Here is a 72089-nt window from a genome sequence, read left to right as displayed (position 1 = left end):
TTACACTTTGATTAGCAATAAACGCGGCTTCGTGTGTGACTGACGAGTCATTCAAAATACGTATCTGTACACTAAATATATCGTAAACTTAATCCTGACAGTTTGGTGTGCTCATGTTCAGAAGTCTTGGTGGGTGTATTACCAGGCTCGACATCTTGAAGTTACTTTTTGTATTTGAAGCCCCATCACCAGTAAACAAATCCATTGACTGGGAGCTGCTGAAGGAAGAACTGCTGTGACTTGCTCTGTGTACGTCAAGAGCTGTTGAATGTCGTCATGTACTTATAGTGCCAAATGTTTATTCAGATATTGCTCGAAACTTTCCACGCAAAGTGCCTACCCACATAAGTGACCGTATAAACCATATGTGGCCAACGCAACCTGAGCTTAGTATACAATGACGTCAGTTTAGTTTTTGCTAGAGAAAATTTTAACCCATTTTTCGATGCAAGCCTCTTGCTAATACTACTAGATTTTAAATAATGTTTGATATTAAACGTTTTCCAGAAGGCAGGGCATATATATATATAGATTTCTATACGCATCAACCATGACGGGATGCTTTTTTCGTTCCATATCTGTTTTGTTAAAGTTGAGAAATTAGACCGCAAACCACATCATCAACGATTGCACCAACTTCAACCCATGTAGCGGAGTGGAGGATCAGCATGCCTTGGAAGATGAAACCCAAAGCTGGCTGCTCTCTAGTAGCGTTCCAGTGTAGTCCGGAAACATCGTGAACTTGGAGTGGTAAAAGGATAGACCCTTGGCTCCAGAAGCTCAAACGAAGATGAAAACAGTTGGGAAATTGATGTTGAAATGATGTTAAATAATTAAAAGTAGCCTATAACAGTCTATCATCACAAGCCAAAGCAATCACGATTACTGAGAGCATTTGGGGATAGCGCACTAAAATAGACATCTATTTATTCGCTGTACAGTATCCATGCTGGGTTTGATAATTCCAATTTTCACTTCAAGAGGCTTTCAATCATGATGACGTAAGATGTCCTTGAAACAATCGTGATCGTCTAAAACGTTTGTGAGACAACTATGACTACGCGAGACCTTCGTGAAACAATATTGGCTACATGAAACTTCCATTGGGCAACCGTATAACTACGACAGCCATTTAATCAATAATAATGTTTATCATTCGCATATAAGGAAAAGCACAGATTAAAAGCACTAAAATATAATTAATTTGGAAAATAAAATAGATAACTTTTTTAAATAAACTTTTATGTGACCACACCCAAAGCGATATCAACAAGACATTTCTAATAAAGTAGCTATATCTTAATTACTGCAAATGTAATGTGTCCATTTTTGAAACACCTGCAAAAGTTTGCTGTAAAATACGTTGGTAATCCTAGCACGTAAGCTGGGACTGAAAGTGGTAAGAATTGTTTACACTTAATCTATGGAGTTATTCTGCTTACTTTTCCACACATTGATACAGCATCTTTTGCTGTAAAATCAACGTACAAATGGCAAATAGTTTTTATCCGACAGCAATCCAAATACGAAAAATGAAGACAATAACCGGTTTACAGAGCAAAAAATAAACCCAGTCTTCTAATTCTCGTTGATCGCTGGTGAACCAAATAAACAAAAATCGCTTCTTCGAGTGGTAATGATGGATTAGTGAAACCACATAGACTGACATAACTTAATACCAGAATCAACTTTTCTCAAGGAAATTGCTCAAAGCAATCACAATGATGTGTCAGTGAAACAAACAAAACAGGGTGGTTGGTTGTCAGTTTATTGTCTCTAACTTACATTTTAACAGTTACTTGCAGCATCTTTAAGCTGAGCTACAAAGTATTGAAAAGGATTGAAGAGCAACAGCACCGACAAAAAAGTTTTAATATCAACGCAACTTTTTTGGCATGCAAAAACTAACTTAGGTAATTTGTACTTTTGAAGCTGTTAATAAGTAGGTCTATTAACTTAAACATAAAAGTAACTGCGACTATTACGGTCAAAGAAACCTGACTTGTAAGTTTTACCACTAGCATCTTCCAAATATTCTTATACAAATAGAATGTAGCAGCAAAAGGTGAAATGCAACTGACACAGTTTCTCTAAGTCATGTTGAAACTACCATTATAATATTGTAACATGCAAAGTATAAAAAGCGTATAGGCTGATCGAAAAAGCATTTATCTTCAATGCGTTTTACTGTTACAAGTAGCACGGCCCGATGTGAACTATGAGCTGTGAGAAAGAAGTCATGATGTCAAACTTGCAGTATTCAAAAAGTCACAGATTGAAGGGAGCTACTATAGCCGAAAGTTTGCCTCTGCATTATCCAGTCCTCATTACTTAAGAGATAATTTGATTACAAAAATAAAAATAACCATGTTATCATATATTTTCATATATTCAATCTAGCCATACACATTTCGTGCTTCTTAGAATGATACTCACAGATGTTTCTCCGCTGAAACATCGGCTTTAAACATGATGAAAACCGCTGCCTCAGGTTAATTTACTTAGGACTTATGCTCTGTACTGCTTATTCGTTTTTTTAATTTTACTTGATTGGATATTTGGCCTATATGCAAATATATTATAACCTTGTCATTACAAAATTTGCTCAATTGGTTTAGGCATACTTGCATGTCAAATAAGTCTAACGTATTTGTAGGCTTTACAGTGTTTCAGCTAAGTAAACCTATCTACCGATAAGCAATTTGAAAGCTTGTGGCTACATCAATTGCACATAAACCAGTGATGCTTTTGAACATATTTTGATTTTGCTATTGCATCTATTTCTCTTCACTATTGCATGTATTGCTCTCATCAAAGTGTAAGACTGCTCGTTGGTGTTGGCACAGTTATGTTGCGTTGGGTTTGGGAGAGAGTGCTGCTAGTGAGTGCGCTGAGGTGCGTACCACATAATCAAGGATTGCCCTTCGTGCAAACCATTCCATAATTTTGAGGGCCTAGTTTCCATCAACGACAACACCAGGCAGTGGCTAACCGAGGGCTGCTCTAATGTGTAGGGACAATACGAGAGAAGAAAAGATACAGTATTTCTTTTAGAAAATATGGCTCATATCCATACAATTTTCTACCTTATTCGAAACTTTTGAAACTTCTTGGAAGCATGCAAATCGAGCAACAATACTTATCTCCAACACCAATCGTAATTATCTCAACAGTTTTTAAGAGTTTTAGCTCAAAACCTTTCAGCCTGGAAAAGAAACTGCCAATTAATCATTGAGACGAAATTGGTAATTACAATCTATGAAAGAAAAAGGAAACGTCACTTATGGGCGTGAAAAGCTCTTTGAGGTGCAGACGTTTAGAACCTATACGAGTGTTACCACAACGAAAAACGAGTAGCTTTAGTATTTAAGTGATTTTTGTATATAGTTTTGTTGTCAGACTTTCGGATGCAGCGTTTTTCGTTGTTGTTGTTCAACAGTGGCATACAAGAAAAATGTTGCAAAATTAAATGTAAACAGGTCACTAGACAAGTCTAAACAAGTTACTTTTAACACCCAAGTCAGCATAAAGCTGTGATTATTGAGTAAGGAGAATGAAATGGACATACCATTAACTACAGAAGATACGAGTCAAAGTAAGCTTAATCTTAAGTGGCATTAATCGGTTCAGCAGCAGCAAATAACCGTGTCGCTAAGAATCTTATCTATCATCTCAATAAGCTGTTAAAATCTCTAATAACAATTCTTTGCGCTATGTAATCTAAAACTGGTGCTAGTAAAAATTTGTGCTTTGTCAATTTCTGCACTAATTTGGATTGGATCCGGAGATGTAGACAGGAAACTATGCTAGACATTTGAAACATTTGTACAATATTGATGTAAAAGTGTTTTGCTACTCATTTTGCAGTCATGAGAAAAGTATATTAGTTCATCACATGGCAAACCTTTGACAGGCAACGGAATCCAAGTAGTAAAACTGATCTTGTCCACATTTATTCGACGTTGAAACAATGCACAAAGGAACGCTTTTGCTACAATAGATGATGTGCCTATCCTCTTTTTCGCCAACAACACAAAAAATAAACTGAACTGATAAACAACGAACGACAATTGTGATTAAATCTGATCGTAATCAGCAATTGTTTTGACAGTTTTAATGATTGGTGATTTAATTGTATGATTGCACAGTTGTAGATAGGTTCTAAGTTACACAGTAGTTCCATTGTAGGTCAACTTAAAACTGGGATTTGCGTGGTGAGAAAATAAAGAAGATATGCTTTTGTGGAGGCGTATTCAATGCAAGCATTGCCAAAGTATACCGCAAAAGATGATAAAAACCTTTTAAGTTAATTGAGTGAAATTATCTTTTCGTAAATGCTTACTTTCCGGTAAAAGCTAAAAGCCTACAGTTGGAAAACAAAAACAATTAATTTGGCCAGGTAATAAAGCCAAAAAAACACTGCATATTATATCAGTACTATCTGCAACCTATTTCTTTTCTTGGTGACGCCAGAATCGACATATTTCTCCACCAATAGTCTGTCTAAGCAATTTAATTGTCAAGTTTGAATTACCACTTTAAATAAACTAGGTTACAATAGAATAAATATATTCCATAATTCACTTCTTTATGCTAGCCACTTGCCCACAAATGGCGAGGATCCCTCAAGTGTCGTTGACAGGGGCCAGGGCGTACCTTTCGAGCCGGGCTTGAGATTGGACTCTGGATTTATCCAGGTTCTATACAGTAGTTCAGCATTAGTGGCCCATGACCTTTTGAAATTATAACTAAACAGTATTTCTACTAAAGTAGAAGCAAATTAGCTGCCTTCAGCGGGTTGTTATCTTTGGAGCAATTTTTTCCAATGGAAGAGAGGTTGCAATCTCAGCATCGTCTTAATCTATTCCTGTATAAAACAAACGTAAGTGTGCAAAAGATTATGATTAAATCATTACGTGTGCTTGTAGATGCAAATTAAATATTCACTGAAAGAATGTTTGAAGCGTTATGACGTTCTGTAGCATATTGTTACCTCGAAGTAATGTTGCAATCCATCATTTATATCGAAACTCTATTTAAAAGGTATCCAGATGACCTTGCACCGTTGAATTTTAAATGTATTCTCATTTGAAACGTGATGTTATCTGTATCTGTACAATGCACAAGCCTATACCACCTGCGTGTTTTTGGCGATTATACAAACATCAGGATGCCCATAAATGACTCAAAAATGACATTTGAAAACAGTTTTTGTTATCAAACTATCTTAGCAAAAATTTGTTGTTAAATTTATTTTAATCTGTAGAACATACCTTACCTTGTCGCTTAAATGCATAAGATGTAAAATAAAGTAGTTTCCAAAAAAACGCTTCGGTACAACATTACTTGGTCGGCCACGAACAACAGAGGAAGGGAATACTTAAAAATTTAGAAAATGTTTGGAAAGCCTGGTCAATCTGATTAAAAAGTACAGTACTGTAGAAAACCAAAAGATTTCGAAAACTAAACTGTTTTCATCTTCAGTACCGTAGTATAAACTGATAGTTTTTATTCATTGTTTTCATCATCAGTGGTATGAATTGATAGTTTTTAATTTGTAGCATTAAACATGAAAACAGTTTTGTTTTCGAAACATTTGCTGAACATGACTTTGGTTTCTATATTTTAAGCTTTTCAACTAAATACATAGGAATGTTAAAAAAAACAGCTTCACTAAGTATTCACTTCCACACTTCACGAAAATAGTTCTACGGAAAGTATAGTTAAGGAGTGTTACCTTACGAAAATGACCTCGATGAATTTGACATTAACATTAAATTTATACTTTCAACAGAGGATTTTTTGGTTTCGATGGAGGATAAATTAAAGATGTTTGCATTATGAGTTTCAGCTGCCAGAGTTTATCTTTTTGTTTGCCATAAAGGCAGTTGAAAATGTGATGTTAGTCAAGATGTGCTGATAAAAACATGCATTTTACACAGAGCTAAACAGTTATTGATGTGTATTCTTTAGCTTGCCATACCATTACAAATTTTACGAAGAGACTTGGACAATAATATTGAACTTTGTGTAATCTTAAAATTATCCATGATAAATTTGCAGTCTGAGCTTCAATTACACGCGGTTATAACAAAAACCAAACGATTTTGAAAAATGTACATAATTGCCTGACAAACCTGCAGCGGCCTAATTTTAAAATTATAATTGAAATAGTCAAGAAAACAATTCGAATCTTTTCACACCAAACCATAAACGTTTGGTTTTAGCATAATTTAGCTTAAATAATGCTAAAATGTTTCTTCGGTAATTTTCTAGTTACAAAAAGCTATTTTCTTGAGACGCACCAATAAATTGCCCCTAAACACTGGTTTCAGTCTATTAAAAATCAAATAATGATAACAGGTAGCAAACAATTCACTTAAAATACATTGATTGTTGTCTAATCACAAAAAGACTAAAACAAACTTCTGCAGCGTTCAAAACATCAATAAATGTAAACAAAATGGAGTTAAAAAACAAACAGAGCAGACCGAGATGATCTGACATCGCTTGAAGATCCGTCATGTCTAGGAGATTTGGGCTGTGCAGCACACAAAGTATGAAAGAAAGCAAAAATAAACAAATGAAGTTCTTTTTTCTCTTTTCAATTTGCAGAGCGCTTAAAACCTCACGCCAAAAGTCTTTAGCAATGCAGAACAACTTGTAAATAACGTTGCTCTGAACAGTTTTCAGCAAATTAATCGTCTGATGCTTATTTCAAAGCAAATTTATTCAGAAGAAACAAACTAGCAGCGAAAAATACTACATAGTTTCCTAACAGTTGGAACAATGTTGTTCCTCCCGATAGCCTATTTGATTCTCAGTCATCTGTTTAAGACACAAAAAATTGCTTCTCTCTCAAAGCCATACTGTTTGAAATACAAAAGTCAATCTTAAAAGCAAAAAAGTGAAAGCTGTAGACAGATGGATGCATTGACTGCTTGTCTTCTAGTGTCGGTGCCAGATGAGATCATGGTTGGTAATTGCTCTTCTGTTTCAAATAGACAAAACTATATTGTATAAACTCAGTTTTAAATCCATTAATTAGGAATTAATATTTTATCAAAATGCAGTTTAAGATATTGTTCGAGGCCTGTGGCATATAAGAAATAAGGTGATCACGTTATATATGTGTGTATAAACTATAAGTATTATTGTAAAACTGTTATTTTGGAAATGAACAAGCACTTTTATTTTGCAACACAACAGTATTAGTACGGATTTTCGATTAGTAATAACGTGTGTTTACTTATAGACAAATTTATTTTGTGTCACTTGCAGATTTCGGTGTTTTTTTTTGCATTATGGTGTCTACATAAAGTTGTAAAGTTTGAAAAAGGATACTTTTTAAAATTTGTCCATCATTTTGGAGCCATCGATTGCTTATGGTGGATAGCAAAATGTTTTGTTTTACAAGTGATCCAAACAGAAACAAAACCCTCGTTGGAACATTTTTAGTTCTTTTTTTCATTGCTGTGAAAGACAATGTGGATGCAAATAACGAAGAAGGGTTTATCCGACAACCTACAGTGTGTGTTGATATTCCAACAGACTTGAAGCTGTGCCATGGCGTAGGATATTCAAGGATGGTTCTGCCTAATTTATTAAACCATGAGTCACTGGATGAAGTCCGTCAACAGGCGTTTAGTTTCGTGCCGCTGCTGACCCAAGGTTGCCATCCACATTTACAAGAATTCCTCTGCTCATTGTTTGCACCCGTGTGTTTGCAATCAATATCCGTTCTTTCAGGACCTATTGCACCTTGCAAATCATTATGCAAGTCCGTAGAAAGGTCATGCACTCCAATTATGAAAAGACACAACTTCGACTGGCCGCAGATGCTCAACTGCAGCAGTTTCCCAGATAGAGAACCGTGTGTTAACATTGGCGGCACAACTTTGCCTGCCCCCTCTCTCATACCTACAAGAAGACCAGGTAAGAAAAGCTTATAGTCAGGAAAACTTCCGTTTGTTACATTGTTTCAACGTTACGCGACATCGAAGTGATATGAGTACGGCAGCTTGTGTTGGTTGTTTACTCTTGCAAAAGGCAGTGTCTCGTATTTGCTAGACAAAGTTAGTTTTTGTAGCGTTTTCGTTGTAAACAGAAATGCTTTTTAACTTTAATTCGGTTAATTTTATAGTTTTGCTTACAAACTTGCCTCACGGACAGGGGTTTAGTTTTAACTTAGGAGCAATAGATTGTCAAGTTCCGCTATATTCAAATGTTTTGTAATTAATTACATTTGGCATCAACTTACGCAGATGAAATTCATCATTTAAAAGTTCATCGTCAACTAAAAGCTTTTACCTGTAGCAATTAATTCTATTAAGAAAACCTTGTCTAAAAAATTCATCTTTAGCTGTTTATTCTAAGTAATTTGATTTTGATATTTTCTGTTCAGTTCCCAAGCCTACGTGAATTGCAATCCTTCCTAAAGACATTATATACATTTGAGGCGTGTTTACCGTGTGTTTGGAGTTTGCTAGGACAAACAAAGCATAAATCACCTCAGTTACAAATTCATTGATTCGTCTCAGTCATATCACACACTTTATGAAAGTTGTTGCCTAAAACTCTATTTGTAACCAACAACAGATCCAAGAAAGGAGGAGGGGCAATTGAGCGATCCACTCTCCCCCAAATATAAGGAAGTAATCTTTCCTATCGTTATTGCTTTTTGTTTGGTATTGCGACCATGCATAGCACATTACAATGTTGGCTATAATGTTTCGTCACTATTTTCTTATTTGTAAGTGCCATTCAATGGTATAATGGCGGTGTCCTGTGGTCTAAGATGATCTAGTTCAAGCCACACAACAATTATTGAAGCGTGACTGAACAAAGCACGTAGAACTATAATCTGCACCCTCTGTCCAACATCAATACCCAATCTGTATAGTACAGTAGCTTAGCAAACATTGCGCTAACTTGCGTCCGATGAGAAGGCGATACGAAAAAAAAAGAGTGAAGCAAGGATCCGACCACCATCACGAAAATGAACCTGTCCACAATAGACTTCAGTCACTTAAGAACTTTGTGAAAGTTGGCCCTTTAGAACCGCATTAACCCGACAACTTTATGATTTAAATAATGAACCTTCGAATTTGAGGAAAAACAACATCCTGCTATTCCACGTCCTTCTGAAAGCTTCCAAAAAACAAACTCCCACCCTGGGAGGAGGAGAGAATAGTGTTGCGCAACAAACCCAACTGCGGAGTTGGAAGAAACATAAGACTTGAGATTGAGACAATGAAACGTATCATCAACAATTGGCCCGTTGCTCTTTTGAAACGACACCGACCCAAAATATTACCAACAATGCTCTCATCTGGCTTGTACATGGGCGCAATAAGCTGTAAATGAATGAATATGTGCAGTTTAGTATTTTGCTGACCAAAAATACAAAATTTGTTTTTTTTCTACTACTCAACATTACTGAAATCACTCCTCTGAAGTAGCGTTTAGATCCATCCCTATTTACAACTTTACTGATTGATGAATTTTCTGTTAAAAGAGCTATTAAAGAATAATTCGTAAATTTGGACGCTTACACTGGATATGAACGTTAATCCAACGTAGTTTGATTTAAAATATACGACAAAAGATGTTTTTTCGGCAGCTGATTAACGATAAACCACACAAGATTGCCAAACTTTGTTGTGGCGTTTGGTTCTAGAAGCTTCGCTCGTTCACTGCGTTGTTTGCATAGAAATTAAATATTTCATCCAGTTACAAGAAGTAGGTTATCTGTTTATTTTGGTAGCAACATATTGTAAAAGTTATGGCAATGATATAAAATGAGGAATATTAACTAAAAGTATTGATTTGTAAAACCAGATTTGGAGTATGAATTTTTTTTCTTTGAATTTGGTGAGTAAGCTATGCTCACCTTGAACTATGTTAGGCTACTGAAATAGTTGTTAATTCATTTGAAACCCAGCAAAGAATGATGTTTGTCGTCATATGTTTGAGGTTGAAAAAGGATCAACCGATGATTCGCCTAACAATGTGCACTTCACTTTATAGGTTACTATTTATTTACTTGCTGAGATTATAAAACAAAAGATAATCAAAATCGTTATGGATAAACTTTTTTGAATGACAGCAATGCATTGAAATGCGATATACAGCTCTCCGTGTGCTGTTTTTTACAACTCTTTACTGCTGTAACGTTACTGTTATTGATTTCCACAACTCTTCATAACACACCATTGACTCTCCTTACTTGGGCTAGCGGTAGGCGTTACATTTTCAGTGTGATGAAAAAAAACATTTTCGAGAAACAGATGTGTTTCTTTCAACATTAGATTACACTGCTTAAATTTGCAATGATCTCACTACTCCAATCATGTAATTATTAATCTTATAGGGCTTATACAAATGGTTCTCAACCTATGGGTTACGACCCACGTTGGGTCGCCAGAAAAACTTTCTGGGTGGCTTGTTTTCTTTTGTTCAAACCAAAACAAAATTTAGTATACGAGCAACGCTTACGGCTAAGGCTATACCACTGTCGGTCTGATAGTATGCTTATTCAGTTTGAAAAAATAGCCCAGGTTTTTTAATTAGCCCACCCCTTTTTCATTTACAGAAAAGAAATACGTGTGTGACATTTTTTAAAGAACCAAAATTTGTTTTTGATAAGCACTTTACTTGATTATTCTTTAACATTTTTATAGCTTCTTTTTATTGGTGGTACAAAGCTTGAAAATTGCGTGTAGTTTCATTTGTTTTATACAAAACCAACTTCTCAATATTATCGAAGTAGATTATTTAGTGTAGTCTATCTATGAAGTTTGTTTTTGTATAAAACTAGTAAAATTTGATTTTTCACTCTTTCATTTAAACTTAAAACTGTCCACAAAATGTTTTGACTAAGTTAACATTTACAATTTTGGTAAAGAGGTCACTTTCGTCACCCATAAACATATACAACCAAACAACCACTCGGCATTTAACATAATCCATTAAAATTGAACATAAACTATAAGCTACAAACGTTTTCGGCCATACATACATCAGCCCTTATCAAGTAACAAAACAAAACAAAAATAACTGCTTATCATATCTACAATGAAAATGAATAACTGATCTAAACACTGAAGTTAACATTTACAAAAACTGTCAAACGGAAGATTTATTTGTAGATAAAACATTCGCTTTAATAAACATACTTTTTCCTTTTATCATGTCAGAGTAAGTTTAAGGCCAGTAGATGGGTAATGAGGTATTTTTGTGATTTCAAACAGACCAGACCAGAACCACTCACTTTTTCGTTATTTTCTAAGCATCAGTTTTATCTGCAGCTTTGTGTGGAATATGAGATCTCACAATTATCTTGCCTTAGTTGAGTTCGACATTTTAAGTAAATAGCGATTGCTCTGTGCGGAACAAAATCGTGGACATAACGGGGAAAAATAAAAGATAAAGAGAGATGATAAATTAATAACATTTTAAACGGGCACATGTGGTCCATATCTAAATGTCTACATCACTTTAAAAATACCATTAAACGCTAAAACAGTTTTGGACTTTTTTCTCCTTGCTAATGCTTTTAATCCTTATTCGCAGCGTCCTTGTCTAAAAATTCGTTACAGTTAAGAAGGCATGACAGTCAATTGAATAGTATGAAATAGGCGTAAGAGATCAATTGTGAAAAAAAGGTAGACATTACAAAAGATACAAAAACATAAAAAGATAAAACAAACGAAATATATTAAAATTACGGAAGCGCATTTTGCGATGAATACAACTCCTTTCTTGCAATGCACAACGCTTAGCATGTTTAAACAACAATCCTGCTTGGAAGAAAATATTGATCCCTAAAATAAACACCTCGGTCTTTTTGGAGTTAACATTTAATTTCAGTGCATAGTAGGCTATGTTTTTCTTTTTATCATCTTTTACAAATTTTATTCTTTTGTCATAGTAATGATAACTTAGACTTGAAACAGTAGTAGCCTACAGCACCAGTAAAACAAGCATCAAACCAAATACTCCACACTGCTGTTTAAATCTATGTAGGTTATGTAGCTCAAACAAGGATATGGTAGAACGTTGAAAATAATTTGGTGAATCTAAGCAACGATAAAATTAGGCAAAGCCCAGTTTATGTCCAACCTAAGTTTTTTAACGAAAGTGGCCCTTTTAATGCAGTTAATTAACATCTTACACTAACTTGACCTAGACTAGGCGATAGTTAGTTTTTATGATATTTTCTTATTCTTACGATTACGTGCATTACCTTGAATTACTGTGAAAAAGTAGAACGGTATTAATAGAATCCATGTATTTATCAGATTTTTTAAAATGTAAAAACCATTTCCTGCTTGTCAAAATAAGCCCACCTAATTTATATCTACATTCGCTAGTGGATCGTTTTAACGTTTAGTGACGTTTCAACTCCTAGCTACTAACCACCAATGTGATCAGAAGTAATTTTTGATTTATTGTAAAGCTCTTAACTAAAAATATTCTTCCTGTTTTAAATAAAGATATGGGTTTGTTTAGATAACTGCTATCAAAAGTATAGCTTATCCTGTGATCCTAGTGTACACTGCCGCAAACATAGACCAGGAAGATACCTGTGCAACAAATGTCTTCTAGCTTTGCTGCAAAACTAACAGTGATTGTTATCATGTACTGTACAGTAAATACGATTAGCTGCCAACATTTCAACGTGCAATGTAAGGATTTATTCCAATCAAACTATTCTATCTGCAACTCCCTGTTTCCTAATCGAAATAACAGATTTTGTATCTGAAACCAGTGTTGATAATTTTTAAGTGTTCAAGTCTTAGAAAAAATGTAATTTCAGCAAACAAATTTCGATTAGAATTCGATATCTCAATGATAAAATGGTCCTCAGAAAGTTATTCATTTTGGAAATTAAGCAACCCAGTGCAACGTCCCAGCAAGCAAATCAATCACTTTTTACGTTGATTCAACGTCTGAAAGTAAAAAAACTATTTATTTTCTTTCTGAAGTAAAGTCCAATTGAGCACCCCAGTGCCTTTATTCGATACCCAACACCCCAAAAAAGTAGCTCGAGTCATCAGTTTACTTCCCAGCCAGCACATCGGTTCCTTTTTACGTTGATTCAACGTTACAGATGATTCAACGTCATTAAGACAAATTAGAAAATGATAATTAAATACTGTATGTTATTTTTACAGGGATGTGCGCTCCATGCGAAACGGATTTGCAGATCGACACTTTACACGACAATTACTGTGCAAGTGAATTCGGTGAGCAGGCTAGATACCAGTTTTTCAAACCTTTGTGATAAAGTAGCCGCTGATGTCTTTCAACATCTGTTTCAGTTTTCTGATGTTACTCAAAATGAAATGTTACACAAAAATCTTTCACTTAGGATGCAACCAAACGATCAAACACACGAAGTAAAGAAAATCCGCTGTGTTCAAAAACTTGTGCTATTTATTGATAAACCTTATTAGGCTTCGAGTTTGTACATCTTAGCGTACAACAATAAATACTACTAATAGTTACTACAAAAAGTGTTCAATTCCAAGCAAAAGCTAAGCAGAGCGAATTACATCAAATATAGTTATTAATCTCCAAAACCTCTACAGTCCGCCTCACCCCAAAAGGGGCATCACCAGAAGATTTTTATTCAAATAAGGACCTTCTTAGTTTACAGCAGTATCTTTAATCGGACTTATTGAGCTTTTTTCCTTAATTTTGTTTTGTTTTTACAAAAATATATTTTACCAAACTATTCAACCATACTTCATTTCTAAGCAGTTCTTTGATATCTTTCGCAATGAATGTAATGTAACTTTGAACTGTTGAGAAGTTCTTATTTTAAATTATTTTCCCAGTGCTCTTACAGTAGATGATTTTACCAGAAAATTATTTTTTATGTTTTCATTAAATAGATTTTGTTTTTGCTTTTCCAAATGCAGAAGTAGCCGCCTATACGGTGGCGAAAGTTTTATCAATAAATTACACAAGTTCCCGAACCTGGCTGAGTTTAGTTATTTGTTCTATTTGCAATCTTCTTTTGGATTTTGACATTTTTGAAAAAGGATAACTAGAATTTAAAAACGATGCATTGTTGCATTTTATCTTTAAATGTTTTCGTTCGTCACGCAGGATTAGTAATGCTGTAACACCCTTCTATTAAAAAAATAAAAAAGGCGATTCTTCCGCAAAAATTTTATAATAAAAAATTGTTTATGCATTACTTCTCAAGCTCTTATTACATAATGATAATGGATTTTTGCGAACATGTACACTGAAAGATTGAAAGATTTCATCATTTTTTTAGACGTGATAACACAGCTTGTCTCCGGATAAGGGATAAATGGATAAGTAATTGATACCAATCTCATTTTCTGGCGATATCTGCAAAAGGTGTTGCTATCGAGACTTGAAAATCTCGCGGTTGCAAACAGTTTTCTGTTGAAGCATCAAGAATCACTTCAGCTAAAATCTTAAAACACGTATTTTTTATTGGCTAAGTGATAAAATAAACAATGAAACTGGTTAATTTCTTCATCCTTTATTGACACCCACTGCTATTTTATAAAAGATACCAAATTAGATTTTTATACAAAAAAAATCGTTTAAGTAGACAATCATTGAACCTGATCAATTGTTAAAGTGAAATTCAGAACTTCACAACTTTAGTAACTTTACATATAATATAAAATGTCTTTACGCTCGCCAACTCGTTTTAAACAGTTCTATTTTATTGCACTTCCCAAAAACATAAGCTACTTGGTTTTCTGATGAAGCGATTTGCTTGATTTTCCTGGCAACTCATGCTTGGTAGCTTACAGCTCAAAAAGCAGGTCTCCAGTGCATTTGTCTTTAATTACAATACTCAAGTTAGATCAAGCTAAAATACATGTGATCACAAAAAGTACTGTGGAGATATCTCTATACCTAGCTGACGAGCAGGGCTGATGGGACCAAAGTACTTAAAGCAGCAGTCGGCTGCAGATGTAAAATAAATTGAAGGTGATTGGAAATTCATAGGTGAAAGTTTTAGATTAAAAGATTTTCAAGAAAACTATACTTCCTGGTTCTGTTCTCCTCAAAGAAATAAGAAATGATGGCGCGTATAAGTACAGCGGAAAAGAAAAGATGCTATCCAATGCGATGCTTGAAACCGCTTAATATCATGAAAGACTTCAATCGTCAACAATCAAAATCACATTAATCTTCGATGAGGCAAACATAACCTGTGATTGAATGTTGACATAAACCGTTTTACTAAGTTTTTTAGAGGTTGGCAATGGATTGTTTCAAAATCTTTTTGTGACCTTGTTCGCTACAAATATGCACCTCACTGCAGAAATTACTGTCCGTGCACATTTTTAACTTTGAGGCTTTATCACTACACCCTTTACATAGTCTTCATTAAAGTAGCAATAACAATAAGAACACTTCTTCGTGCAGTTCAGTCCTGACACGTTAACTAAAAGCAAAAAATAAACAGGTGTAACTGAACAAATGCAAGCATATTTTTTTATTAAAACTAGGTTGTTTTTTTTGTCTCATATTGGATATATCGGAAACAATAGTCGCTACATAATTTCAAGTTAAATTGTAGCAATGCATGCATCTACTTTTCAATGAATGTACTCTTGTTTCATCGGGATTGATATCTCAAGAAATGATAGAGCTTTGATTGAGAGTTTGCTTTGTAATACCATTGACATACAAAACAAAGCAACTTCAATGGGTTTAGCATTTTAGCACACAACAAAATACAACATAATTGAAAATAAACTCAAACGTTTTCGGCACGTACCCGTGTCCTTATTAGGAATTATTTTATATCTGCAATATATATAAAAATGAGAATTAGGCAAATCTGACCATGCACTATGCTGTAACTGCAAACGACACTCCGGGCTGAAACAGCATAAACTCAACAAGTGATACAAAAATTATTACGAGTCAATAACACCGCAGGAAACAGTTCGTTTATAACTCCGTTTTTTTTCCGTTTATAACTCGCCGACTCCGAACACGCCAAGATCCCTCCGACTCCGACACCACAGCCCTGATTGCTCCATGCACACACAAGGATAGTTGAACCTTTACTTAAATTTGTCGTTTGTTGCATTGTAAACCTGAAACTTTGATTGGAAATTTTTGTCTTTTCTGCTTGGACGGTTATTCGAGCGTATACAGTATTATTGAACAACGAGGGAAAAACAAAGCTTGTTACTTAACTTGTCGATTTCACCGTGAAATCTAGTGGTTAAATAAATTTAAATTGCGTTTTAGGTTCACTAAAACTTGCCAACAAAGACAACTTAACTGAAACAATTTAACAAGGCAAAAACAATCATTCATACAACATACCATAGAAATACTTGGTTTAATCCGAGGCCGCCGATGCCTAGTTCACGCAAGCAATCGAAGGAGAAAACTTACAAGGATATTAGTTAAAAAAAATTAAACATATCAATAAACTGAAAAAGACACTAAAGTTTTTTCACTTTTATACTATTTTTTTTTTCAGTTTTGAGAAAGTGCCTTAGTGCCAGATTTTCTTAATGTTAGTGTTTCTGTATATTCGTATTTAATTTTATCAATAAGCTGATATAGTTACATATTTTTGCTTGTATGATCAACAAATATAGCTAGAGTAAGATAATCTATATTGCATCGTTTAAAAAATAATTTGATTTGCCTAGTTTATAGTGAATGTAACTGTAACAATATGTATTTTCATTTCTTTCTCTTTCAGTTTTGAAAATCAAGATCAGAAAAATCAAAATCAAGAAAAACAAAGGTCTTCGTGCTATTGCAGCCGAACGGAAAAGGCGTATTCTATACAAAACTGGTCCATTGTCCAAGAGAGAATTGAAAAGACTGAAACTGGTAGTGCGAGGCAATAAAAGATGTTCATGTCCTTCTCTTGATGGTAAAACCTTCAAAAGAAAAAGGAAAGGAAGGAAAAATAAAGCATTTTTTCTTGTCATGGGCCGTAAAGTTAAGAGGGAGCTGTTGGTAACGGTTTTGCACAGCTGGCCTAAAAGAAACAGAATTCTGCAGCAAGCACACAAGACCAACTTCAACGCCAATGATTGTCGAGGATTTGGACACACAAATATGTTATGAAGGAGTTGTAGTAGTAAGCTACTTCAACATAATGATGCTCTGCCGAAGCATCTGTTTGCAGTAATTTCCAACCAATTGCTAGACCCAGTTTGTTTCAAATGGGTTTACGCAATCAGCAAGCCAATTTAAACAGAAATAAAAACTAAAATTCAAAAGAAGATGCATTTGTAAAAATGCTAATTTAAAAATGATTTGAAGCTGATTGAAAGGTTTACATACAGAAACATTTTTTTAATATTGCAGCAGTGTTATGAGAATACGTCTTATTTGAAAAAGTGTCTTGAAATGCTGATAACAGACATAAATGAACTTTATAATGGCCGTGTTATTGTATAGACTACTACATCGTACCCTACGCCTTGAAACTAACATGCTAATTTTAGCGTTTGTAAAATTTTATCTTTGCGTGGATGATCTCAGTTAAATGCATTTTTCTTTTCAGTGATGGCTCCTTGACTGTAGCATTCCTTTTGACTTTTGATGTAGGCTATCTATTGTCTTGCTGGATCAACTGATTGCCATGACGTCTATTTTACGCGATAATAAAATGCTTTTATTGTGGAAGCGAAGAGTTTTTTGTTGTTAGCCCAAAAGCTCAACATTCACTTCATGTTAGTGCAACTTTTAAGGTTTGCTTGAGATTTGCAATCATGACAACAGCCTACCATTTCACAGTCAGTAGCTGAGGACTTGAGGATGCACTTGGTAACAAGTCTCTACCTCCACCTAGCAGACACGAAAGAAAAGCAGAGTTTTTTATTCAGTAAAAACTTTTAATTTGCTTCGCCTTTTAACATTTAATTTATCCAACATCTAATACATAAGTTAGGGATATTGGACTTAGGGGATCCGAAGCTTATCCGTTTTTTTCATTTATTCCGTCCAACTGAAGGGCATGCATAAATCGTGGTGTGCTCGTTTTTAGTTTGGTTTAAGCTGGTAGGTTATGGATATGGAACACAAAGTTGTGACTAGTGTCAGTCTGTCAGATAGGTTAGACCGAGCAGATTTTTAATTTTCAAAATTATGTTGATTGGGTGAAGTGTCAATCTGCTATTGCCTGGAGTGGTAATTTTCTAGGGCTTAGGGTACCAGTACGGTATGTTTGTATGTTGGAGGGTTGATTGATTGAATCTTTATCCTTGGACTGGGAAAGCTTCTTGCAGAGCTTAATCCTGGCAGTTTCGCATACTTGTAGAGGCTTTGAATCACTGACGCAGGCCCGGTCACAGAGATTGACAGAGTGAAGTTTCCGATTGTTGAAGTCTTGTTGCCGGGGAACTATTCCATCCATTAGATGCCGCTGAATGGAGAGCAATCCTTAACGTGCGTTGCTCAAGCGCACACCCCGAGAGTCGAACCAGCGCCGCTTGATCTTGAAATAGTTAATTTCATTATAAACTGACGGTCCAAGTTTATTCATAATAAAAACATACTTGAGTTTAGTACTAATCAGCTGGAAGCAGCGAATGACCAATGAGATTAGTAGGCTAACACTGGGGGAGCAAGTCTTTTAGGCGCAGACAGTTAGGCGCCGGTCAAATAGACGCGCACACTGTGGCGTCTGGATATAATTAGGTGCGGAGCACTGGGGCGCCCGTTTATTTAGGTGCTATTCCTAGTAAAGTCTGCAGATTGTATCAGCTTGGCAGGTAGGGCAATGCTTTTCACACAAAATGTTATATTGAACTAAAAAATATGTCATGGCTTCCGTAAGTGAAGCTGCTTATGCCGGCAATGCTTTTCCCACAAAATGTTATATTGAACAGAAAAATATAGGCAGTGGCTATTTGACCGGCTCCGGTCTTTGAATCTGAAACACTATTTGACCGGTCATGACGTCACTACATAAGCGCTTTTTTCTTTTTCTCTTTCAAAGCAACAGACGAGAAGCGCCGATATAAGTTCTAACTTCAACACGTTTTCTTCAACTCAGTCCGTGGCGCGTGCGATACGTCTCCGGCTGCCAATCTAGAGGGGATGAGTTCGATACCATCCGGAAGCATTCCTTCTTTTCATTTTTTTTTTTATCTAAATTTTGACCCAAAGCGCATTTTTGTGGTCAATTTTTAATTTGAGTGGCCTACAGCCCATTTTTTATGTCTTTTCAAATTTGAGTAATACTGTTAGAGTTTTTTTAATTTGCTGGAATTTGAGAATTTCTCTTGGTAATTTTCCGATCGTCATAAGTGAACGTGTGTTGCCGAACGACCCTACATTTTTCTCTGAAGTTAGTTATACAATACTTCTTTAAAAAATGGTTTTACCAATATCATTTCTTTTAAAAGAACTAAGAAGTATTGTATATAACTAACTTGAAAACTATACTTGAGAACTATTAACTAACTTGGACTGTAGGCTACTCAAATTAAAAATTGACCACATAAATGCGCTTCAGGTCAAAATTTAGATAAAAAAAAAATGAAAAAAAAAAATGCTTCCGGATGGTATCGAACTCATCCCCTCTAGATTGGCAGCCGGAGACGTATCGCACGCGCCACGAACTGAGTTGAAGAATACGTGTTGAATTTAGAACTTATATCGGCGCTTCTCGTCTTTTGCTTTGAAAGAGAAAAAGAAAAAAGTGCTTATGCAGTGACGTCATGACCGGTCAAATAGTGTTTCAGATTCAAAGACCGGAGCCGGTCAAATAGCCACTGCCAAAAATATATTGTATTTTAATGCGCGTGTTTGGCATTTATTTGTTGTTAGTCCAGGTTTGCGTCGGCGAAAGTTTTATCAATAAATTATTCAAGTTTCCGAACATTACTGAGTTCACTTTTAGTTAAGTCAAATAATAACTAGGCTACACTAAACATCAGTAAAAAATATACCGGTACAGTAGCCTATATTCAAGCGGGTGGTAGGCTTGAGTGAAGAGTAACTTAGTTTTCTGTCAAAACCCTGACTAGGTTGAATAACGAGCAAAGTCGCACCATTATGCTTGCAACTTGTAACCAGGGTTCACATGCCCTATAGATTAGAAGTGTATTCATGTAGTAGAGTAGAGCATTGTCTCATACGTACTCGCAACACGACCAATCCATCCGAGTAGAAGTAATTGCGAAAGATAACAGATTAAGTAAAGGTCCGTCTGGCTGCAACCTGTGTTCAGGATGAATAGCAAATGTCCTGTGGAGATGAGCTAAAATCAAGAGTAGTAGAGCGTTGTCTCGCACCTCATATCCACACGCGCATTAACAAAACAAGATATTTTTCTGTTCAATATAGCATTTTGTGTGAAAAGCATTGCTCTACGTGCCAAGCTGATACAATCTGCAGACTTTACTAGGAATAGCACCTAAATGAACGGGCACCACAGTGCTCCGCACCTAAATATACAGACGCCACAGTGTATGCGTCTACTTGACCGGCGCCTAACTGTCTGCGCCTAAAAGACGTGGACCCAACACTGGTAGGTAGGCTAACAATACACAATTACACATCATTTCTACTCGTGCCAATGTATGATATAATGCTACCAAGTCTTTTTCATATCTCATTGTGCATCAGGGTTGGCTGATTTAAATCAAATGATTTAAATCATTGATTTAAATCATGATTTAAATCAAACAATAAAAATCAAAAAAATCAATTAAAAAAATCAAATGATTTTTTATTTGCTAAAATAAAAATAAATACATCAACAAACGTTTTACTGCTTCTTTGTAATACAAAAGTTATATTTAAATACATAAGGCTATAGGCTATGCATGTTTTGAAAGGCAACTTAGTTTAGTTGGCAGTTCACACTTGGGACTTGTATACCAGCTCCAACATAGTATATTAGGCTAGAGCTTTTTAGGTAAAAAAAAATACAATCAACGATTCAGAAAAATGATCTGTGACTTAGTAAGGATGGTACTATCATAATATATCTGTGATGTTAAGGACAATAACGTTAGTAGGTGGGAATAATTGCACATGGCCAGGGTGACTGCTCTTGTTATTTATGAGAAAGGATGAGCCTTGGTCTGAAGTTGCAGCAATGTAATAGCTCAAAGTATAGCTGTGATTTAAGATACTGATAATTAAGTATAATACGGAGTTAGTGTTGGGCGATATATCGAATTTACGATACGATATCTTTTCAATATCGATATTTATTTCAATATCGTTCGATAATTCGTAACTGCAAACCCCTACAAAAACGTTGCCGAAACAAAACGGCAAAAGTTGAAATTGCCTCGGCAATTGCTGTGAATGTTTATTACGAAAAAAATTGCACCAAACGTGGAAAACGAGAAGCGAAAAATATGCTAGAGTAGTCTATCACGACCGCACTGTTTGATTTGTTGTGATGTAATAATACCAAAAGTAGCGATAAAGCGAGCAACGCGATACGCACGCTGTTACGGTGATTCACGTTGAATAACTCACGGAGAGGAAAAGTAAGTTAAATTTGCATTGATTCAACGTTCGAGTCAGCACAAATCGATTTAATTTTCCCGGCGGGTTATATTGCGTAACAATGCCCAAAAAGAAATTTATGTTTGTTTTACATTAATTCGACATCTAGCGACGTTGAATTATCATAAAATAACGTTAATTGCTCAACCAAGTACCGGTAACATATTAATCGCTCCCTGCGAGAAGATTGCCTCGATTTAGGTATGCACTAACATAATTTCGGCATAGTTGATACTGCGAGCAACACAAAGTTTGTTTGATGAAAAACTAGATGTCAGAATCGGAATCATCAGATGCTGTATCGGAGGATGAGATTGTCGTGTTATCACTGAAATCGCACACATCAAGAGGCTCATCGCTTGGCTGTAAATCTACACTGTCTTCGCCGTTCGCAATGAAGCGTCCACGTTTTGCCGCTTTCGTGCTTTGATACCCATCCACACGCCTCTTTCGCAGAGCTCCATCAGGATGTTGACTAAGGAGCAAATCTATGGCTGTGGCATAACGACTAGGAGGAATGACTAACCCTAACCTTACAAGCGCTCTTGTGGCCTCGGTGGCCTCATTTTTATTGCCTACGCTAATGCGCCATTCATGTATCTGCGTCGGCAATTGCCGACACTAATTTCGAAGACTGAGAAACTCTTTTCTTAATTAGTACAAAAATATCGAAAAGTATCGAAATATCGAGTATTTTTTCAAATATCGTATCGTTTTGTTTTTTTCAATATCGCCCAACACTATACGGAGTTTCAGTTGTACATTTCAACTCAGACAAAAAATTGTTTCAGCATTTTAATACAAAAGAGGGTAAGCTGCACTATTCTGCATTGAGGCTCAGGGTTTTCAAATGTGAGAGTTTGAGCTAAAAGACACGGCACAGATTAATTTTTATTAGACCTTTTTTAAAATGCCTGTCCAGGTTAAAAACCGTTTTAAAAGATTGGTACTTTTTAGATCATAGAAGTATTTTGCAAAATGTGTTCCTTTCTTTTTTCAAAAACATGTTACCATTCCACAGCTATTGATATTTTGTAGAGCCATAAACTTTAGCGCAAATTTTTCCTTTTTATTCAACACAGATGTTGTCATGCAATGTGACGTCACGATGGGAGTTTTGCGCTCAAACGTAAGGAAAGATCTTAGTGTAGTGAGATGACAGTCTGAGACTCACCTCAATCTCGATATGCACAATTGTGATTTAGTATAAAGCAACATATCACACCTACTTAAAAATATGTGCAATAGACAGACTAGCCTACAATATGATAATAAAAATGATTAAACACTTGTTGCAAAGCAAAGCCTTTCAATCAATCAAGGGGTTAAAAATGATTCTGCTATCTTACTAAAATGATCTCTTCCCCCAAGTAGACTCGACGCTTTTTTATCTAAAAAAATCAAAAAAATCTGATTTAAATCAAAAAAATCCGATTTAAATCAAAAAAATCCGATTTTTTTGATTTTTTTAAAAAAATCATGATTTTTTCCAACCCTGTTGTGCATATACCTGAAACTAAGTACTTGTGCTTGAATGTTATAGGTCATTCAAATTGTTTAGCAATATGGGGTTTACCTGTTGCGTTCCTAATTGTAATACTGGTTATCGTTTATCTCAAAGTAATAGACCAAAAGTGTAACTTTTTCGATTTCCTCGCAATCAAGATGCAATTCAAGCTTGGATTAAAGCTATTCCTAGAGAACAATATGCAGTCACTTCCTCCAGTAGAGTTTGTGCAAAACATTTTTATGATTCAGACTTTATATAACAAGTATATACTACCGATGTCCGGGAAAGAAGAGTTGCAAAAAGAGAATTGTTGCAACTGAAAAAAGCTTCGCCTAAAGCCGTCAGCTGTACCAAGAATATTTTCTGGTTATCTGACAAAGCAACAGCCACCTAAAAGATCCACTTCTACATCTACAGCGTCTGCAAGATTGAAAAAAGAAAATGATTTAACAACTAACCGAACAATTTACAATTCAAGACTCGTTTAATGATTTGAAAAAAGTGATGAATGCACTAGATGAAATCTTCTTTGTTGTTGCTGTCTTCGTTGACAATCATGTTTGCAACAGGTATTTATGTCTGCATGAATTGGTTGTGATGAGAGCTTGGTAATGATATTTTTGACATGCTTTAATTTGTCACTAGACCCAGGGTAGTTCCCAGTGCCGTTAAAGGATAATAGTTTGCGCATGTGCGCGCCTATTTGACCGGTGCCTAACTGTCTGCACCTAAAAGACGTCGACCCTTGTAAGTTAGGTGTACTTTTATGCAGTTTGAATGTATATACAAATTTATTGGACAAAAGGTGTAATTTTATTGGTGGTAATGCCTTGCTTCACATCGTTCAAATTAACTAACAATGTACATACTCTTTTATTTAGAAAAATGTTCATGGATATGTGCGGGAACAACAAATTGTCAAGTTGCAATGTGCATCCTACAAGGAAAGAAAAGCATTTGTAGCCTACCTATTATTTGACTTCACACACAATTTTAAAAATAGTTTCAATAATTTTCTGAATAGAAAGAGAATGCACTTTCCTCCTGTTGGTGAAGATCATAGACACGTCTTTGGTGAAAAATGCACTGCTCGTTTTGAGCATATAAAACGCTTGTATGCTCTTGAGGAACACAAGCCTCTGAAGGCTGCATTTGCACTGAGGAAAGCATCGTTAAATCCCAGCAGCATATCACGTACATCACCTGGCAACATGCTTTAAGTAAGTAAAGTTGTAAAATATGTTATTAATGACACAGAGACCCATCTGTGAATTGAGTATAGAATTCACTGCCTTGTAATGCATACACATAAATGGTGCTCAACTGGTGTAGTTTATGTCTTGTATGCAGAAAGGTTTTGTCCGGATGATATGAGCATTGAGCACAACAACATTTTAAAATAGCATTTGAAATTGGTCGGTTATGACATCACAAAGACATATATAAAAGGAAGTAATGATATGCTAGTAACTTAGGTTAGCACTATTACTGGAAACTGTGTACGAAATTAAAGTCATAGAATAAAAAATACTGAATAAGACTATTTTTGCCAGCCGCAAGCCAACGATGGCCTTTGCTATTTTCAGGTGTGTTCTGTGAATCAACTGCGCAGTGCGCATGCCTTGGAGTTGTATGCTGAAAGCAATGCTGGGTTCCTGGAAACATCAAGATTTGTGAAATTCATATAGAACATTTGGAAAATCATGTCCGTTAAATCACCATTTAAGGGTATGTCATGTCACTATACTGATATCGCAAATTTTACATACCGTATATATAAAGCAGACTTCGTACTACCAACAACAACAGCTTTTCTGCAAAGTATACAGAAGTCAGTGAAAGAAGTTAAAAACAGTGAACCAGCATATTTGGATCAATCTTATTGGTGCATACGACCCTAAAGCTGTTCTAAAGTTTATTATGCTTCCTGTCCACAACATTACTTGTGAAAATTTTCTGTTTTTTTTTCAATCAAATTAGATCATGAGCAAGTGGTTGAATCACTATCACAAGCAACTATTCCAACACAATAATAGCCAAATTCAAGACTTGTAGACTACACGAGGAAACATTTGCTACTGATAGCGATTCGACATGTTACTTTCCAGGCGTCGCACTCTCTTATAAATGGTTACATATTAAAGCAATGTTATTGATGACATTTTTTCTTTTTTGTTTGTGAAATGCTCACTTAACTCACTGCATTGTGTGTTTTGAAGGTGTAGCAAAAAAGGATGACATGTGCATGCCAAGGAAATTTCCTAAAGAAGGAGAGGATCAACCATACATTCAAACGATGACAGCAGTGCCCGAACTTGCTCAGTATTTGCATGACAGTTTGGGATTGATGTACATTCTTCAGTGCCAACAGAGTTGTGCTTTGCTGTAACGACAATGGCTGTTCAGTATTACGATGTCGTACTCAGCATATCTGATTGTCCAGTGATATTTATTGGTATTATTTTTGTTTGTGTACATAGCCTAGTAGCCAAGTTTATGAACAATAAGCCATTGGTCGTTTTTTTCTTTTGTGGATTCTACATGTAGCCTAATGAATTGGTTATAACTTACAATATTAATAATTTTGTCATCAACATAAGATTGACAATAATGTACAGATACAACTTTTGTGAAACGACGAATAAAACAGCCAGTGCAAAACAAACATTTTCTCGTGTAGTAACACCGCATTGTGCAATTCATTGTAGGCAACATGGTTAGCCCTTCAGTTGGACGGACGAATTTTGAGTTTCGCATCCCGTTAGTGTCTAGGTATCCCTGGGTTATATGCCCTTCATAAACTTCCAAAAGTTTGATGCTTCTAAATCAAAAAATGTTTCACTCCATTAGGCCTTCGTTAACGTCACAACTAAAATAACTTATTAGACCCATCCCGGGTAGAATAAAGGTAGGCTAAATAATGGAAAACGTGTTGTGTCAAGATTAGCATAAAAGCCAGGCATAGTTTTATCAGACACTCAATGAAATTGCTTTGACGTCTTCGTTACAAAAATAGTTGTATAGGTTACTACAGTTCGCGTATACTAACACTTTTTCGTTGGTCTCGGAAAAGTTTCTATCTTTTACGTACATTCGAGGTTACCTATATCTACTTCGGTTATATCGTCAATTCGCCTATATTGACATAATTTTTGATCACCCAGAGCATTTTGTTCGTTTATAATGACCAGTGGTAGTTCTTTTTTTCGCTTCAGGACGTAATCTCACTGTCACACTTATAAGAGTCGTTCCCAGCTGAGGAAGTGATTTTTGCACCATGCCATTATTATTCTTTTTGCAAAGGTCTTCTACTGTCATTTCAATAACACTAAGACCATTACAAAGCTCTTACAAACGAATTTATTTTCACTTGAGTTAGTTTAATCATAAACAGCTAAACATCGATTTTGATCAGCTAGCAGCTAGATTATCTTCAGTTAAGCTTATTCAAATAGAATTTTATGTGACTACGAGGGCTACTGTACTTTTTCAACACTTTAAAGTCGTATCGTAAAACTCATCCAACGTGATTCTGCATTTCGGAGGCAGCAGGAAACAATATGATATGCTGATATATAGGTATATAGCTAAATGCGATAAAGAAGTACAAAACAGAGGGTAAACAGTATGAATAGCGATAGCGTTTCTGCATCTTGACTGAATCATAAACTTTTTTAGATAAAAATCTTTTTCACATTCTTTCTGAAAACCTGGGTTTCCTGCTTTCAAAACCCAGATTTGGGTAAACCCGGGTTAGAAGCAATAGCTGTAAGATGGTTGATTTGTAAAAAGTAAAAACTAACTGTAATGCAAATTGCGTATAGGCGTTGGACTGGACGTTGTTACGACTGTAAGCAGTTTTGCCTACTGAATGTAGATTTAGTTATTCCCCAACAAAAATTCATCAGCTTTCAGTAATTCAGCATTCAATAAATAGATGTTTGCGTTGAACAAAGCAGACGCAAAAAGAAAGCAGAAACGATGTACCCGTTGCCAATATTTTAGAGTGCTTGAAAAGGAAGTTCTTATACAGGGTGTAAACGCCAAGTGTAGACAAACAAAAATTGTCATAAATAAGTCAATATCGAATAGATTTCATTAAATGAGGGCTAAATAATAAAACAAAGACGCACTGATTAATATCCATCGCCATTTATTCAAAATATCCACCTTTGGCATGAATTAAACGTCTGAGTCTATTTGGAACTTGGGCACATGTTGCACGCAAAGTTTTAGCATCTATTTCATCCCAGCATTTGAGCAAAGCTCGTTTAAGTGCATCAGTATTTTTGTGGGAGATTACACAGGCCTTCTGCTCCAATAGTGACCAGACACCAAAGTCCATACGGTAGGATTCAAATCTGGTGAAGATGGAGGCCAGAGTTCCTTTGACCAGAATCCCTTGAAATTGTCCTTGCAGAAGCTCTGGACCAACTTCACGGTATGAGAGGTTGCCCATCTTGCTGTAGTGTCACCCCGCTGTCTCCTAGACTCCTGTCAACCCAGGGGACCACTGAAGCCTTCTTTTTATGACAAATTTTGTTTTTATTTATGACAATTTTTGTTTGTCTACACTTGGCGTTTACACCCTGTATTTGAATAGATACGTGAGGCTTTTGCCTCATGTCAGCTACACGCATGGGAATCAGATGCACAATAGCCTATCTCTGTTACTTGTTGAAAATAAATTGTTATAATATAGGCTAGTCATACAAGTAAAGAAATAGCCTACCGTGCCCAAAAAACAATTTTTTTAATATTTTACTCTTATTGAAAATTAATTTCTTGACTTGATGACGTATGGTTCTCATGATCTTTTACGAAAGTTTCTCTTTTATCACCCTGATCGACGATTTCTGCTATGGTTGTGTTGATGATGGTCTCACGAACCACACTGGTGTCTCAATTCACCACCAAAGTGAAAAAACGAATAGATAGCTTGGTATTGCTTAAAGTTTCATGCAAACCTGGTTCTTTTTTCGATGTAAAAACGCGTAAAAGTGAAAAATTCATTTCAAACTCTCTGGATATTTCAATCAAAAAAATTTGTCCTTGGACACTGCTTAACGACTGCAGTCTTTGAATTTATATGAAATGAACGCGTTTCATTACTAATACCCATAGAGCCTAGCAAGCATAGTCCTCGATGAAATTATTTTTTTTATTTATTTTATTATCTATATGATCTACCATGCAAACAGTGTAGCCTGCCTACGCGTTTGATGTCAACGTCCCTAAATTTCGTCCATATCATCCTTTTGCATGTAATATTCAAATGCTTTTTTTTTAAATTGAAGCCGTGTGCAATGATGTTTAAGGAAGATTGTGCAGATATAGCAGATAAAAATCGAAAATACCACTTATTTATTGAAAAACAATGGGTTTTGAATATTCAGTTGAATACATACACCTTACTTCAATTAATTAAAAAAAAAAAGTTTTCGATTATAAAGCTTGCGCTGCAGTAAAGTGAATAAACAACTTTGTACGTTGCGCTTTAGAAAATTTACTAAAATGCTGAGAATAAATGATTAATAATATCAGTCAAATATTAATTCAAGTTACAAGCAGGCCTAATATTCTTGCAGTGGGGGAGATTTATATCTGCAGTATGTGCACTTCTTTTTAGCATAACGAAAGAAGTTAAACAATATGCTTGAGAGAAGCAATTTTGCTAAATCACAAAAAGAGAATCAGCTACTGCACAAAGTAGGCTACTGTAATTACGTTAAATACTTATTCAAATAATAAAGAAAGTATACTATCTTTTATAGCTACTGTTTTCGTTCGATGTAATCGATTGGTTTTCCCTGCGAAGCCACAAAACTGTCAATTAACGTTTTCGTCGACGTCACGTGTATATAGTGCAAAAAAACAAACCTAAAACTCAAATTTAAGCGAAGTCTAAGCTGAAGGTACACAAATTAATACATCCACACTGCTAGATTTGCCAAAACATCTTAATCTGAAAGTTTGCATTCAAGGCCAACCTATCAAGATTACACATAGCGATACGCCCAAATGCAAATCAAAGTTTACATGCCTGACGTGTTTGTAGCCTATATTGTAACCTCTTAAATATCAAGCAGAAAAATCTTAAGTATATTTAATCACAATTGCACTCACTGGTACGGTACTTGATTAGAAAGATACAATCAAATCCCTTCACTATTGTACATCACAAACTTCTGCTGTGGTTAGAGACAGGGCCGTGTGAGCACCATCTCGGGCCCCTCCCAAAATGAACTAGTGGGCCCCTATGTTTAGTGATTGCTCTTAAAAATAGGACCAGAAAGCGTTTAGGGCAGTAAACTCTTTTAATGTGGGGAAAAATTTACATTCAACATTTTAGCAAAGAGTAAACAACTTTTAAGATTTTATAAAAAAAATAGTTAAAGGTTATGCCGACAATGCAGAAGGGGATCCAGAAAAAAGTTATGACAGGACCAGAGTTTTCATCATCATCATTAAGTTCCTTCCTCTCGTCGAGAGTTGGAGGCAATGAGAAGCCAAGTTTCTCTGTTGTGAGATTTTTTTACTGCACCAGAGTTTTAACAAAGTAAAATTTATAACATAGATGAACAGTGCCGTGCAAAATTTAATGTCCAAATAAATGACACGGAAAGGGGTGTGGGAGGCTTGCTCCCCAGAAAATTTTGACAAATATATAATCTTGTTTTCGTCAATTTTTAAGCAATTTTAGGAGCAATATTTTTTTTATCAAGATGCACGCTTTGTATATAACCAAATTCATCGAATTAAAATCGGATCGGGGTAGAAGTTCTGTTAAAATTTAAGTTAGTCTACCATTTCAATTTTTTTTACTCAAAACCACAGAAGAACTTCAATACTTTATCTCTTGATAGTTTGTATAGCCCAGTGATGTACGCGCATACAAAAAATATTGACGCCGTCAGCGCAAACGCAAACGTTCGAAGAACTATTCGCCGCATGCGTCAACGCAACTTGTAAAAAAAGTTGGCGGCGTCAGCGTTAGCGCATACACTAGCGCAAACTCATTTTGTTTGCTAGGTGCCAAACATTCACACGGTATAAACCACTCGAAACAAATAAGTTTTATTTTGAATTTCCACGAAGAAACACAAGCATCTGAAAGTGTTCATGTGACATTTTGCTGCGTTTTGGTTTCAATATGTCTTTGCCCATTGAAAACATTCTTTCCACCGCAGCACTGGAAGGTATTGGCGTGTTGTAGCGAAAACAAGTATTTTGGAAATCTTTTGTTGGAAAAGCGCCCACGGTTAATGGTCCTTTGTGTGGCCTCTCTTCCAAGTACGTTTTTACAACCTCGTCTATGCTGTCTTCGCCAGTGTCCTCATAAAGAGCATGGAGTAGCCCACGGGGTTCGTTGTCGCTGGCTTCCTTCGTCTGGTTGCAGTGGCTCTCAGCCTCAGAGTTTTTTAACAACTTTGATATGTGGCGAGTGGCCATTTTTCGAATTTCCACTGGATTGACATCAGGCAACCAATCGAGCCACTCGAAAGCCTGTAATTCGGATGTGTGGCGCTGGCGAGTATGGAATCCGCATCAGTAAACAACCGTCCAAACCTGTAGGCTAAAGTCAATGGTAACTTTTTCACAAACGAAACTTGCTTACATTAATTTTACAGTACAGTGTAATTCTGTTTATGCAATTTAATTGTGGATTAAAACTATTGCTCAGTACTCACCTGTTTTTTATACCCTGCACAAGGCTTTTATGAAGCGGAGAACAGTGTTCGAGGCCACTTATTCCAGCAAACGCATTTAGCAGACTTGCTATTGTGGGCAGAAGAAGACCCATATATGCTCTTACTACGCTACATAGCCTACAACAAGAATAACCGGCAAAGTAATGTACTACATATAACATACAGAGTACAACATCATGCAAGCAATCACGGTCGGAGACCAAATATTTGAGTTTGTTTAGATACATAGGCTGCACTGCTTATTGCCTGAGAAGTTTCTGATTTGCCCCAAAATACAAGACTTAACTAATATAAATTAAAGTGCTCACAATTGCTTACAAACGCCTTCAACACTGCTTGACTAAAAAAACTTCACACTACGAAGCCAAGTCATTGTTTACATTTTACATGGATGACATTACCAACCTACCTACTTGCTTGCTTACATTACATTCCTGTTCTGACCCGTAATTTACTAACTTCTCAGTAGGCCTAAGTTGTTTTAACTAATTCTTTCTTTTTTTCTGCAAGGCTTCAGTCTCCACGTGGGACTCTAGCGTCAAAGGCAGAAGTGCGATATACAAACAAACTCCAGCTGACTGAACAATAGATGACACTGTGACACAACACTAGAACAATGGGCAATTGCAAGAGTCAACATATCGCAGTTTGACAAAAAAAATTGCAAACAACAACCAAGACATTAAAAAGTATGCGTTGACGCTATGCGCTAAAAAACCGCGAAAACTATACGGCGCAGCCTCAAGCGCAAACTATCCAAAAAAATGTGGCCGCAAGCGTTAGCGCAAACAAAAAGTCTACGCCGCAAATATGCGGCGTAGAATTTGCGGCGCATACGTACATCTCTGGTATAGCCTAATGTGTTGTAGCCTTACAGCAGGCTAGAACTTCGAAAATTGTACCTAAGGTGTCCCCATCTTCACAGATAGCATTTTCCCTTCATAACCCATCTCGATTCACATTCAAATTTATTAATTTAATTGTTATTAATTAACTAGGCTATCTGAGTGAGCAGTGTTTAGCCTACTTCGAAATATTGCATCATTTTTTTTTTTCTTTTTTTAAACACAAAAAAACTTTTTACTTCCTCAATCTTAAACTATGCTTGCCCAATATCTCCGAGATGAACGAAATGTGGTTGAGCGAGCAAAGCAAGCAAAAGGTTTTACAAAAGTGAAAAAAAAGTAAAGTTACAAGCCAAAAAACGCTGCACGAATGAAGTATGAGTAGGCTCTATAGTTAGAGATAAGCTCTCAGTCTGGGGTTTGGAAAGCAATAAATATCGAGCTTGCATGATTTAATTAGCTATTGATTATCGAGCTTCTGCCTTATTTTTTTTTATTTTTTAAACGGTAAAAAAACATTAGACAGAGTAAATGAGTGCTGGGCCCCTAATCAGCCGTGGTCCCCCCGAAAGTACGGGGGGGGGGGGGGCGGTTAACGCGGCGCTGGTTAGAGGCAATGGCAGAATATAACGTTTGTTCCAGAAAGAAGTTGGATCTACTTGGTACATTTTTCTTGTCAATGAAGAGTTTTTCTCGCAAACGAATAGCAGAAAGAGCCAAAAATTTCTACAGTTTATTTCGGAACGATGAGGGAGATTTGCTTTCTTATGCCTTGTCATTGTGTTTTCTGTCATAGGCCAAGGGTTTGCAAACTTGTTACTCCAGTAAATCTTTGTCTGACTTTTCCCAACAGACTTTAGTTAAACATTAAGCTATTTTTGCTTTACAATCACTGCATTCATCATTAAAATGTACCATTTTTGCCCAAAAGATTTTTCCTATTAATAACTTTTACCATAAGTATTTTTATCCCGAATTTAAGACTTCTTAAATTAATGTATGATTGAAGCTAGTGATAACACGGTTGATTCGATAACTTTCTATTTTAGCGATTCGATTACAAACACAATAAATATCGCTACCTGAAATCAATTATGGTCAATGGTCATTGGTAAGGTTTTCCTGAAATGAATTGTCTTGTTCTGGTGATGTCCATATAATTGATAACCTACTGAATGCTAGTCCAAAGTCTTTTCATATCAACTCAGCAAGCAATTGGTATATTTTACGTTGATTCAAATCGGGCCTTAACCAAACAGTAATAGTTTCGGAAATCACGCAAATAGGCTACGTATGTGTTATGTTTTTAACACGTTTTAATTCTTTTCAGAAGATGTCGCAAAGAAACATCTTGTTTCGTTTTGAAGCAAGATTCGGTCGATGTGACAAAATGCCCTGTAATCTGATCGCTTGAATGAAAACGTGCAAACAGATTTAACATTATTTCTACTGCATTACATCTCCGATGTCTTGCTAAATACAAGAGCAATTTTTTTAGCAAAACTTTCTGAAAACAAAAAATTGTCTTGCACCTTTTCTCCAAAAATGCATGTGCTAACATTTAGTTTCCTTAATTTAGCGTATACCAACTGAAGAAAGAATGTTATTCAGAAAATATGGCAGTTTTTGTATATTAAATGCTGTACTGTATGCGAGTTATAACCAAATCTTTCTAAAAAAATTTAAATGTCCTAGTTCCTTATATAGTAATTCACAAAATTAAGCTCCAAGGTGGCAGGATGAAAACACACACAATGTAATCACAGAGTAAAAACTAATCCTTTTTTTTTATTTGTGGTGTGAATAAAACAAGCCTGAGAATTATACTAAAATCAGGTTTTGTTTTAAATTGCAAAATTTTGAAAATATTTTTTGTTTTAACACATTTCCGGCTGTTGGAGACAAACTTATATTGTAAAATAAGAATTTCCTATCGTATCGGACAAAATATTCCAACATAAAATTAAGTGAACTGTTCGAAATATCCTCATACGTCGTAACTACCAATAGGAATTAATAACCCAATACTCGATCTGTAAATGAATATGCTTGATAAGTACTGCTTCAAACAGGAATAAATTATCTATGGAATCACACAAGTAACCGATGACCCTCTTCAGTTACAATTATTTCCTTGCACGGACCTAAATTTAAATTGCATTCAAGAAAGAAAAATGTCGATAAAAATGTTGGCTGCAAAAAGTTTTCCACATGACAAATGGAACTGCACACGGTGTAATGACTTTACGAGAAATGATAAAGTTTCGATGAATGCCACTTGGTTCAAATTGTATGCTACCTTGTCATGGCTTATTGCGTCATACTACTGGAAAGAATGATTTCTTGTTAACACACCGGACGGCGGAGATGAAAAAAGGTATTTTTATAACTGAAAAATTCGGAACTTTTGGCATCATTCATAGCAGCTAACGACATCAAGTAGCTACTGCAAATAAGGAAATGGATAAATGGCTAAGACAATATTGATATTTAATGATAATGAATTACTTATTTTTTATAGCGTCCATCACTGACATCATCAACTGCTGCCGTTCCAAATGAAAGTTGGAGCCGTCCCAATGCAATTAATTCAGCTTTCCGTACAAACGCGGTCTCTGATGACAAATTCAAAGAAAACTTCACCAGACATGACATAATTGATCGTCCATGCACTTTAAAAAACTAGCTGAAAACTGTTAAAAAACGCCAGATTACAAACCGTTTATTATTTCCGTGCCAATTCCAAAACAGTTAAAGTGTGTGTTTTTTTATATCAAAATACGATATGTACATTGTACAACGTACAAGTAGGCTACAATACTGTACCGTTGAGTGTACACTTGTACAGTGTATAGTAGACTGTAGAGTAGACGCAGTGCAGTAAAGATAGTGCTCAATGCCAAGCAAAGCAAATTCAATTGAATAGAATCACTGTTTATTTAACGCTAACGGACTACTTTATCCTAACTGCTGGTTTATATGTTAATAATCAAATGATATTCGTTAGATTTTCAACGTGGTTGAGTGGGCATTGCAAATCACTTTTTAAAGATTACTTTCCTCATTCTCGGTATCCGTTTGTTTTTCAGAAACAATTTGTTTTAGAAACTTAAAAAGTCGGGTATTCAATAGAAACCTTATTTTTATTGCTTGAAACTTGTTTCGTTTCGATAAAATTATGAGCTATTTTCAATTTCAAGTGTATGAAATTTTCTATCACAAAAGAATACGTAACTATTTTGTCAACACTTACTGTGCTTGAGATATGCGTCAAAAATTTTCCACCAACATTGTTGGCACCAGTCACCTTGATTGGCAATTCAAGAGTATGTTTGCATGAGAGGCAGGGCGATATAATGCTGCAAAAAGATATCAGTACCATCGTTTGTGGGTAACCATAAATGAGGCTTTTGTTTCGATTAAGAATATACATTTATGGGCTTAGAAATACACAGAATTTGCAGACGTCTCTGGAGACGCATACCGTGCCAGTCAACTGGGTACAAACAAGAATCTAAACTGTTCTTTGGCCTATCCTCTGTTAACCTTCAAGACGCTGTAAGAAAAGTAATTTAAGTTATTTTGAACATAGCCTACAGTATGTTTCATAGGCAATTAATTTAAATTGAAACACATTCATCTCTCCCAATTGACAACGTTAAATAGGCAAGTCGTGCAATGGACCGCACAAGCAACTGTCATTTGCCTATAAAATACCGACTCACACTCGTGACAACTGTCATTCATTTCTGTCGCCGTCTTCAAGCAATTCACGTCAAAATGTTGTTTTCCATGCAGCATTTGCTTGCAACCAGACGATGTTTACGTAAAGACGTGAATTCCTTGGCCATATAATGCTATTTTTGTAAAGACCGCAGAAGGCATAAAAGAACCGGAAAACAAAGTGTAACCTTACTTGCTTATAAAAGATGCAAAGTCGAGCTCTTCTAACAGAAAGAAACACTTTGATACAAGTGGCACGAAAAATTTTCGTTATCATTAAGATTATATATTTTTGCAAGAAGTTGTAGCAAGGTTATAGATGATCACACGCTCACGCGAAATGCTTCTTAGTAACTATAAAAGTAATAGGAAAGAAAAAGAAAGAAAACTGATTGTCTTGACGCTGGAAAATAAAAATGTTTAGAGATTTTTGGAATGTAAACTACGACCGATAAACGTATAAAAAAAAAAAAAATTATGAGGCCAAAGGAGAGAACAAAACGTTAAAGATAATTTCAGTTAAACTTGAAAATAGGCCCTTTACAACAACGACAAAAACAAGGATGCTTTTAATAAAACTAGCAAGCATGTCGATTCAAGCAAAAAGTTCAATATTTTTATTGTAAAAAGTAATTTATTTCATTTTATTTGAGTTGGTTTGACGGCTAAACTTTCGTAAGAAAAGACGTAAGAAACTAAGTTTAGCAAGCATCATAAACATGAAGTTTTCTTACGCCATACCTAATGGCTTCATTCAAACAGCTTGAATTTTAATGCTTTTTGTTTTGGATCTGTAGTGACTTTGTACTGTATTAAACCAACGTAAGAGATATTCACCAAACAAAGAACAACATAAGGATGGTCACAGCTGATCAAACCTGATCAGTCTGTTGCAGAAATAAAACTCATCAAGCATCGATAAGTATTCTATCTTGTAAACTACTAATAATGTATAATTTTTATGGTACACTGTAGGTTACAGTTTCTTTTTGAATGGTGTATTTATTGTTCATGCATAAGAAACTCTTAGATTGAAATTGGCAGTCTTCAGTGAGATTTTAAAAACACATACAAAATCAGTAGCCTATTAAGTTCTTGACGTTCTTAATTTAAGTTTTGAATGTTTTATATATTTTAGATATCTGAGAAACACGTAGGCACTTTTTTAAGTAACAACATGAAAACAAAAGGTGCCTTATTGCTAGCTTGCTTCTGGATTTGTTTAGGCCCCGTGGTCTCTCAATCAATTGTGGATGTATTTGCCTCTCAAAATGCCTCGGTCTTAGGTAAGTTGTTTTCCTAGAAAATAATCACATAACATTTTTTAATTCTAAAGGCACTTCATGGAACAAATTTATTGCTGTTGCTACAAATCACTTGTTCAAACAAGAGTTATTAGAAATGTATTGCAAAAAGTAAAAACCCTTTCATCATTTTTCAGTTATCGTTTTGTGGGAGCTAGAGCAAGTTTTTCAAATGTTTAGATTTTACCATATTTTGCTGTGACAGTGTATGCTTTTGTAGTATTTCTTTTAAAAAATATTTTTCTTATAGGCTTGAAAAGGGCTGTATGACCAGCCCAAAACGTTAGCTTGTTGTTTTGTATTTTTATAATGTTAAATGTAGTGTTGTTGCTGAGTTATGTCTGTTTATGCTTTGATCATGTGTTTCTCAAATTCGATTTTTATTTACTGCTTGTTTACCACGCAATTGATTTGATGTTGGCTTAATAACGAGCAAATGAATGTTGTCCGCCTTGTATAAATTAATTACAGCGGAAGTAAACAAATTAATGATTACATGCTAATTATGATCCAATAGGTTGGTGCGATTACTACTAATTAGGTCAATACTTATCTCCTTAAAATCGCTCACGTTTTAACATTGGTTACAGCGCTTTGTGGAGACAGAACATGCGGAGGTGCAGTGTCGTTCTGCTGCCGGGCTGGCAATCGTCCCAGATGTGTTATTAGTCCAAGACAGTGCGTTGCCAATCGATTTTGTGGCTCCCGTTCGTGTCCAGTCAATCGACCATTCTGCTGCCGCTCGTCAACTACAGCTTACTGCGTGAGGGATGAAACCAGATGCATTCCCGTGTGCGGACAATCCGTTTGTTCCTCATCCCGCGGATATTGCTGCGTTGACGGAACGTCGTCTTTTTGCACAGCTGATGTACAAGAGTGTGCGGCAAGACTAGCTTGCGGAAGAACAAAATGTTCGGAAAAGTTGCCTTTTTGTTGCGGTACTGACGAAAACGCCTATTGCACTGCAAATAGCAGAAGTTGTATAGTTCGAAGTGTATGCGGAGAGGAACTGTGCAGCGAAGAAAGTCCTTTCTGTTGCATTACTAATGATCGAGCTTACTGCACCGTCAATAACCTAACTTGTGCAGCCCATGACACTTGTGGCTTTCAGACCTGTCCTAGCACTAAATCTTATTGCTGCTCACGAGATGGTACAACAAATTGTGTAAACAGCGAGAATGAATGCAAAACCAAACTACTTTCAAGTTGTAAAACTGATGAATGCCCAGAAAACAAACCTCATTGTTGCGGAGAGGGAAATTCCGCTTTTTGTGTGACTGACAGTGATTCATGCGCGGCTGGTTCTTGCTCAAACATCACGTGTTCAGAAGAAATACCTTTTTGTTGCTCTTTTGGAGGAACCAGCTATTGCTTCTCAGACGCAACAAGCTGTCGCGATGCCATGCGGCTTAGTAACTTCAACGAAAAACCAACGAAAGTTTACAAATCTGAGAGAGGAATCACCATTGGATATGTTAACCCGCCTTTTGTAGATGGCAGTGGAAGTGAACCAGATGACACAGAAGTGATGGACGGAGATCCAAGAGCTGATCGTCGAACCAACTGTGGTTTTGTAAACTGTTCTTTTCCTGACCCCATATGCTGTGGCACAGGAACGGAGGCGTATTGTACAAGAAGTCCTTGCGAAGAAGAGGATGAAATAGACCCATTAAAGTAAGTTACTTATCTTATGCAGAACAAATTTCCATACATTGTCTATTTATGCATCATATGCCATTTGGCTTGTGACTTTCTGGCCTAAGCCATTAGATTAAGTGGGAATGGACGTTGCATTTAAAAGTAACAGATATTTCCAATCCGATTTTCAATCACATTTACACCCACTTTGTTATCTTAACAAGTTTTTACATATTAAAAGAAATAAACATGTCTATATGACGCTATCTCTTTATCTTTAAAACCCATGAATTAACGGAAATTTTGTTGTGCAGACTTTGGTTGCCAGTTGCCATCGCCATCACGGTTGTTATAGTATTCGTTGTCGTCCTTACGGTTTGGTTGTATCGAAGAAATGCGGATAAGAAGAAAGAGCAATACAAAGTCTCTCCTGTCAAACTGAAAAAAATTGAAATAAAAGAGGGTGCGGAAGAAGTTTGAGAGATATACTGATTGCAAAAGTACAACCATTTTTGTTTTGGATTGTTGAAACAATGGAGCGTTTGTGTTTAAACGCAACCATGAAACTATCTATTTGAGATACCATAGTCATGCGCCTAGAATTAAGTTAATTTCTGCTGCCAAAGTTTTGCAACCACTGCAGTTTAATTTCACTCACAATTCTTTTCATGCTTGGATAAGGACACAATTGGGCCCAACTCTGCTTTGTAGGCTTTTTGGCCGCACACAGTTACTTTAAACATAGCAGTACAGTACGTTACATCAGGGACTTCCCTTCTAGTGATACGGTGTTGCCAGCTTGCCAGCTTGCCAGCTCTAAACTAATTTTGTGGTTTGGGCACCAAGATGGATATCTAAAGATCATAATTTTTTAAGCTATTGGGTATTGAGTCGATTTAGTACCGAACCTACTGTATGTCCATCGTTGCAGAGAAAACGCTCTGATGTCCTAATCGTCATAACACGTCTGCTATAAAAAAAGACAAAATATCTAATAAATTTCGTTAATCTTAGTAAAAAACTTACTCCATAAAAGGACGTTTTAAACAAAATAAAATAACTGGTAGCTAAAATTATTTGAAATAAAATCCAAAATTACTGAGTAATTAAAAACGCCATGGCACGTTGTTTCTAAAAACATAGTCTACTCCTATGAGCGGCACCAGCAGTAAATTCACGTGGAGCTTTTAAAACCGAGGCTAATTCATTTCAACCGATTTTAAAGGTGAATTCGAGCGGTTTAACAAGTAGGCATAACACAATTCCGGGATTTGCTTATAAATTTTTGCAGATCACAAAACTACTTTGTTCCCAGAAACAGCATTTCCTGCTTTATAGGCTACGCATCAAACTCTTTCTTGAAATTCCTCGTGATATGATAGACTAATACCTCACTGTGATAGCAAGCATTGCTGTTTGCAATGATGTGTTTTCTCCACTTGTTTTATAAGTTGATTTTTGTTATGTTGCGATTATATTATTCCTGAATATGTTGTATGTTTTGGTTATTGCATTATGTTTCCTTATGTAACAAAAAGTAAGTTTAAAAATGAACAATAATGTGCAAACTGAAGTGTAGAATGGGTTCAAACAATTGAAGGCAGAAAATGAATGGATTTGGAATTCAGGAAAGTTAATATGCTTAAAACTATAATTGTTTATTTGGTTCATAGGATCCGCATAGCACAAGCAAAATTACAGGCATGGTTTGCCCGCACTAAACATAGTACGGTGCACTTAAATAAAATGCAAGTTTTTTCCTAATGTGGTGCAACGTCTGCGTTTCTTGCGGATGGTGAAACCAAAGACTAACTGCTCCCTAGTAGCCTTCCAGCGTAGACGCGTAGTCTGAGAGTATCGTGAATCTGGGGTGGTGAAAGGATAAATTCTCGGCACCAGAGGCTTATACGAACAAGAAAGGAAATTGTAAAAAACGGTCAGTCAAAAAAATATTTTCTTAATCACTTACTTTTGAAGTTTCAATTGAACCTTTTAGCGATTAGTTTCATTTTTATTCTTTCAACTCTTGCATTTTATGCAAATTAATTGGATTTCTTTAAAAACTATTAATGTATTCATGCGTCAAAGAAAACAATAAAAAAGCAAGTAGTATCATTCCAGCGTGAACTTACTTTGATGAGCTCAGCTACTTGGCTAAAGAAGTGCGCAATTGACATGAGCTGTCTGACAATTTGGTCAAATGGATAACATTTCGTAGAATGTAGCTATTTATTTCTGCGCGTGTTGATTAATTCGGCTGCATTGAGACGCAATCAGTTGCGTGCCAGCTGCATGCTTAGAAACCTGCATATGAAAACTATCCTAACCGGTACTTTCCATAGGTTGATGTTCTATGCCAACAGGATTTAGCGCTAAAAGGTAGTGTTGGAATGCATGTTTATTTATAAAAATTGCCGAGTGTGTGAACTTTCCATACACCTTCGACAAAACCAAGTGTAATGATACATTAACGGTTAGTTAAAATAAACAACTAGGCTATATGCACGTATGACATATAGATCTATAAAATGTAAACTATGATGCACAGTCAGGGCTTATATTTCCATATGAAAAAGTTCGGAAAAGTGAAAGTCGTTCCCATATTTGGTCATACTTCACCTTTGGATCTAGCACATGATTTTGGTAACTTTTCACAGTTTTTCTGAGATGACGTTTTTACTTTATTAGAAAAATTGCTCAGCAACTTGTAAAGTTTTAAGTAAAAACAAGCTCGTAACAAAAACATGGCGACACTATTCTTTCTTTAGACTTTTTTATCAGTTGCTTATCCTGTCTTTGTTTCTTTGCGCACGAGTTTTCGAAGACTCCGAAACAAACTTTTGTCTTTTTCCACTCCGCTGGCATGTGGTAGATTTGCTGGTGTAGCAATGGCTTCGGCAGCAAGTGGAGATGCAGCATTAACTGCAACCACTGAAGTATTCCATGGTCTAAAAAATGACACGCGCATAAAAATGCAGACTTACTTTGTCGTCGTCTTTTTATTTCAAGGTTACAAAATTTTTTTGAAAGACTCAAATAAGTTTTAACGACAAAAATAGCTCAGGAACTAAACTTTTACATGTTTGTTGTCGCATGCGAGCTTACGCCAGCTAGTTCAAGATTTAGATTGAATGACCGGAAGATAAGATCATAATAATGTTAAGGTTTTATTTATTGTCGCTCTACAATTGCTAAGGTCTTTTAGCGGTAAGGCTCATTTCAATTTTTTTTTATATCACGCATACGACGTCAATACGTTATTACCTGACTTATTCGCACTGCGTTATGCAAGAAAAAACACAATCGGTACCGTTTTTAAAGTCTTCGGTTTGACTTGACCTGAAATCGTCTCAGATGTAGGCCTACCAGCACCAGAGCCGAAGGCGAAACCACTCGGCCACTAAGCTGATGGGAAGGTAAGAAAGCTAAATTTTGAGTCAACCTTCAAGCATGTCATTCAGTGTCTTGTGTTTTGTCGCTTCTACTTTTTTCATAACCTCTGCTATGTTAGTCATATATTGTTTTCGTTGTGATGTTCAGAAAAAAACCCAAACCGAACTAAACTAGAAAACACAGCCCTGTGTTTCTGACAGATGTCGAACATACAGTTCCGAGAGTCGTGCGACGTGTGTGAGCTTTCATGGCTTGTCAACCGAATCCACTCGACACTTTTTGTTTGGTACTAAATATAGATAAACATGAACATACATTAGTGCTACTCACGCAAGCACGAAGACGTAGACAAGGAATCCTGAGATTGCCATGACAACTACACCACCTGCAGCAATCATACTAATCATCATTGGGGAAAGAGATAGCTCAGACTCATTCACCAGATGGATTGTTCCGTTTACTGAAACATGTTACATATTTCAGACGTTGATGTAAAAAACATGGAAACAGTCTATTTCGTGTTTGCAATACGAAAAGATTTAACATTTAAAACTCCAAATTAAACACTTTCTATTGTTCTTTCTCTGATTGGTTTTCAATTGACCAAACACTTAACAGCATACAGAAACTACTTTAAACAATAAAAAATCATTGTGTATAACTATTCTAGACAAGTTTCTGTTCGATATCGACTAGATTTATACAGTACAACAGTATCTCGTTAAAGCCTGCCTGAAGTGCACTTTTTGGTCTTAAAACATCTTTAAACCTTTAACCAGAGATGTACGTATACGCCGCAGACTTGCGGCGTAGACTTTTGTTTGTGCTAGTGCTTGCGACCACATTTTTTTGGATAGTTTGCGCTTGAGGCCACGCCGTAAAGTTTTCGCGTTTTTAGAGCATAGCGTCAACGCATACTTTTTAATGTATTTTTTTCTCTACAACACGCCAATACCTTCCACCGCTGCAGTTGAAATAATGTTTTCAAGGGCAAAGACATATTGGAACCAAAACACAGCAAAATGTCAGATGAACACTTTCAGATGCTTGTGTTTCTTCGTGGAAATTCAAAATAAAACTTGTTTGTTTCGAGTGGTTTATACCGTGTGAATGTTTGGCACCTAGCAAACAAAATTAGTTTACGCTAGTGTATGCGCTGACGGTGACGCCACCAACTTTTTTTACAAGTTGCGTTGACGCATACGGCGTATGTTTTTTTGAACGTTTGCGTTTACGCTGACGGCGTCAATATTTTTTGTATGCGCGTACATCACTGCCTTTAACAACGTAGAATGCAGGTGTTATAGAATTGTGCATTGCACCAGCGTACCGCAGTAGCCTACTTCACTCACCAATGCATTGTGGCAACGGCACATCAAATTCACCAGAATCCAGACACCAAACAATTTCTGTGCCGGTTAGAACATAACCAGGATTGCAAGAGATTTCAATGCTAGCACCGAATGGGACAAACCCCTCTCCCTCATGGGGACTCGGGCAGCCTTCAACTGTTTAAATAATAGAATGCAATTCTACAGCAAAAAACACATTAGCTGTTTTAAATTAATAGGCATAATTTCGGAGAACACTTGCTATAAAGAGCAACTTTGATTTGATTAACTTTTTGCATAACTAATGTTCACAAATTTTTTTCCGTATCTAAGTGACTTCCAGTGACTGAAAATATGGATAGTAGACAAAAAGATAAAGAGCACAAGATTAGTGTCCACCACGAAACATATCATGTAAGTTTTTTGAAAAGAAAAGCGGTGCTCTGGAGTGTCGAACCTGCGTTCTCGTGCAGGTGCCCTCACCACAGTACATATATGTTTGAACGGCAACTTAGTGCTGTGAGTATCAAAGTAGAACAAAATTGGCTACTCTACATGGTGTGAAAGTGAATTGCCGCCTAAACAGGTTTTAATATTAGTTTATATAAGACGACTTCATAATTGAAAGCCATAGCCTATGACCACCTTTTGTGTGCTTTAACAAACCTAACACTAGGCTACACCACAAATTTCAAAATAGGAATAGAATGATATCTACGGTAGGCCTACTGGAAGGCCTATTAACTGGGCAATTTCTATTTCTTGCATGATTCATTAAAAGACGAAAGGAAGGCTAACAGTCGTTCCAGACTTACGGACTTCTTTATCACAATCAAAGCCACTCCATCCAATTAAGCATAGGCATCGGTAAGTGGTGCTGTTGCCCTTTTCCCTTTCTTCGCAATCAGCCCCGTTGTGGCATGGCGAACTGCTGCACGGATCACTGAGTTCTGGTGTACAACAAATTTAGAGATGTGTTTGCAAATTTATTTGCAAAGTGAACGTACTGTAAACATATTACAATTAGGCCTACAGTTAAACATACACTGCTTACAATAGGCTACAAGTCCACAACAGCGGTGATGCAAAGTTGCAATGTCTTAAAAATTTACGCAAAAGCTCAGCAATCGCAAAAGTACAAACTTTGGGTTGCGTTATTCGGTCGTCTCAAAGAGCTAATATTATACAGAGGTGGGCAGTAACTAGTTACAAAAGTAACTAGTTACAAAAGTAACTAGTTACTGTAACTAGTTACTTTTTGAGTAACTGTAACGGTAACTTCGTTACTATTTTCCAAAAGTAACGAAACGCGGTAACTAGTTCCTATTTTAGCACTTTTTCAACAGTTACAGTTACAAGTTACTTTTGTATTGAAATTTCAGTTTTTAATTGCCGTTTATTTTTCTGCACGTGTTTGTGTCTTGCTTAGTGCGTGTTTGCTGCGTTTTGCGCAATAATGCATTTTTCTCGCAGATATATCGGCGCAGCACTGCGCATGCGCGGTTCTACTTTTGTTTTGTGGTTTGGTGGAGAAGGGTTGCCATATTGGCAAATTTGTCGCCAAAGTCCAGAAATCTGGCGATTTTTTAAGACGTTTAGCTTCATATTAATGATTTGGCTCTTTTTTGGCGATTTTTGATAACTGATTTGGCTAAATTAATTGTTTTTGGCGATTAATCAATATGTACCAAAGACAGGAAAGACACAACAATACAACAGGGTTGAGCATTATAATAATATATTTTACATATTTACAAATGAGTTTAACAGTCAAACGTTTTCGGTTTAACTTGAGCCCTCATCAGGAACCTGAAAATATTTATAAAAATGCACTAAATTTCATCTTCTTGAAGGTAACTAACTAACTGACTACAAGCATCAAGAAACACGCAGCGATTAAAAGCAATTTGTTGATGCTTATAGTCAGTTAGTTAGTTACCTTCAAGAAGTTGAAATTTATTGCATTTAGTGTAATGCTTGCAATGCCTCTAAAAAGATTGTCTGACATTAAAACCAGCAACAGCATTGCTGTTTGCTTGTCGTTGGTGGACGTTCTTGTGGAAGCAATACAAACCAGATTTGGTCATTGGTTCGAGGGCAGCGACTTTCAGCTTGCGACTGCATTCCACCCACAATTTAGACTTATCTGTGTTTAATGCCTGATCATTAAGCGACACTGCTGAATTGAAGACCAAAATAAAACAGAACATGCTTCAAGCAATTGAAGAAGCAAACTGCTCTGCTGAAGAGGGGAGTAGCAGCGACACTGAAGTGGATGGCGGTAGGTAGAGCCACGGAGGACTTTTTGCACCACTTTACGCAAAAACCAAGAAAAGAAAGCAATGCGCGTTGAATCTGTTACAGGAGTATTTGGAAGCGGACCCTGAGGACAAGTTAAGCGGATCCAGATTCACAATTGGACCGATGAAAAAAACTGTTTTAAAAACATAACACTCCCATTCCGTCAAGTGCTGCAGTAGAAATATTGTTTTCATTGCAGCACTTGTTCATCACCAGACTTTATTCGTTCATCCCCGACGCCGACACACGCTCCATCAACCTGACACTACCAAGACAGGCATGGGTGCGCCTCAACCGTCTCCGTACGGGCGTCGGGCTTTTCCGCTCAACCGTGCACCAATGGGAAATGGCCTCTTTCTCCTCCTGTGAATGTGGTGCCGAGGAACAGACCGCAGACCACGTCATTGATTGATTGATTGATTAAATCTTTATCCTCGGACTTGGAAAGCTTCTTGCAGAACTTAATCCTGGTAGTTTCGCATACTTGTAGACTAAAGGCTTTAAATCACCGACGTAGGCCCAGTCACCGAGATTGACAGAGTGAAGTTTCCGATTGTTGAAGTCTTGTTGGCGGGAAATTATTCCATCTATTAGATGCCGCTAAATGGAGAGCAGTCCTTAATGTGCGTTGCTCAAGCGCATGCCCTGAGAGTCGAACCAGTGCCGCTTGATCGTGAAGCTTCTTCGTTCCAGAAGTGACGCGCTAACCAATTGAACTATCAGGGCGGACATCATCAATGACTGTAACATCTTCAAGCCACCTAACGGAGTGGACGGTCTGCGTGTCATGAATGATGAAACCAAAGACTGGCTGCTCTCTAGTAGATTTCCAGTGTAGTCCGGGAACATCGTGAATCTGGGGCGGTAAAAGAATAGACTCTCGGCCCCAGAGGCTCACACGACGACGACGATTGGGCAAGGACATTTTAAAGCCCAAAAGGGCAGGCGTGAGTGACGAGCACTTTGAAATACTCGTATTTCTCAAAGAAAATAAACATATAAGCCACTGAGTATTTTTTTAAATAAAACCTTGTTGGTTTTGTACTTGTGCTGTTATGTTAGCATGGATGGCTGTAACACCATATATCAAACATTGCGGTTAAACTGGACTTGCATGCAGAGCTGGCCAGGTGCAGAAGTTTATGTTCAGATATGTGAGTAACTGAAAGTAACTAGTAACTGTAACTAGTAACGGTAACTAATTACTTTTTAAAATTGGTAACTGTAACGGTAACTCAGTTACTATTTTGGCCAAGTAACTGTAACTGTAACTCAGTTACTTTTGAAAGTAACTTTGCCCACCTATGCTAATAATATATTGATATTTTTGCAGTTGATAATTAACAGGAAGTACCACAGTGTATTCCTCGAAAACCAGGAGAGCATTCGCACTCGTAAGAATTGATAATATCTTGACAAATTCCATCATTTTGACAAGGATTGCTTTCGCATTCATCCATTTCTGAAATAACAGAATGTGGTGTATTTACTATAACAGACCAAGATAGGAACTTCAACAGAGTACTTGTTAATCAGGTGTGAGTTACATACGATAGTGACCACTGAAGGAAAAAGAACGAAATGAAAAAGAGTAAGACGATCTTTGTAGCCTAGACCAAGACATCTAACCAATACTTCAAAATTTAACAGATATTGAATCATACTCTAAATTGAATCAGTTCATGTGTCACTAAAAAGTAGAAATATTATCAAGTTTAATTTTATCACATTAACAGGCTTATAACCAGTATTGGGCGCGATAACTCATTTTTCAGTTAAGCGATAACGATAATCGATAAACGAAAAATGCCTAAAGCGATAACGATAAACGATAAATCATCGCCGATAATGTCCGATAACGATATTTTTTTTTCTTGATTAGCGCTGCCCCATCCCATACAGCACGAACTGTTTTCAGCAACATGACGAAAAATCGAACATAATATAGGCTACCGTAAAGAGACAAAACATTTTTTAAGTTATGCATGAATAGAATCGCAACAGCGGCAGTGGGTATCGAATCTGCAAACTCTTGATCCAGACTCAAACCACTGAGGTAACCGCCGTGCTTATAATTATACCTTCAGATACCAGTTGGATGCTTTTATCAATTGAGTTACAATGCCGCTTATGTGCAGTAGGCAAAATAATTAAATCAAATGAAAATACCATAAAAAATTCCAAACTTTGTATTTTGCTTTCTGCTTCAAAGGCTGTTTACAGCAAAGTCAGCAATAATTGAAAAAATTCCAAAAAATGCAAAATTAAACGAAATTTATATCGAAATTTTCAATGTTAAAATTAGCCATGTCATGCCAAAAACTCTCTAATAAACTCCCTGAGCTTCCGATCCTCGGATTCCACTGAGTGAGTTTGCAGCGCTTCCCCAGTTCTCTGGCTGCATTTTAAATGATTTTTCATTCAAATTCACGAGGCTATTATTTGTTACGTTTTTTGTCTCTGTGGCCTCTCCTTATAAACTCATTTCTTATTATGTTGATTAGTTATTTGTTAACTTTGATTTGCGAAATTACCATTCCGCATTCATAATACTGTTGCCCCACGAAAACTTATGGCGTTTATTATGTGACCGGCTTTTTTATGACTTGTTCATTAGGTTAACATTTTGGTGCTCTCTCACTTTGGGCAGGTGCCCCCCTCTCCCTACTTTTTTCGCTCTGGCGAGAGCACTGAACTATAGGTCTACTGTATTGTTCTTGCATCTTTTCTCGACGGTCATAGGCTACATAGCCTATCTACTTCATGCTTACTGCATGGCTAATTTTCTTTAACTTTAAACAAGAACAACTTTTAACTTGCTACGCCCTAATCTAAGCCTATGCAATAAAATCCCACTCTCCAGAGTCTTGATCTTGAAAAATGCGGTAAAATGCAGGATGCTGCAATCAGAGTTGCGCTTACATTTTAATTGTAAAATTCACTCACGATTGCCGATTGCAGCAAAACAACAAGAGAATTGTTGAATGCATTTCATTGCACTACAATTTGCAACTCTAAAAATTATTGTGTTGTCAAGGCCGTCGCTGCAGGGGGGCGTGCCCCCTCCCCTGACAACGACTTATGCACACACACTGCATAGGCACTGAAGAAGAACTAGTTTCAATTTTAGTTTCATTAACTAGGTGGCTAGTAAAAATATTACTTTTCATGGTTTTTCCACTTGTGTGTTGATCCGAAATAAAATTTATCGGCGATTATCGGCGATAATCAAATATTGCCTTTGGCGATAACGATAAACGATAACTGAAAAAATAATTGAGCGATATCGATAAGCGATAAAAATTTATCGCCGATAATTATCGCCGATAATGCCCATCACTGCTTATAACTTAGATCTTAACTTTCTACTTTTTTTCAACTTTGTACGATCCACTGAGCTTACCTTACTTTTTATCATTAAAGTTTAATGCAATGTGTATATTGCTGACTTTACAAATCGCAAAAATTGAGATAAGAATTAAAAAAAAAAAAAAAGAGATAAGAATTAAAGTTACCGATGTCACAGAAATCTCCTGTAAAACCCGGATCACACTCTGGTCGGCAGCGGTATCCATTTGGTTTGTCTACACATATCAGGTTTTCATCGCAGGGATTGGATGCACATTCATCGATGTCTAAACACAAAGCTTAATGGTATACTGTGTGCTTTAGAATACAGCCATATCCACTACACAGTACTTACACAATACGCATGTACGTCGCTTTTACTGAACATCCCATTGCTGGCAGTTGGCCTCCACAAATGTTTTCACACTATTTTGTCTGTGACTGTTCTCCGTTACCGTACTATGTACTTTTTTTTCTTTTGTGCAAAAGCTTTGTGCAAATATTATTCAAAAGCACAATATGGGCCTACTGTAGTCGCAGATTAAAATTTACTCTTCAACAATCTTTGATTGCCTCAAGAATGTCTTTGATTGGATATTACCAGCGTTTTTTTTATGCAGTTCTGCATGGACTTCTAAATAGTAGCATCTGGACTGGAAACTCAGTGGGCAACAGGAGGCCAAACAGTTGGTACAACAGTTGGCCAACAGTGGGCCAACAGCCAAGTAACTAACCCTGTTGGCCCACTGTTGGCCAACTGTTGTACCAACTGTTTGGCCTCCTGTTGCCCACTGAGTTTCCAGTCCAGATGCTACTATTTAGAAGTCCATGAGTTCTGTTTTTGAATAAGACTGTCACGCCGACCATGTTCTTTAACAATTTTATAACCTAACTCGCGTAAATTTTAATCTGCGACTACAGTATAGGGCTAGGCCCATATTGTGCCTTTGAATAATAAAGTTTTGCATTACAGTGTGAACTTCTCTGTGTCAGAAGTTAGAAACGTACTGTTGAAGACATGATGCTTGGTGTTCTCTCTGCTTCATGCCCATAGCATACTGTATGCTTGTCTTGGCTATAATTTTAGGCCAGCTAGCTCTCAATGTGATTTTCATAATAGGTTATACCGTACTCAATTTATTGTCGGATTTTTGTTTGGTGGCGAATGGCATAGCTCGTTTTTGTGAAGAGAAAAATCAACTTAAATTGCATGTGAATAGATACCGGATAAAGCATTGCGAAAGGGTGTGGGAGATTTTGAAGACGCCTTTACTCTAACAGGCTGGTAGTTTTCGTTAGGTGTAAACCTCAGAGTAGTCTTCATAGAACTTGCTTTGAAGTAGCCTTTTAGTCTCTACGAAAACCTAACATACATTGTGAAAAATTTGTTACACACAACTAATGGAATTACTTCTGGTTGATTAGATCTCTGGTGCTCCCTGACAGCAAATTAAAAATTGCAAATGTGTAGAATTTGGTGAGCTACCTAAACGCAAAAATTTCAAACATGTGCAAATATCAAATCGAAGCATGAGTATAGCCTATGTACTCCTGATCTAAAACTTATTGTAAATTAGCGACTCATTTCAGCTTTTGCGGGTTTAAATTCTAAATATTTTCCAATGTTTTAGATAAAAATAAGGACAACGGAACTAAAAAAAACTCTCAAAACGTAGTTAAATATTGGCTACAGAATCTTAGTCACTTTAGTGTGTAGATGATTAATTTGTAAAACTTGGTAAATCATTCAAAAATTTGTCACATAAAAGTTGCAATAACAACATTTAGAATACGACATAGGTAATTTTAGAATCACTTCAAATTGTTACTGCGTTATCCTACCATTTTCGCACTCTTCTCCATTGAAGCCTTTTGCACAAGTGCAAGTGAAGGATTCTCCCCACAAGATGCAAGTTCCTTCATTTTGACAAGGATTCGGAATGCAGTGACTTTCCCCTTTTAAAATACTTGTCATTATAAAAAAAAAATGTGCAACATGAGAGGAAAGAAAAAGTACTTCTAAATGAAAAGACCTACTTATAGGCTAGCCTACTAGACAAATTTGTATCAGGCCTATGCTAAAATTTATCCTATTCCTACCTATAATTCTACGTCGTTCAAAGTAACTGGTTGGTAACATAACTAAGGCATCTGCTGGAATTCTAACATATGTACAAAATAAAATTACAAAATCTACTCTACTTTTCTAGATAATTCGGCATGGTTGATATTTTTTATTGACCATGCTTCATACGTATATTACGGTAACTAGGCTACAGAAGGTACAAATCAAGGCATTTGACTTTCAAGATTTTTTGTGAAAATTTTCTAAGTTTTTCCAAATAGCTTGACTACCGGTAGTTTAAATTCTAGCCCAAGTTCAACATTGAAGTAATCCTAAATCTGACCAAATAGCAAAAATTGTCGCTTAGAGTCTTAGACTACAGAAAGTGTGGTTCTCCCGCCCTTCACCGTACATACAATGAAATACCGTTTTGTGGCTATATTCATTTTCAAATGAATATGCTCAATATTTCATGACTACCTAAAAGCTGTAACACAATTTTTTTGCAAAAATCAGTTTCAAAGCAAACATAAGTTTTCCAAAAGCTTGTTTATGCTTTGCCTACACAAACATGATATAGACATATGTTTTGCACTTTCAGGTTTGTTGTAAAACTTGTTCAAAACGAAACCAAACACATGCCCAAAAACACCCAATTATAGAAACCACCGTTGTACAGTAATGTTATTTTAAAATATCTTTATTCTGACAAAAAACGGATTGCATTTTGTAACTCTCTAAATTGTTCGACTTTTCAGTTTTAAAAAGATGCACAAAACGAAAATACAAATGGACTCCCAGAAAAGTCTCATAATACAAATCAAAAACGTACAGTATTTTGTAGCACGTAAGCGTATACGCTACTTTCACAGAGTCTCTGTGGCAGAGTGTGAAGGGCTGTCGACATTCAAATTCATCAGATCAAATCAGCAAGCTTCTAAAAATAGTGCTAGACTAGCCAATTCCAAACTTACAAAATACGTCAGGAAAGAATTTGGTGATAATGTGTTAACTTTGAAAACAACTTTTAAACACTTGGTCACAACGGTAAACCATAATCTCTTCGTGGGAAAATTGTAACATAAATTTCCCGGATCCGTTCGTCTGTATGCAATGACTGAAAGAAACACTCTTCTGAAAACATATATTCAAGAATTGTATTTCTGTAAAAATAGCCCCAAGGCTGTCGAAGAATGAGAGAAACACCGTACCCACTAAAACTTGTCACTACAATACAAATTACTGAGATAAAGACGGAAATTTCGTCTAGTTGGTAAACACACGCAAAACCGTTTTAATATGCGACCAACTTTTCAAGCAACAATTTTAAGAATGAGAGAATACATTACGATATTTTAAACGCACGTAACCATCTTCTGTGACGTAATAATGATAAGCATTATGAAGCTATTCGAGCACCTGTTAAATTTGGCTTACACCATATCTCGTAATTCAAGATTTAACGATTGTGTAATGTTTCACAGGTGTGACAAAGGTGATGCAATCTTTGCTTATTTCTAGCAACAGTCTATGACGTAAGACGTCAGGTTCAGTATAGACAACGGTTCTATGTGATGTTTGATTTGAAGATTGTCCGTAACAACACTGTTAACTTGAAAACAAAAACGCTTATGTTAAATAACTTAACAGTTCAAATCACTTCCCAAAGTCATGGAATTCCTCTTCAGGGAAGAGTTTCTTTCTGATTGAAAACCACTGCTTTGAAAGTACATTTGCTACAATGCTATAGGATGCCTTTTTGGACATTCTACATAGTTGAGGCTATCTACCACCAACAAATTACACAAAAACAAATCAGAAATCAAAATGTTCAATAAAGAGCAGCAGCTTGACTTTCAGCGTATTCACAACATTAATAGCACGTTAGAAAAAAAAAGGATTTGATTTGTTTTCAATGTGACCATTCAGCTGTTTCACAGAATGAAAGTGCTTCTACGCCGTAAGTACGAATAGATACTTCATGTCATATGAAGATCTTAAGTCTACCAGAAGGTACAACATTGTCTATTGCAAGAAACTGCTACATCTTGTCACCAGCAAAGCTGGAACGTATTACCTTCTTCGCATAATTCACCATCAAAACCCTCTTTACAAAAACAGTAAAATTCTTTGTCACCCAAATCCATACATTCTGCTTCATTTTGGCACGGATTGGGGTTACAAATGTCATTTGGATCACCATCTGAAACAGTTAATTGTAAAGTTTTCAGTCATATATAGGCTAACGTCTGGTGGTGAAAGATTTAGATTAAATTTTTGGGATAAATTTGTCCTTACATCTTGGACACAAACTCTTCCCGAAGCCAGTCATTTATTTGAAGCCAAAAGTTGGCTCTGAAGTTATATTTTCTACGTGAAGGCCGTCGCCAACAACAAAGCTGACATAGGCTACAAAGCTTTACGAAATTCACGACCGAAACTGACAAAATTGTGACGCCTGAAATTCTGACATTCCGATAATTGAAATTGTGAAGCCAAGTTTTATCAAATTTAATTCTGACATTCTGATAATTGAAATTGTGAAGCCAAGTTTTATGAAATTTTATTAACAAGCCGTTTCGATTTCTAAGCTACTACGGTAATACAAGAAAGTCAGTTTTCGTTCCTACTTCTAAACACATTATTGAGTGTTTCGCCAAAACGGTGGAAACGCATACAAATTTCTCATTGATTCCAGCAAAAGCGCAGAACGGTTAGGCGACTATTTATTTTTCATAATGTTTTTTTTTTACGGCCTATCTGCCTAACTCTTTAAACCTAATTACCAAAAAAAAAGATTTATTTTACAAATCTAACTTTGCAACAGATATAACAAGCTAGATAAATACACATCAAACATCCAAGTAATATAAACTGCTAATGACTGTTTATTGAGATTAAAATACATGTAGTACTACTGACACGAAAAGTGCAACAAATGGACCATTTTAATGAGAGATTCTACTCAGCAGCAATTTAAGATCCTTTGCACAAACCTTACCATCAAAAGTTACTGAAGGTTAGACAGATACTTTATGGGCTATACCAGACCAGATCCGTTGTCTGATGAAGATCTACACCTGTTAAAGTGGCTGTATGGGAGACTACCTGTGTTGGATGACTCCGGAGCTTCTTCACATCTTGCTCCAGTATATCCATCGATACACTCACATTTGTAAAAATTTATCTCGTCTATGCACTTTCCTTTATTCAGACAAGGATTTGAAGAGCATTCATCGAGATCTGAAAACCATACGTAACACTTTTCGAGTATTTAAAGTTTTACACATGGAATCAATATGGTTTTACATTATTGTCTTCGCTTTGTAATTTCGTAGTTTATGAATTTGTGCTTTTTCGTTTAAATTCCTTCACAATCACAACCATCATTATATTCAAACATGTCCACTAGCATCATCAATTAACAACTGAACATCTCTCACCTACAGCACAAGTTGGTCCTCGATAGCCTGGTACACATTTGCATCTGAATCCATTGCTCAAAGAAGTGCAGGTACCGCCATTTCTGCATGGATCCGATAGGCAGTAATCCTTCTTTTCTAAAATCAGAAAAACACATTATGATATTATAAACGAGTAAGACCAACGGGACTTTCAAAATCGGGCTCAAATTTTAGAAAATAGCCACCACATCTAGCAATTCAGGCTACAAACTAAGTTTTAATGTGTTATTCTCTTTTGGCAAGCTACCCAGAAATGTTTGAAGTCCATCTGTGTGTAGTTGGTCAATACGACTCTGAAATATTATTTCCCTGAATTGTTATCTAGAAGCACATTTTACCTTCTATTTTTTTTTCGCAGTTTTCCCCAGTCCAACCTTCAGCACAGTCACATGTATATCGGTCTAAACCAGTGATACATATTCCCCCGTTTTGACAAGGCATTGAACCACAAGCATCCACTTCTGTAACATTTTTAAGACCCTCCTGATGCTAATTATAGCCTGGTCTTGTACAAGCTGATCAATGCAGTCAAACGCCTAGTTTTTAGAATATTTTACGACTTCAAACAATTGTCGAAATTTTCGAACTAACAATGTCAAAGAACAAGAAGCCTATCAAGGACTAATAATGCAGTAGGCGACTTCTGACCATCACCATAAAAACAATGCAACAACTAACTGAATGAAATTGAGTGGTAATCAATCCCTCTCTTGAGGCCTCCCTAATCGGTTTTGCACGCTTACTTCAAAACATAGAAACTACTCTATTTAGCAAGCTGAAAACCTCATTTTATCAAATAGAGTAGGTTCAATGTATTAAAGTATGTGCGTAAACTGACTAGGGGGGCCCCAAGAAGGTGGGCCCTAGGCAACTGCTTCGTTCGCCTATACGTAAATCCGCCACTGTTGTCAGATTTGGGCGCTTTTTACGTAGGGCCCTGTCTGGTTGATGGGAATGGAGACTGTTTCTTCTGGCTCTGTCTACTACACATTTCAATAACCTACTGTATGTAAGGATAGGCCACTATTTGTGTTTGAAAAATGATCAAAAATCTAGGCTATTTAGCTTACGAGCAAAGAAAATGCTTCATTTTGTTACAAAACAAATTTATTTTAATTAGTCGGCTGCGTTGCCGAGTGGTGAGAACGTCTGCGCGACGCTCGAAAGGACGTGGGTTCGACACCGCTCCAGAGCACGCGGCTGTGTCTCGGCGAAAGACACTTAAAGGCAAGCCAAAATAAGGGGAGCAGCTGACTCGAAGACTATATGTCACTTCGCTGCTTCCTGTCGTCTGTTGTATCGCTTCTGTGATCGCAGTGTACTGCATGTTATCGCAATGGGCGCAAATAAAAGCATGATTATTGATTATTTATTTTAAAAGTTTTATTATTGATTATTAATTAGCTATACTCTTTAAAACTGCTAAATTTTTTAGAAGAAATCAGGCGATTGTTTTTTGTGGAGAGCCTAAAGTTACCATTCGGCCAAAATTTGTGTTGGTTGTTGCGTTGTTCTAGTCTACAGTGATTTAACGGTAATGCCTAACCCACTTGTTTCACAAGTTGTTCCAGTCCATCCAATAAAACACTCGCAAGTAAACAAATTATCTCCGTCGATGCAAGTCCCTCCATTGAGGCAAGGCTCAGATTCACATTCATTTATGTCAATTTCTATCACATAGAGATACGTTTTTTCAATTGCCGCCAAACAGCTGTGGTCTAGCCTCTGCTAGTTTACAGAGCAAACGAGAAACAAAAGATGACAAAAAGTTTGCTAGCTAAAAATTTGAAAGTACTGATGGAAATATGTTTTTAGGCTTGTTTAGCTATTAAGATTCTTTAAACATGATATTTTAGATATGCCTTTGATTGATTGATTGAATCTTTATCCTCGGACTGGGAAAGCTTCTTGCAGAGCTTAATCCTGGTAGTTTTGCATACTTGTAGAGCAGCGGTTCTTAAACTGGGGGGCGCGCCCCCCTTGGGGGGCGCGAAAGGTTCACAAGGGGGGCGCGAGCGATGTCAAACTATGTGACTAAACGTCGCGTAATGAAATTTTGGGGTCGTGATGAAACAGTTTAATTTAGTCTAGTGCCGGTAGCTTGTAGTCTTGCCATGATGTCAATTGAAGAGGAAATGCTGTTTTGCAGACCTCTCGAAACGACTACTAAAGCAGAAGACATATTCCAAGTTGTCACCACATTTTTTGACAACAATGGTCTGAAATGGGATAAACTTGTGGGTGTCTGCACTGACGGTGCTCCAGCAATGATTGGATCTAGAAGTGGATTTATTGCCAGGATAAAGCCAAAAAGTCCCAATGCCATTGGATCTCACTGCGTGATTTACCGTGAAGCTCTGGCCTCCAGGACTCTACCAGCTGCAATAAAAGATAAGCTTACAGTAATCATACGAGCCGTTAACTTCGTCAAAACCAGTGCCGTCAATACGAGACTGTTTACCAAGCTGTGCAAGGATATGGATTCGAACCATGAGACTCTCCTCTTCCATACATCTGTTCGTTGGTTATCGAAAGGTAATATGTTAGCCCGCGTGTATGAAATGAGAGATGAACTGATGCTATTTTTGGAAGCTCATGGGAAGCAAGATCTCCTTCTGCCATTTTCATCAGAGAAGTTTCAGCTGGAGTCGGCATACCTCGTGGACATTTTCGAGGCCCTCAATAACTTAAATCTGCTCTTGCAGGGCAGAAATACTAACCGGATTAATAGCTATGATTCCATTCGAGCATTTGTGGCATAGCTGGGGTTGTGGCACCGCCGAAAACAAATGAAGAGCTTGTTTCCAAAACCGCTTACATCCACTTTCGGTGATTTCGAGAAAACCACGAAAAACGTTTATGACAGTTTCGCTTGGTAAATGTAATGCGCTTTTGATTTCTGACGATGTATAACTACCTACTGAATTGAGCCATGACGTTTGTCCAGATCTAAGGAATATTAGAATGCTTAGAATCGCCTTTTTATAAAATTAGAAATGTGGATATAAGCGGTTTTGGAAATAAACTGGAGAATAAAAATTGCCAGAATGAAAGAAACCAATTTTTGAAACCATTTTTCCAAGCTGACCACCACTAATTCATCAACACAACCCAAATCCACTTTAAACAAAGCAAAAAAACACAGTTATAAAGCTCAAGTAGGCTACTAAGCACCGTTGGTAACTGCAACAATAGGCTGCAAGCCTACAACACTGCTTATCAGTGTTGCCAGATAGTAGATGCTTCAAACTACCAAACACATTTCAAATTTTTCCAAACTGACCAGAGACTAACTGTCAACTCACCAAATATGTTTTCCAAAATTCTGCCAACTCAAAATTTTACTGCCAAACAACGTAAAATTCTGCCAAATCTTAAATTTGGTAGTGAAATTTACCAAATGGTAACACTGCTGCTTATCACGAAACGATGACGAAAACGGTTTAACAATCAGCGATATGTCACGTGATACAATGGCTTAATATGATTGGTTAATTGTGGATACAAGTGGTTTTGGAAACAAAGTGTGATGGCGCGTAAGCGGTTTTGGAAGAAAACGCAATATTTAGTGTCGAATTTGAAGCAGAAAGAGAAGGTTTTGGAAAAAAAGGAATGGATAGTAGGTACCTATGGTAATACTCTACCTAATGACACTCTAAACTCAATTTTGGTAAAAGTGGCGCCTAAGCGGTTTTGGAACTGGGCTCTTCAAATAGGAAATGCAGCTTCATTTCCCAATCTAGATACTGCACTTGACAAAAAGCAACTTGAACTGGAAGGTGAGCTTAAGGCTGAAGTGAAGGATCACCTTCAGCTTTTGAAACAAGAATTCGAACGCTATTTCCCAGACTTGGGTGACACCGACCTTCTAGAATGGAAGATGACAAGAAATCTCTTTCGTGTTAACGAGGACATTCTTCCCGACGGTTTGCAAGAGGAATTTTTGGAAATAAAGTGTAACTCCACTGCAAAAGACGATTATGAAGCAATTCCACTAACTGATTTTTGGGTTAAATATTTGCACATATAGGCCTACAAGGGAGTGGGTAGCGTGGCGATACGCACACTTCTTCTGTGTTCGTCCACTTATCTGTGCGAAAGTGGCTTTTCTACACTTTTGAACATAAAAACAAAACATCGAAACAAACTTATTGATTGTGAAGCCGATCTGAGGTGTGCATTATCAGCTACAAAATCTCGAATTAAACTTTTGGTTTCCGAAAAACAATCACATCCCTCACATTAATGAAAGCTAAATATAAATTCCTGTAGTCATTACACTTTAATGTTTGCTAATTTTGTAGTTTGGTGGGGCGCAAGTTTGGATGGCACTTCAAAGGGGGGCGCGGCTCAAAAAGTTTAAGAACCCCTGTTGTAGAGGCTTTGAGTCACTGACGCAGGCCCGGTCACCGAGATTGACAGAGTGAAGTTTCCGATTGTTGAAGTCTTGTTGCCGGGGAACTATTCTATCCATTAGATGCCACTGAATGGAGAGCAGTCCTTAACGTGCGTTGCTCAAGCGCACACCCCGAGAATCGAACCAGCGCCGTTTGATCTTGAAGCTTCTTCCTTCCAGAAGTGACGCGCTAACCAATTGAGCTATCGAGGCGGACTTTGAAGTTGAAGGAAGTACTTTACTTTGAAGTAAGATTCTGTTAGTTTAACGTCTAGAACCCTTATAGATTATACAACGTGACCTATGCCTTACAACACTTAGGCTATGTGGTAGCATAAAAAACAGGAATACAATGAACCAGAAGTACTATCAGTCTACTAATGCTATTCCTAAAAGGTTTATTTGATTGCAATGTTTTTTTTATATATTTTGCGTTCTGTAAACTTTATATTTTCCTATTCATTATACAGTAGAGTTATAAGTCTAGAGATCAATTTTCAGGCTTTTTAATGAAAATGAGATTCCTTGGATTCGGCTATTTGTTTCAAGCAGTGCCGGATTAAGGGGGAGGCGGACTGGGCTGAAGCCCAGGGCCCCCACTTTTGGGGGCCCCCACTTCAAAGAAAAAAATCTACTAATTTTTTTAGTTGCACAACTGGAGATTACTGCTTAAATGTGTATCTCAAACAAGGAAGGGCGGCTCACCCATATGTGCTGCGGTGCTGCAGCACCCCTGCCAAACCCCAGTTATACAATTTTTCTTCGTTTTTTTAACAAAAAAAAATATTTAATTGATACTTTCATATCCGAAAATGGTACGGATTACGGGTCAAAGTTATGATAATGCTGCCAATATGAGTGGCAAGTATAACGGTCTTCAAGCTCTTCTGCGCGAGAAATGTAGTGTAGCTCATTATGTCCCTTGCACAGCACATTCACTTAATTTAATCGGTAGCCTAAATGTCCAGTAGAAACATGCCGTTCTGCCGCTGAGCTTTTTGAATTGTTGCAAAGCCTTTACTCATGGCTCGTCTCGTCTACTCATCGTTGGCAAGTCCATCTAAAATTCCTAGATGGTTTGCCTGTTTTGAAGACATTATCTGATACAAGATGGTCAGTTAGATATGAATAATGATGCAGTTCTTCTTCTATCGAGTCTTCTAAAGTTCGTTGATACACCACAGATTGACACATTCTTCCGCAACGGAGTTATACACTGACAGGTTCCACCTACTGCACCGGGTGGCAAGCCGAGGGCAAACAAGAAGGTGATCCGCTGTATAGGCGTAGCCAGGAAGGCGAAAGAGGCCATGCCCCTCCCCAAATTTTCAAAGTTTGGATTCTAAAGTTGAGCGCTTTGTTGAAAATATAATAAAGTTTGTAGAAATTTATATCGTTTTCCAAGACATCTGGCTATTAACACCCCCAAGGACTTGTTTTAGAGTTTAGACACACAGAAAGACACCAATAAATTTTACAAATCGTAAATCGCGCAAAATTTACGTGATTTACGTTTCTTTGAACTAATTTGTGGAAGCAATTTCAGAATGGCTTACTCTGTTGGGTTTTTGTGTAGTTATTGAGTTTTTGTGTAGCTGAGTTTTAGTGTTCTCTAATTTTAGCCGCAGTTTTTGCCCGTTCGTGTGTAAGAGCTATCTTTAATAATTTAATAGCTGTTTATCTGCTAATAAATTTCATACAAATATTATCCTAAAAGTGTTTTCAGAAAGCGCTATAATCCATTATTTGAGTGTAATTTTTCAAAAATTTTCCGGGGGAGCATGCCCCCGGACCCCCCTAGAATACGCGTGCCTTCGGCACGCTCTAACCCCCCTACCACTTTTATTGCTTCAACCCACCAGGATACGCCACTGCACATCAAGTGGCGATGGCTTTAAATCAAACACTTTGTTGTTCTCTTCAAATCATCAAATATTTGCCCCCCCCCAAAATTTTTTTTTGGCTGCGCCACTGGTCCGCTGTTTGGGGCTCGGTGCCACAGATACATGCAACTGGGCCCGTGTCGTAGCCCCACTCCACCATTAATTTTTAGCGAAAAATGTCACTTGATAAGGGCCCCCACTTTCATCTCAGCCCAGGGCCCCATAAACCCTTAATCCGGCCCTGGTTTCAAGGGGTGTCATAAAACGAAACAAAAAAATGTTTGTTTAGTACGATAAGTTTGTAAGCTATGATGAAATTATAATTTGGGTAAAAAGGCTACTTTTTTTAACCATAAACAGACATAACCGAGCAACACAACATTTAACATTATAAAAAATTAACTAAAGTAGCCGAACACGAAAATTCCTGGACAACTGAAAACGTTTGCTATTCTGCTTTGTTTTTTTATACTGTTAAATAAATATTGTGTTGTTGCTCAGTTATGTATGTTTATATTAATTGCATTTGAAGCCTTTACAAATTGTTTCACCTAACGGATCATCAGAAGGTCTTATTCAAATAGAATTTTGAATAATTCTATTTGAATAAGACCTTCTGATGATCCGTTAGGTGAAACAATTTGTAAAGGCTTCAGATAGTAATAACTATATTTGATTTAATTCGCTCTGCTTTGCCTTTTTGCTTGGCATTGAGCACTTTTTGTAGTATTAATAGTTTTCATTGTTTTAATTGCATTTGATATATTATTTAATTTTTTATGTTTGATATGTTTTGTAATTGTTGTATGTAAATTGATATATTATATTAATATCTGTTTAAATTAGGCTGCAAAATAGCACTCGGTAACCATAACAAAGTAGCATGTGGTTCTTCTTACCGATTTCACATATTTTTCCTGTCCATCCTTCAAGACAATCACAATTGAATCCAGTATCTTCAGTCTGACAGGTTCCACTGTTCTGGCACGGATTTGGGTCGCATTCATCGACACCTGCAATAAAATGAGGTTTACTGGAGCTGGAGTGCATTATAAGACCATACTTTGTGGATAAAAATACTCGCCACACGTAGGCTATACTTATGAAATTTCTATAAATCCCTGACTTGAAAAAAAAATAAAACAACATCTCTAATGGCTTACTAGTTTCACAAGTTGGGCCACTCCAACCCACAGCACATTCGCATGTAAATTCTTTGTCTCCATCTTTGCATGTGCCTCCATTTTGACAGGGTTCAGATTGGCATTCGTTTACATCTAGTTCTATAACAATCAATAATAAATACCCAATAAGTTAGCTTAAGTAAACAACTCAAGTACCTTAAACCTATGCGCGATAGTTATTTTTGGAACTGGAAAGTAAGTTTTCAAACACTTGTTGCAAAAAACGACAATTCAGGCAAAAGTCCAATTTAAATGAAGCTTGAGATTTTAAACTTCAGCAGCCACTTACAGTATGAAACATCACCATGATTTAACTTTGCAAACTAATTCAACTTCCACCCAGATGTAACTGTCGTTATTTGGAAAGTAAACAGCCAAAAATGATTGTCTTACTTGTTTCGCATGTCAGACCAGTCCAATCAGCAGAGCATACACAAGAAAATTCATTGTCTCCTTCGACGCAAGTTCCACCATTAAGACAAGGCTCCGATTCGCACTCGTCTATGTTCACTTCTAAAGTAGCACGTCACTTGAATCAGTGTGAGGATGGAAGCACATTTTTTTTGAAACCTTTACAAGAACTGTTGGGTACGTGGTGAACCTTCTTTATATTTAGAATTATGTCTAATAATAGAAGATTTAGGTAAAGTAAATTTAAATCAAGAAAGCTAATCTTTGTTTGCTCTACCCAATATTTCACGTCTTCCAAAATACAGTGGACGTTTTTTCGAACGCCATGCGTGGGCTTGCTCTCACGCCAGTTACGTGACCGACACGTATCCTAATAGGCCTACCTAGGGATTGTAGATCATAGGGATGCGAAACTTCCTCCGCTTTTGGCTTATCCGCAACACTAGAAGGGTTACGTTTTTTTCTAATTTACAACATATTTTACTTTTTATGGGTTATATAAGAAGAGTTAAGTTGGTTTTAAAGTAATTTAAGGTTTTTAGTTGAAAGCAAGCCTGCAGTAAAGCGTAAAAAAACGTCAAATTGGTAATTGACCCTTCTAATGTTGAAGGAACAACGGAGTTGCGCGTCCCGTAATGTACCGTCCTTAGCCTACCAATGTGTTAGATGTTGGTTGTTTACTCTTTGCCAGACTTAAAATTTCACGTTTGGATACAAAAAAAACTAAAAGACTCTTTGCTATGATCTGAAAATTAATTTTAGATTATTTATCTATTGTACATTACAGTTCTAAACCACCTTGAATAGAAAACTGCAAGGTTGGTTGGTGCGTTTTGCCCATGTACTGTATCTGCTCATTATGCATTTGACCAGACAAATTGAAAGTCAAATAAGCAATCTCTTTTGCTCTCTCCCTTGAACTGCCGCCTTTATTCAAAGTTAAGGTTGTTTGAATGCATGCATTTCCAATGCTACTTAAAAGCAAATATTTGTATTGAATGTCATAATTGAAATCTCAAAAATAACGACGAATTGTCTTACTGTTTTCGCATTTATCTCCTGTCCACCCTGCTTGGCAAGAGCAAGTGAATTTATTTTGGCCGTTTTGACATTCTCCTCCGTTTAAGCATGGGTTGGATTGGCACTCGTCTATATCTAAACAGAGAAAGTAAAATGAATGCACATCGTTAGCAGGAAACAATAAGTTTGTATAAAGTATGATTAGAGGCTAATTAGTCCACAGAAACCCGGGGACGATTCCTTTGGGCTGATTGATATTCCGGTCAGACGCCCATTGCCCTATGGAAAGAGGTAAACACTTTTTAACGATACGCTTTGGTTAAAGTGAGGCCACTCTTACTTCAATTCCAGGGCAGATTTACTAATTAACTGTTGGATACGACTTACTTTGTTGCTGGTTGTTACCATTTTGTGACGGTAGTTTTAATCGTTTATATTTAGACGTAGGTCTTGGGTGTTTAAAGCTGGCCGACTTACCTGTTTTCATGATACTTTCAAAAAAGGTGGGCTAAAAATCATTGCTTTCTCAAGGCCATTCTTGAGAAATCCTTGTAATAAAACTTCTGTTCATGGTACTGACGTCCATTGAAAGAACGTCACACAATTTTTGAGACTTTTGACCTCTATTTTTATCATGTTTATTGGTATTGCAGTTATCACAGGTTTGTATGTTAATTAAAGTAATTTCATGACATAGCCTACCTTCTGCACAAGTTAAACCTGTCCATCCTGGTGTACAAGTGCAAGAAAATGAATTGACAGCGTCTACACATTCTCCATCATTCTCACATGGATTTGAAGCACACTCATCAATGCCTGGCCAAAGATAATGAAAAAAAAAATGAAACTTAAAACAAGGAAAGTCAGTTTGCAACGTCTGTGTTATTTTACATTAAACCAGGAGGTGACCCATTTTACAATAAGGCGTCATGGTGAAAGCAAAGGATTATATCAAAAGACTATCCTAGATGAACTATCGTAATTCCATGTTTTTAACACAAGATATAAGTCTACAAGCGTTCAGTTCTGCCGACTAAACGCACGGCATTTCAGAAAATAAACATGCTCTTTAGCAGAAATGTAAATAGGTAACACAAATTGGTCAAGCAGCAGCCAAATAAATTGGGACAAGAGAGACGTATGGCACTGAAGAGTTAAGGCTTTTATCGACCCCATGAAACCCTTCAACTGCTCTCCAAACGGTCCATCAAACACAAAAGTCAATAACCAGCATACAGTAATGTGTTTATACATATTTCCAGAGAGCTACTTTATCTAGCCCAGATCTGGTAAGGATTTCGTCAGATCTGTGCCTGATCTGGTAAAGATTTGGACCAGACAAAGTGGCTGTTTGGGATATTGCCATAAAAACTTTAGAAAATTGTTTATGATTAGCATCTTACTGCTGTCGCATACAATTCCAGTCCATCCCGGAGAACAGTTGCATGTAAATTGGTTTTGTGAATTGATGCAAGACCCGTCGTTTTGACAAGGATCAGACGCGCACTCATCAACATCTACGAACAACAACAAAAGTAAGAAAATTCATATTTGAAGCAAAACATGAACTAAGTCTTTGTGTTGTGATTTAATTTCTCAACTTCGCAGATTTAAAATACTGAATATAATCCGCAAATTAACTTCTCAAGAGAATCTGTTTTCGGACTCAAAAGCTCTATCAGACGTGTTGGCTTTGTGAAAGTTTCGCATGTTAATTGAAGCTTTAAACTGCTGACACTGGCTCAATCACGTTTGCCTCAGAGATCTAATTCACATCTTCTGGCTGTATGTTAAATACCTTCAGAGCATATTTTTCCCGTCCATCCCCCAGTACAAGTGCAGATAAAATCATTTTCAGCATTTGTACATACGCCACTATTTTCACAAGGGTTGGGATCACATCGATCGACGGTGTCTGCGTGTTAGAAGTAACAGGTTAAGAAGAAAACCTGCTCTTAGTAGGTTACATAGTGTGGTCTTTGTACTGATAATGCATGTAGAAAGTCTAAATATTAAGCTGCGCAGATCGGAACTAGTATTTTTTGACTAAATATTTTGTCTCGAAAAGTTGCATTTGAAACAGTTTGATCAATTATTGCCTGTTCTCTTACCCTTAATCTTAGCCATTTCACAACAGCATGAGGTAAAGCAGAAACTTTAATTTATTAATACTTGAAAAATAGGAGTAACAGCAAAAATGTTTTATTCCTTACTTGATGTAGATTAATAAAATTGGAAGAAAAACGGTAGGCTATATCATAATATTACCTTACAATTACGCGATCTCGTAGTTCAAAACTAGACGTTAACCACTCACACAAAAGATGTAAAAACGTGCTAATTGTGGTTACTAAAATATGTTAAAGACAACTTTAGCAATTATGGCAATTATGGTTTATCGCAGGGGTCACCAACTGGCGGCCCGCGGGCCGCATGCGGCCCGCCACGCTGTTAATGTGCGGCTCGCGGAAGGTATAGGCGTACAAGTATAACCAAAAATACTTTTTTTTAGGAATTAAAGAGCATGAAGGCAAAAAACACTTTCCAGGAACTAGCATATTTTTGCTTTGCATACGATTCCACCGACCGACCAATCAGATTGTAGTTCTAGGTGGAGGTCGCTTAAAGTTATTCCAATGCGATGTCCAGCCACACTTTCCCAGTGATTGATTAAAATGTCTGTTTTCGAATTTCGAAATTTTCTGTGAGCATAAGAGTTGCTTATTTTAAGTTTGCGAATTTCGTGTAGGCCTAAACACTATTGATTGTGCGTTTCACCGTTATTGTGTTTCATGAGCAGTGTTCTCTTTATGCAAGTTTAATCATGGTCGGTATGCAAACTGGTAGCCAAAGTGGTAGCCATGGTCGGTATGCAAACTCAATTTATAAAAAATTGGCAAAATGTTATATTTTTAAAAATTTGAAGATTTTTTTTGGTTGTAATACGAAAATATTTAGCTTTGTACTGCAAAATGTTGTTAATCAACAATTCTTGCCATGCTGATAAGGATCGCAAGTGACAGTTGTCTCTAACAGCCTAATCAAAGAAAGACGGTTTTAGAGATTCTCACAAAAAATGAAAAACCGATTTATTGCTTTTTTAGAGGGAACACTGCTCATGAGTTACGATAGAAACGTTATTTTCGGTGATTTCCACAAGCGTTTGTTTCATGGTGCCTGGTTTCTTTCTCCCTGTTATTGGGGCCTATTTTTCACTGATATGTTTGCAGGTCACTACAGTATTGTTGCCTGTATTGCGATGTGTCAAACATTTCCTTGTATACTGAAACTGTTAATTGAAAGATATCTTTTGTGAAGCTAAGTGACAACACCACTCTTGCTTGGCGATGAATATTCTGATGAAACCGCTCGCCTCGCTGTAAGTGCGCAAAACAAGTGGTCTCGTTTATTAGACATTGTTAAAGAAGTCAGAAGTGTTGTTAAATGAGCTTGGCCTGGCAGTGGCGTTGTTCAACTAATTTTGTTGCTGAGGTATTCTAAGATAAATATTAACATGTAACGCTAGATACTGGGTACGAAATGCGTTCTTTTCTAGCATAAGAGTCAACCAACCTAAAATTTTATTAGTGCGGCCCGCCACAGCTCTCCTTAGTGCTAAAGTGGCCCGCATACAAAAAAGGTTGGTGACCCCTGGTTATCGTAATAAAAGTATTTTTGTGGACAGATTTCAGTAAAAGTTATATAGTTTATTTACACAATGAATGGTTTGAATGTGTGCGACAACCTTGCTTCTATTGGCTGAGATTGCTATTTTCATTTCTATTAATGCATTATTGTGAATGCTATTTATTATTTCGCAGTAATCTGCTAGATCATTTTGCATAACTGTGCTTCTAGGAAAACATTTTAAACTTATACTGACTTTCGCAGTTTATTCCAGTAAACCCATCAGCACAAGTACATTGATAAAACGTCTCCCCAGAAACGCATGTACCCCCGTTTTGACAAGGGTTGGATCTGCAAGCATCTGGTGGTGGAATTATTCCCACTTGAACTGGAAAATATTAAGGTTTTTTTATTTGCAAAGCATTGTCATTAGGACTTCAATGTAATTGATTTTTCGCTGTTTCGACATGAGATCAACTTAGTTACAACTGACATGTGCTTCTCACCTTGGTATTGCACGTAGAAGCCCATGTAGTTGGTTTGAGCATTACTGACAAATCTAACTGTCGCCGGTCCAGATCCTACGGAAGGGGCTCTTGGAAGTTTAAACCCACATAATCGAACAGGTTTTTGTCCAGAAAACTCAAATTCAAGATAGTCATTTACGCATGAGCCACCATTCTCCATTTGTATGTATCGAACGGTAAACTTAAACAGTGAAAAAACAATGATCAGCCAGGGGACATGACTCATAGCAAAAAAGCAAAACTTTTCTATTTTCACATTGACTGCTTTATAGTCATTTTCGTTTATTCTAACATAAGTGACCTTAAATTTTAGGCAATTTAGAAAACGTCTTCATTATCGATTAAACATTCTTTTGTAAGGTTTTTCACAATACGTTTTAACCATTTTTTCTTGAGATTTCTTTTACTGATGTGCAGCCGACAATTAGCGACGAAACCAGTTGAATAAAGTTTTGCTTGAAAATATTATCTACCTGCAATTATTATGCTATTTTTGAAAAGTGTTTTTCATTTTTTATAGGCTATCATAATATTAGTAGTACGTAGAACAATAAACATTTATCGTACATATATTCTGTCTCTGGGTCCAAATTTCAAGTTCCAAACACATAAAAGATTTGGATCGTAGGCTTGGTTTGGGTACCCTGGTAGAACGATGACGCCTTGGGGTGCAGTCAACAGACCACCACACTGGGGAGATTGTGCTCGCGAGTACCCTGTTTGCATACAATGATATAAATACATGAGCTCCTGTACAGAGAGAGTCAAATGTATTGGAAAATTAGATCAATAGTAAGAACTTACCCTTGTCATTTATTTTAGTTACACGTTTTGTAAGGTGACTCTGCTTTTCTTAGTATCTACCAGTATATTAAATTTAGATTTTTGAGTCTTGCTTCTGCTTGTATTTTGAGATCACCCCGGATTTAAGTTTAGCTCCATTCTGCGTTCTATAGTTGGATTTTCATTCAGAAAGATTCAAAACTAATTAAGATGTGTCAAACTAGTTTTATTCTACATTTTACACTGCATGGTTCTACCCGGTTCAAGCAAATCGGGTCTTAAAATCATTAATGGTGGCCTACGTTAACTAAACCTTGGATCAAAACAAATTCATGACTGCGTAGAACTGATTTGAAAAAAATTGCAAACGAACCACTGTTATAATAAAAACTATTTGACAATTACTTACCACAAAAACTCAAAAACAAACAAGACCACCCTAAGTTCATCACAACAATCTTCACTTCAGCAGCAAGTTTGATACAAAATCTCAACTTCTAACATTAAAATATCTACAATTCTTTTCTTTGCCTTACACCAGAGAAATAGAATTTTGTTTTCCTAAAGTTATTAACTATTTAAGAAATGCAATACAAAAATAGCTGTTGGACTTTACATCTTCTCGAAAGAACTTCAACTGGCAGAACCGTTGCTTGTGTCGCAAACACATTTGCTACTGTTGGTGCTTTAATGCATATAGGCTACTCAACCCAAACACTTACATTTACATTTAAGCTAAATCACTTTCTAACTGTTTATTTGAAATTTTTAAAAATAACGTTCAATGTTCATTTTTTACCTTTCAAGTATGACGTACTCGTTGCGTTATTCAAGTGCATGACATCCACTAGTCACACTTTTGAATCTCAGCCTGTGCAAACAACACTATTTTCAAGTAGTAGCCCAATATTCACAATATGGCTGTTGCACAGAGTTAAGATGTGTTCTGTAAAATATCTACACACGAATAAACATATTCCTTTATTCATTTTTAAAAAAGCACCTAATGAACTATTTTAGGTTACATGAATGTTTTACTGGGAACGTGCTGTAGACAAAAAGTAAAGGTTGTAGGTTATTACATTCAAGTTTAGTTGACACGCCAAACACCTCCGAGTCCGAATAACATCTAAACAAAAATCTGTCGTGTTGATTTTGTGGCGTGGGTATGATCATGGTATGATGTTCGAAGATTTAAATTAAGTTGACGAGCAGGCAAGAAAGCCAATAGATGTTACTGCATCGTTAAAATAACAAGTACGAAGTAGGCTAGTCATCATCAACATCATGTTTTTTTTATTTCCGACCATCAAAGCAAAAAAGCAATATCACTTTCCATAATATTGCAGGGGTCTGGAAAAAAGTAGATGCGACAAAACGCAAACGTAAAAGCATGCTCGAGACTCGAGAGAGAAATGATTTACTGAATACAAGGATTTTGGCACGACCGCAACACCGTGGCATGCAAACTTCGGAAGAGTAGTGAGAGTGCCTACGTTCAAAAGGATAGCATCACTACTTCGACATCCTTAGAAAAGAACGTGACTGTGTGAGTGTGACCTGCTCGATGCAAATAGTAGCCTCTATTTTTTTCATTGACTTAGCCTAATCTAGATTTTAAACATCATAAGCCTGGAATACGAGAACAAGTTACATTAAATTCAAACTAGAATCGTAAAAAGTCAAAATTATCTCAACAAGAAATTACAAGAATGATCATGCGTAGGCTATAGGATGTTTTACCATTGTGCGAGATGCATAGAATTTCTCCAACAAATCATGAAAGGGAAAAGATTTTTTTAGTGATCTGGAGGTTATCGCTATCTTTTGGCTGAGAAATCAACGAACAAGACAGAATTAATATTTTCACTAAGAAGGCATTGTATATCCTATAGGCTACATGGTGGGCAACCAAATATTTTGAACAGGCTTGTTTATGTGTCCTCTCATCCATAGAAAAGTGATTAATATAAGATTATTTTAAGTTAAACATGGCACATGGAAAACTAAATGACATTAAAAACTACAAAAAACGGCTTTTTCAGCCAAAATGTGGCTAGGCTACTTTACTGATGTAGCCTAATGTACAAGAAAAACCAAGAAAAGCAAATTGCCGTGATAGGTTTTGATTTATGGTTCTCAATTTTCTGTAGCTTTTAGCACGTAGTCGAAATAAAGTAGCCTAGCTTTGCTGCATAAATGAGTTTTGCATGAGCCATGAACAAGGTCTTAGGCAAAAGTTTGTGGAGCCATGTTCTTATTGCAGTTTATTTCTGCATTAACTTTCACTTTTACAAGTTTGTCCACTGAGTGCTGCTTCTGTAAGTAAGGTTGAAGGTAAATAAAGTTGCAGCCTACTAGGAAATCAATTAATGTACAGGAAGGAATTGATAGTGCCGGATTTAACATTAGACTGGAAAGACTGAAGTCTAAGATTTCAAGATTTAGGGGCCTCAAAATTTAAAGCCTATAACTTATGGTACAATAAAAAAAAAACATTTAAACATATATTTATATAAATTTTTGCTTGGTGATATTGTGAGATTTTTTAATTTCAACCAGTTCTAGAAAAGTAAATGTTCATAAACAGGTCGCAATTCATTTTAATTTTCTGGTCATTATGAAGAAAGCAGCTATATACCATAGTTGCACAATTTCTTTTCTTCTTGCTAATCTGACGACATCTAAGCAAGAAATTCAGCAAGATGTTGAACTACTGATGGAAGAGCATGCCCAGATGATGTTGACATGAAACTTACTAATGAACGTTTGCAGTTTCACGTGTCGGCCAAGGTTAGACAAAACTGCAGGTCTACAGAAGAGCACGTTTTGTCTTATTGGGACCGTTATAAAGTTATATACCGTAGCCTACGAGCAAAACACGTAGATCGCTTTCCTAAAAGTAAAATATATCATTCGACAATTTTTTAGCTTAATGAGCACCAAACTGGTCAGGTGAAAGGGTATTTTCAAGACTTAAAAATAAAATAAAATCCACAATGTCTCAAGATAGGTTGTCTGCTTTAAGTATTCTATGTATTGAAAGTGATAAACTGAGGCAAATAAATTGTGATAAGATTTTTGGATGATTGGTTATTTGAAAGACTAGGCAATTTTTTTGATCAGTCTGAGTACTTTTGATGAAAAAAGTTCATTTCTTATCATGTGTTTTAAACCAGTTTATTTGGTGAGAACATATGGATCTATGCATTATGTGATTACTATTATTGTCATGTGAGCTACGTGTAACTTATACTTATAAAGTATAATTATTTTGTTATTACCATTTGTCACACACGCAATATAGAATTTGTAAGTTCAATATTTCTTCACAGGACATAACACTAACAATAAGTAGAAATATTTTATTTGACCAGGCATCCAGCATTTTCTGTTTTAATACTTCATGAAACATCTACAATTAAATTACAAGCTTTGGTTATCTTCAAATGGTTCATTTCAACACTTCTGTGCATATTTCTCCATCACCAATAAATCACTATGGTATCAGTGGATGTTTGTTTAAACTATCTGTCTCTGCCTGTAAGGGTGCAGGTTGGGGGTCTCAAAAGGAGAATGGCCTAGGACTTCTCTTTACGAAAATCCGGCCCTGGGTATAGGCAAGCGCAGACCTGGGTTCCACACCTGGTAGAAGTAATATCAAAGGACTTTAAACTTTGGTTTCCGCAGCATTCTTTTTTATCACTCAAAACAAGACAATCACTCTTACCAAAAATTGAGTTCCCGACTGCAAGCGATAACCTAATTCGCTTGAAACAGCTGATTGCTTACAAAACACACATACAGATTATGCCAAGTTAGCCACAGAAATCTCGTTATTTACAAAAACACTGATAATCAAAATGTAGAGACAGTTTTACCTTAATTAATTTTTGAAGAGTATAAGTTTTATTTTGTCATTGTTTACAAAAAAATCAAGCTCTTCAAATTCTAAACAGTAATTAAGTCCGCGTAACAAGTATGTTGTTTAAGACTACCTTATCGTCTTCTTAGAATTCTTGTACTTAGCGGTTTTACTGGTTCGAGAACTTAACAAGATAATTTTCGGAGATAGCTAACTGTTGTGTTGAAAATCGTTTTCTCATCT

The 72089-nt window shown here is 36.5% G+C and overlaps 3 protein-coding genes and 1 long non-coding RNA gene across 5 annotated transcripts; 3 read left to right on the top strand and 1 right to left on the bottom strand.

Annotated features, from left to right (window-relative positions):
* Window positions 1-7285: 7285 nt before the first annotated feature.
* Window positions 7286-17670, top strand: LOC145787655 (secreted frizzled-related protein 1-like). The gene is made up of 3 exons (XM_082599447.1): window positions 7286-7935; window positions 13179-13250; window positions 16733-17670. The coding sequence occupies exons 1-3, from the start codon at window positions 7386-7388 to the stop codon at window positions 17104-17106; spliced, it is 996 nt and encodes a 331-aa protein (XP_082455573.1). The 5' UTR covers window positions 7286-7385; the 3' UTR covers window positions 17107-17670.
* A 6353-nt stretch (window positions 17671-24023) lies between these two features.
* LOC145787996 (uncharacterized) lies at window positions 24024-25680 on the top strand. Of its 2 annotated transcripts, XR_014291468.1 has the most exons (3): window positions 24024-24246; window positions 24613-24754; window positions 25246-25680. It is a non-coding gene; the product is annotated as an uncharacterized LOC145787996 (long non-coding RNA). The 2 variants fall into 2 exon arrangements; XR_014291467.1 differs by lacking the exon at window positions 24024-24246 and having other exon boundaries at window positions 24516-24754.
* Window positions 25681-37986: 12306 nt separating this feature from the next.
* Window positions 37987-39637, top strand: LOC145788004 (uncharacterized). Its single transcript, XM_082599847.1, has 2 exons — window positions 37987-38284; window positions 38563-39637. The coding sequence occupies exons 1-2, from the start codon at window positions 38013-38015 to the stop codon at window positions 38726-38728; spliced, it is 438 nt and encodes a 145-aa protein (XP_082455973.1). The 5' UTR covers window positions 37987-38012; the 3' UTR covers window positions 38729-39637.
* Window positions 39638-40653: 1016 nt separating this feature from the next.
* LOC145787951 (uncharacterized) lies at window positions 40654-68430 on the bottom strand. Its single transcript, XM_082599789.1, has 22 exons — window positions 68391-68430; window positions 67766-67914; window positions 67178-67379; window positions 66928-67059; window positions 64843-64959; window positions 64448-64561; window positions 63747-63860; window positions 63066-63179; window positions 62007-62126; window positions 61593-61712; window positions 55701-55820; window positions 54489-54611; window positions 54130-54246; window positions 53795-53929; window positions 52764-52889; window positions 50464-50577; window positions 48789-48908; window positions 46628-46735; window positions 43788-43922; window positions 42994-43149; window positions 41972-42101; window positions 40654-41196 (listed from the first exon to the last, which is right to left on the bottom strand). Exons 1-22 carry the CDS (start codon window positions 68428-68430, stop codon window positions 41034-41036), a joined length of 2769 nt encoding a protein of 922 aa, XP_082455915.1. The 3' UTR covers window positions 40654-41033.
* Between the last annotated feature and the right edge of the window lie 3659 nt (window positions 68431-72089).

Source organism: Aplidium turbinatum, chromosome 18 (assembly GCF_918807975.1).
Source record: "Aplidium turbinatum chromosome 18, kaAplTurb1.1, whole genome shotgun sequence".
NCBI classification, from domain to species: domain Eukaryota; kingdom Metazoa; phylum Chordata; class Ascidiacea; order Aplousobranchia; family Polyclinidae; genus Aplidium; species Aplidium turbinatum.
Note: the sequence above shows the minus strand (reverse complement) of the source record. Positions and strands in the feature narration are given on the sequence as shown.

Coding starts and splice junctions, on each gene's coding strand:
- LOC145787655 (XM_082599447.1), top strand. CDS start 7,386: ATGGTGGATAGCAAAATGTTTTGTTTTACAAGTGATCCAAACAGAAAC. Junction 7,936..13,178: donor CATACCTACAAGAAGACCAG/GTAAGAAAAGCT, acceptor TTATTTTTACAG/GGATGTGCGCTCCATGCGAA. Junction 13,251..16,732: donor TTACTGTGCAAGTGAATTCG/GTGAGCAGGCTA, acceptor TTTCTCTTTCAG/TTTTGAAAATCAAGATCAGA.
- LOC145788004 (XM_082599847.1), top strand. CDS start 38,013: ATGCGGCTTAGTAACTTCAACGAAAAACCAACGAAAGTTTACAAATCT. Junction 38,285..38,562: donor GATGAAATAGACCCATTAAA/GTAAGTTACTTA, acceptor TTTGTTGTGCAG/ACTTTGGTTGCCAGTTGCCA.
- LOC145787951 (XM_082599789.1), bottom strand. CDS start 68,430: ATGAACTTAGGGTGGTCTTGTTTGTTTTTGAGTTTTTGTG. Junction 67,915..68,390: donor TTTGTTTTTGAGTTTTTGTG/GTAAGTAATTGT, acceptor GTATGCAAACAG/GGTACTCGCGAGCACAATCT. Junction 43,923..46,627: donor TTTTCGAGGAATACACTGTG/GTACTTCCTGTT, acceptor GTTGTACACCAG/AACTCAGTGATCCGTGCAGC.